The sequence below is a fragment of the Meles meles genome, chromosome 2, assembly GCF_922984935.1.
Source record: "Meles meles chromosome 2, mMelMel3.1 paternal haplotype, whole genome shotgun sequence".
Classification (NCBI taxonomy): Eukaryota; Metazoa; Chordata; class Mammalia; order Carnivora; family Mustelidae; genus Meles; species Meles meles.
This window is the reverse complement of record NC_060067.1, coordinates 202,609,691-202,670,638: the sequence shown is the minus strand read 5'-3', so window position 1 is coordinate 202,670,638 and position 60,948 is coordinate 202,609,691. Positions and strand designations below refer to the sequence as shown.

Here is a 60,948-nt window from a genome sequence, read left to right as displayed (position 1 = left end):
AATATGCATTTTACTGGTGCTTTGGTGCCTGGTAGGAGTTCGATAAATAATTATTAAAAAGGATATCACCAAGTAAGCACCTATTTTATGCGAGACACTGGGTAAGAGATATAAAAATACAAACAAAATACGGGCACAGTTTCTGAACCAGGAATTTAAAGTAGAGGGAGCTGATAAGTCCACTAACTATAGTTTACAGTGGGTTGGCAAATTATGGCCTATGGCCAAAGCTGACCCACTGCCTATTTTTGTTAATAAAGTTTTATTGGAAAACAGCCATGCCCATTCACTTATGTATTATTTATGGCTTTTCTCACACTACAACAGCAGAATCAAATAGTTGCAATAGAGACCATCTGGCTGTTAAGTCTAAAATATTTACTTTCTTTCCTTTACATAAAGTTATAATGCCTAATTATCAGAAATACCAAGCAAAGAGAGAAAAATCTGTACCAGGATTTAAGAAGGAAAATTTCAAATTGAAAGAAATCAAGGTGGCAAAAAATATGAATACTTTCAAAAACTAATATTTACCCCTCACTATACCCCTATGAAGTTGGTAGGTAATATGATTATCACAGTATCACAGATGGGAAACTAAGGCATGGAGATGCTAAACAACCTTCCAAGCATTTTATATGTAGACACTCATTTATTCCTTAAAACAATCCTTTGAAGTAGGTACTATGATTATCCCAAGTTAGCAGGTGATAAAGTAGGGCAGAGAAAAATTTAAAAATGTACCCAACATCACACAGGTAATAAGCATTACAAATGAGTCTTTAACCAAGGTGCTCCAACTCTGAAGGAATGTATGTAACTATTGAGCCATAACTGCCAGGTGGAACAAAATGAAGATTCACAACCAAACACAAATGGAACTTTTATATTTCATGGTAATACAGAAAAAAAAAAAAAACTAGCCATGAAGTAATATCTTCACATTTCAGACTATACACTATTAAGCTAGATTACTAGATTGGTTTTATTTAGCCAGCCAATAATTCAGTCATGAATTTAGGACTTCTGCTTCCAACCATGATGGAGTATTTGGTACGGGAATTGCTGTATCACCATAAACAACTACAAAAAATGGGGGAGGGGGAGAGGAAAAAACCAAAATCCTGTTTTCAGATATTAGAGAATGGACAGGATAGGATTGTGATCCTGAGAAAAGAGGAACAAATGAGGTAAGCCCTACAATTCTGTCGTCTTTCTGCTGAAAAGCACTTACACTGTTGGTGAAACAAAACTCAGCACTCTTTAAAGGAAGACAAAAATATTCCAAGCATCAATGTCGTTTTATTAACAATACCTACCATCCAATCAAAAATTTTTAGACATACAAAGCAGAAGGAAAATATAAACCATAACTAAGAAAAACCAATCAATAGAAACAGGTCTAGAGATGACACAGATACTAGAAGTTGAAGTCAAGGGCTCTTAGGTAGTTACTGTACACATGCTCTGGGATTTAGAGAACATTATGATCCATATAATAAGAGAAATGGAAGATACAATTTTAAAAAATAAGTGGAATTTCTAGAGAAGAATACAATGTCTAACATGAAAAATTAACTGGATGGACTTATTAGATGATTAAACATTGCAGAGGGAAAAGACCAGTGAAACTAATTATGTGAAAAGAGAAAAATTCCAAAATGTAGTACAGACAGAAAAAGTGAAAAAAATTTTAACTGAGCCTCAGTTAGCTGTGTCACAATATAAAAGTGATAATTTGCAGAGATCCAGAAAACGGGGATTGGAAGAAATTGAAGAAATAATGACCAGAAGTTCCCACATGCAAGAAGCTGAATAATACTAAATACAATAAACAACATCAAGTCATATCATAATCAAATCACGAAAACTAGGGAGAAGAGAAGGACTTAGAGAAGCCAGAAAGACAGACATGTTACCTACAAGGAAGCAAAAATAAAAAGGACAACAGACTTTTTTTTTTAAAAGATTTTATTTATTTATTTGACAGACAGAGATCACAAGTAGGCAGAGAGGCGGGCAGGCAGAGAGAGAGGAGGAAGCAGGCTCCCCACAGAGCAGAGAGCCTGATGTGGGGCTCGATCCTAGGACCCTGAGATCATGACCTGAGCCGAAGGCAGAGGCTTTAACCCACTGAGCCACCCAGGAGACCCAGGACAAAAGACTTTTAAGGACAAAAGACTTTTAAGAGCAAAAGTGGAAGCCAAAATCTAATAAAATAGTCATGTTAAGTGCTGAAATAAAAAAAAAAAAAGAGTCAATGTAGATTTTTTTTTTTTAGATTTTATTTATTTATTTGACAGAGACAGAGCAAGAGAGGGAACACAAGCAGGGGGAGTGGGAGAGAGAGAAGCAGGCTTCCTTCTGAGCAGGGAGCCCAGTGTCAGGCTCGATCCCAGGACCCTTGGACCATGACCCGACTGAAGGCAGATGCTTAACGACTGAGCCACCCAGGCGCCCTCAATGGAGAATTCTGTATCTGATGAAAATGTGTTTTAGAAATTGAGGAGGAAGAAAGAAATTATTTTTTTAGACCAAAAAAGCTGAGAGAATGTGTCGTTCATAAATGTATAGCACAAAAAATTGTAAAGGAATTCTCTCAGGAGAAAGAATAATGATAACAAATGGAAACTTGGAAAACCAACACAAAAAGTCAGTATGTGGATAAGTATTTAAATGTCTTTAAAGACAAATGTTTAAATAAAGCAAAGCTTATTGAATTTTATAATGGAGGTAGAACCAAAAGCATGACAACCCTAGCACAAAGGATGAATTAGGGACGTTGGATTTCTATTGTTTCGTAGTTTTTTATTATACATGAAATCATGTGATATTATTTGGGCCCTGTCACTTACAACCTGAAGATGTTTATAAAATCTGAAACAACCATTAAAAAACTTAGAATTGCCAATAATTCATCAGTGAATAAAAAGTATAATATCCCAAAATACTCCCCCAAAAAAGGAGTGGGGGGGGGGAAGCATGACAAACAACACAAATACATAGCAAGATGGTAGACTATGTCCAACCACGCTGAAAAAGAATTAAATGGTCTAAATACTGTGCTTAAAAAGCTGATTTGGAGTTGTCTCAGGCTGCCGTACTTCCCAGAACATCCGGGAATCACATCCACTTTGTTTTCCTTACTCTTCCCTCTCCTTCCTGGGGCCTGCATTTAGGCGCCTTGATCTAGTTCGGATGCCACGGCTGCACCAGGAGGAGGAGTCCCCAGCCTGGCTTGAGAGAATGCTAGAAATTGACCACAGAGTTGTACCTACCGGAAAGCCCAGGGTAAGGGAGGCATGGGGGAGGGCCACCGCTTCTCACCACACCAGCAGCACCACAGGGGCAGGGAGGAACAGCATGGCGAGCGCAAAGAGGATGACGAGGGAGACCTGCGTGCTGTTCCGTAGATGCAGGCTAAGGATGGGACAAATAACTAATGCGTCTCTTTGTGGTGGAGAAGAAATGAGATGCACATGAAAGACCAAAACCCAGACCAGGACCAGAGAATAATCTAGGGCAGGGATAAGCAAACTAGGTTCAATGGGCAAAATCCTGCCTCTAAAATCTAAAACATTTACCATCTGACCCTTTACGGAAAACGTTGCCACTCTCTGTTCTAGGGCGGTCAGGCAGAAGTTGCTTCAAGGACACCTCTGACCAGCTTCCCCTGCAGGACTAGTGGTGGCCCCATGTCTGAGATCTCACACTGAGCCTCTCCTGGGCTCCTGCGGGGTCCTGACCTCCTTGACTCCTCTCAGCAGCCTGCCCATAAGTCCCTCGGGCCTGATCTACCTTTTTGGGTGGTCATTTGCCTCTTGTTGGGAGGTCTGGCCCCTCTCTATTCCTCTTTAATGAAGACATGGTACTAATAGAAATGAAATACAGACGTTGTCAGACTGGGGAAATAAAAACCATGTTTTCTGTTCAAAAAAACCTACTTACATATGAAGAAATAGATGAGTTACACACAAAAAAGGTAAAAACAGATACAGCAGGCAAATACTACTCATGAAGAAGCAAAAGCGGGGAGCGGCTGTATTCGTAGGAGAAAAAGTAGACTTCAGGACAAGCAATATTACTGGATATAAAGAGGGACATTTCATGGTGATCAAGGGGTGCCTCATTAAGAGAGGGTGCCAAACCTCAATGGATATGCGCCTAAAAACAGAGCTTCAAAACACATAAATAAAATAGAAAAAATCATAACTAGAGATTTTAACAATCTTCTTTCAGTAAATCACAGAACAAGTAGACAAGAAAAGTCAGTAAGAATATAGAATGCTTAAAATATCAACCATCTAGGCATAACTGATATTTCTAAGCAACTCATTCAACAACACAGAATGCATTCTTGACAGGTGCACATGGTAAATTCTCCATAAACCAAGTCTCCGTAGTTAAAAAGTTTCATTATTACAGAATATGTTCTCTGAGAACAGTGAAATTAATTAGAAATAAATAATAGAAATATACTAGTAAAATCCCCAAATACTTGCAAATTAAGTGACATGTTTCTAAATAATGAATGGCTTGAAGAAGCAATCACAAGGCAAGTCAGAAAATATTTTGAGGTGAATGAAAGACACAGTGTGACAAAATTTGGGGACTACAGCTAAAATAGTGCTTAAGAGATAATTTAGAAGGTTTTTTTTTTTTGTTTAAGATTCATTTATTTATTTTAGAGAAAGAAGGGGCATGTGAGTGGTGGGTGGGGGCAGAGAGAGGGAGAGGGAGAGAATCCAAGCAGATTCCCCCTGAGCCTGTGGAACACAACATGGGGCTTGATCTCACAATTCTGAGATCATGGGCTGAACCTAAATCAGGAGTCAGATGCTCGGGCACCCTGGGGGCTCAGTCAGTTAAGCATCTGCCTTCGGCTCAGGTCATGATCCCAGGGTCCTGGGATTGAGCGCAGCATCAGGCTCTCTGCTCAGCAGGTTTGGGGAAAGCTGCTGCTTCTCCCTCTTCCTCTGCTGTACCCCTGCTGTGCTCTCTGTCAAATAAAGAAAAAAAATTTTTTTTCAAAGGAATGCTCAACTGACTTAGCCACCTAGGCCCCCCAGAAAATTTAGAGTTTTAAATGTGTTCATTTGAAAAGAAGAAAATTCTAAAATCAGTGATGGAAACTTTCACCTTAAAGAGTGAGAAAGGAGATAACTACAAAGAAAGTAAAAGGAAGGAAATAACAGAAATGAGTGAAATAGAAAACAGATGAGTAATCAAGAAACTTAGAGTCAAAAAGTGGTTCTCTGAAAATATCAATAAAATTGCAGAAACCTTTACTAGACCAATGAAGGAAAAAACAATAAAAAGAATATGAGGGCACAAATTACAAATACCAAGAATGATGCATGTTGAGTAATAAATATTTATCAGCCAGCTCTGAGATTGCCCCGACCATCCCCACCTCCTGGTGCTCCTACTTCAGTAGGAATTTTACATTAATAGAGCTCGCAAGCATGACCAAAAGGTATCATGAAACTCACCAAGTGTGACTCCCAAGGCCAGGCCTCAGAGACATTGTGTCGTCCACCTTGTTTGTCATTGAATCCCCCACTCTGGGAGCAGCCAGCTGTCATGTTGTGACCACAGATAAGAAGCCTAGTGGCAAGGTTCACATGACAAGGAACTCCTGCCAGCAACCAATCCTAATCTGTCCGACTCATGTGTGAGCTGCCCTGATGGCAAATTCTGCGTTCCTGGTCAACCCTTCCAATGGCTACGGCCTCCCCCCAGCATCTGACAGCATGCAGCTTCATGAGAGCCCCTGGGCCAGGCCCACCTAGCTACCATACTGGGGAATTCCTGCCCCAGAATCTAGGAACCTGTGTGAGATCTTTAAATATTTGTTTTAAGCTTCTAAGTGTTTGCCTCTGCCGCAGTAGATAATACCAATTCTAGGGAAGGAGAACAAGAGAATATTATAAACAACTTCATGTCAACAAATCTGACCGCTTCAAAGAAGTGGAAAAATTCTTTGAAAGACAAAAGTTACTGAAATTGTGGCAGGAAGAAATGGGAAATCAGATGAACCATACCTTTTAAATACATTAAATTCATTAATAAAGACATTTCCACAATGAAACTTCACACCACGATAGCTTCACTGGTGAATTCTATCAAACATGTTAAGAGAAAACGGTCTCCATCCTACACAAAGTCTTAGAGAAAACAGAGGAAAAGGGAACATTGACCAATTCATGAAACCAGTATATTTCTGATCTCAAAACCTGATTAAAACATTACAAGAAAAAGACCAGTATTCTTCATGAACATAGATGCAAACAACCTCAACAAAAAAAATAAGTTGTATCTTAGCTTGATATGATTATATCATATGGTGAGATTTTAAAAAGTCTGAGTATGTACATCATCAAAACCTAAGTAAAAGAAAATTTAAGTTTATAGGCTTGGAAACATGATTGCAAATTATAACATTACCTGACACGCAAACTTTCTTTGTAGAGCGTTGTGATATCATCTCATCAGTGGGATTAATTTAACTAGTGAGGTTATATCAGGACAACAGGTCCTGACTGGTTCTTCAGAACTTTCCACCACACTCTGGATCAAATCTGATCTGCTACTGGGAAGGGATATGGCTTTGGAACTCCTCTGAGTTTAAATTATGTGTCCTGTTATGATGATACACCACATCTACACTCAGATTGCGGTAGTTTCAGTGACAGTATATAATATGATATGATCAAAACAACTGCCCTAAAGAAATTTTGAGGATAAAAACTCTAAAAGTAAACTCAATTGAAGTGAAATACAAGTAAGCAAAATTGAATTTGAATAGTAACTAGACTTGGCTTTCTGCAAGATTAAATTTACGTGAGTCAATTATTAAGTTAATCCGAAGGTTATGTTACTGAGCTAGGGTCTGGGGTATCTTACCTCTGGGTTCTCGTCATGGTGGAGGTGAAAAGGCTTTGCTTAGCCTGCGAGTGATAACAAGGGGCTGTCCTCTGTGTCCTGAGAGAAATAGTCACTCTCATACTCATGCCTATTACGGTTTAAAACGCAATGTTCCAATAAGATGCTTTTTAAAAACGTGTGGGAAGGGAGTTGAGATAATCTAATCCTTTTATTTCATGTATTTTCTCCATTTTTCAAAGGGTGATATGTTAGTATTCACTTTAATAGTCACTTAACTGTTGGCTTTGATTTTCAATAAAAGCATGTGGTTTTAATCGCCCGTTCTGTACACAGTCATAGGCTCACGGGTTGACTGTGCGCAGACAAAGGGTAGAATGTGCAACGCACTCTGTCCTGCCACCCTGCCGCCTCCAGTCCTTCTGGTAGACCTGCCTTAATAGCCGAAGGCACTGTTTTCCGAAGGCCAGATGAAAGACAAATGCAGAACTTGAGGGATAGAACATGTTAAGTAATAATCATCTCCAGTTCTCTGAATACAGAATCTGAATGTTCTCAGAGGAGAAAAGAGGAAAAATGACTGTACCTTCCCTATGCTCTCCCAACAACCAGGGGCTGGTGTGTGCAAACCCACGGGCATGGAGGGGATGTCGGCAGAACAGCAAGAGGTGATGATAGAAGTCAGAGTTTCTGCATTCACAAGTTTCCCACCACCTTGAAATTGTGTCCAACACGCTTCTGCCATTCTTTGCTGGAATCATATGAAGTTTACCTTTTCCAGGAAGTTCTCCTTGATTTAATATTTCTGACTCTGTTTTGTTTTCAGCAGTACTTATGGACTTGACTTTTTTGTGATTTGAGTGTATTTCTGGGCGTTGCTTCTATGTAAAACTTGCCTCTCAACTAGATTAAGAACTCCCAGAGCGCATGAATCATTACCTTTTTAATTAAATTCCCAAAGAGCATCCACCATGAATTCTATATTTAAGAATAAAATGCTACATGTAATACCTAGAGCAATCACTAGCAAATTCTTTTTTGCCATTAAACACACTTTTCTCCTTCCCTCATTAAAACACCGTATGTTTTCTTCTGTCTTCCTTCTTTATTCTTTATTTGTATTTATATTCTTTATATCCTTATTCTTCAGAAGGGAATATCTGAGGAATTTTTAAAAAGATTTTATTTATTTATTTGAGAAAGAAAGTGAGCATGAGCAGGGGAGGGGCAGAGAGAGAAGCAGACTCCTCACTAAGTAGGGAGCCTGACACGGGCTCCATCCGAGGACTCTGGGATCATGACTGGAACCAAAAATAGATGCTTGACCTAGTGAGTCACCCCAGGTGCCCCACATTTTTGAGGAATTCTGGCCAGCATCCTGCTTCTCCTTTTTTCCCGGTGTCTGCCCACGTTTGAGGCATGAGGCCATGCATGAGGCATGACACCTTCCTAGCTGTCTTGAATGCAAGACACAGGGAAGAAGAGAAAGCAAGATTATCCTCGGCTTAGTAGAGGCAACAAGAAGGCCCTGAGGTGTACAAAGTCAGAACTGTTCTGTCACCAGGGACAGGCGCTTCTGATGGAGGACATCAGAAAGAAACCGCACTTTTCATTCAGGGCTAGTGGGAAGTCACACAGGGTCCTTCAGCCATGTGCTTGCGTGTCTGTGTGTGTGGATTTCCCCGTGTTACAAATCAGCCTCGTAGGCTGGTAGTAGCAAACTTAATTCCAGGGAGATTTTTCATAAATTCTAGTGATAAAGTTTCTCCCACACATGAGGAGAGAACTGGTTTAGCATCACCCACAAGCCTCCTTATAGGCATAGATGAAAAGACTGGGAGCAGGAAACCTATACGGAGTCTTTTTTTTGCCTCCTCGCTGCCTCGGGCAGGTAAGAATCTAAAATGAAAACAGAGTAGCTGCTCGGACCGGTGGATGGGTCCTTCCATTCCAGTTTTGGGGAAAAGAGAGGGAAATCCAAGTTGAGGCAAAATTAGAAACCTCTCTCCTGGTTTGTGGTACATACGTCCCACTGTCCTCTCTCCGTTTGGCCCTTTAGTGCCCGGGACCCTCACTTTGTCCCATGATTGTCCCCTTGAGCTGCTCTGTACTTCAGTATTTCTCTTCCTTCTAAAAGCTTCTGTCTCTCAGTCGGTAAGGAAAGAAGACACATAGGACCTTCAAAAAATTTCCGTGGGACAGTTGCATGTTGTTTCTTCAGATCTTTGAGAATTGAACTCTAAAATGGTTTGGGGAGGAACTCTTTTGGTGGAAAGGGATCCTTTTACATTAACTCAAAGATTGAAGTACCTTATAATTGCCCATTTTCCTCTCTGTCCTTTTGGAAGCTGAGACACCTGCCACCCTCGAATCGTCAGCAGAGGAGTCAGGTAAGAGACAACTCCTATCACTTAGGAAGGTCAGCGTTATTTCAGACTACTCATTGCCTGCTTCTTCTTAACCCTGGCAATCAAGAGTAAACACTTCAACTTTGGGCTCTTTTGTAGGGACCACTCCTACCGGAAAGAAAGACAAGATCTCATCACTTGTGGCTTCTGCACTACTAATCTGATAATTCTCTTCCTTGCTTCAGATCTGCTTCTCATGTAGGCAATGGCGCCTGTCCTAGAGATCGACCATAGACAATGGAACGTTTTTTCTCTTTTTAAAAAAATCTAACAGATATGTCTAGCACTCTTCCTAAGATTATATATGAACTTGATCTATTTTCTTCAGCAGCACTTCTTTTTTTTTTTAAGAGAAATAATTTCATTTATTCTTTTTTGTTTGCTTGTTTTTGTTTTTGTTTCTGTTTTTGTTTATTTTCAGCGCAACAGTATTCATTGTTTTTGCACCACACCCAGTGCTCCATGCAATACGTGCCCTCCCTATTACGACCACCTGGTTCCCCCAACCTCCCCCCCCCCCACCCCTTCAAAACCCTCAGGTTGTTTTTCAGAGTCCACAGTCTCTCATGGTTCATCTCCCCTTCCAATTTCCCTCAACTCCCTTCTCCTCTCCATCTCCCCATGTCCTCCATGTTCTTTGTTATGCTCCACAAATAAGTGAGACCATATGATACTTGACTCTCTCTGCTTGACTTATTTCACTCAGCATAATCCCTTCCAGTCCCGTCCATGTTTTCAGCGGCACTTCTAAGACAGAAAAAGTCTCACGTAATAACTTATTACATCAATTCTTTGTGGGGCTTCTTGTCTCCATCTATTTTGCATTAAATGCTGGGATGCTTCAAGAATAGTCACGCTTTCTAACATTATTTTAAACTACAATTTTGTGTCAGAATTGGTTAATATTAGAGAATTCTATATAATTCTAGTTATTTGCTTCTGAATTTTTTGCAGCTTTTTTGACCTTCCTAGAATTCCCTCTTTTACTCTGAAGATGATGAAATATTTCAGCCCCATGGACTCAACATGAATTATGTATTTTAATATCACTACAAGAATCATGGTGAACAAGAGGAGTTCCCTTAGTGATCAGACAACAGATTTGATGCAAAAAGTTCTGATTCCTCTATTGTATGAAATCATATTAATGATTAGAAACCTTAGATTTCTAATTCACAGAGACCTGGCAACTAATTATGTTGTCCATTATTCTGATGATATAATTTTATCATCCCATCCCAGACAGAGCACAAAATAAAATTGGTCCTAGTATCTAAATATTGTCAAAATATAAAAATATTAATAATTTTATAACTAATGCCATCTTTCTCAAATATTCTCCAAAGCTGACTTTGTTCATGTCAAGTCAAGCCATTTTTTTAAACAATTTCCTCAGTAATAGGAACAAAGAAAAATGGGTGAACGGAATAAATATTGCCCTCGTGGATCTTTAAGTCCAAAAAAAAGAATAAGAAATAAAAATATAGCATCACCAGGGCATTGCTGTAAATAGAATAAACATCATTTATGCATTGATGCTAAGATACAGAGTAGAAACCCTGAAATTAGGTTTGTGGAAGGGAGTGTGCAGGAGATCCCAGAAACGATGTTACCAAAGGATATTGAATCTGAAGTTTTAAAGCGGTTTCATGTGAATACTCTTGTGACTCAAAGCCACTATCTAACGATTTCCTGGCTCAAAATAATTGTGGCTGTCTTGTGTGCTGAAGAATTTAGGAGATTCTGGAATCCCCCTCCCTACTCCCCCCCCCACATCACTGAGTTCTTTTAGTATTTCCTGGGGAAATTTCTGGCTTTGTCTTTAGACATCCTTATGCCTCTATCGTTATGGAAGGTCATTGTTCTCACTCTGCCTTTCTGAAAGCTGGTCAGCCATCCAGTTTACCATGCGGTCCACCAGTTTCCCATCCTAGATGAGTCTAAGTACAATAGTAGTTTAGATTCACAATCATGAAAGTTTATGGAGCACATACCCTGTCCCAAGAGCAAATGCTTTAAATAGTAGCTCATTTAATTGTCGAAACAATCCCATAAGATGGCAGTACCATTATTTTCTCTATTTTTAACAACTGATTTATTTGAGAATAAGAGAGAGAGAGAGTAGGGAGGGGAGGAGAGAGAGAATCTCCAGCATACGCGGCTCTAAGCATGGAGTCTGATGCGGGGCTCCACCTCACCACCCTGAGATCGTGAACTGAGCTGAAGTCAGATGTTTTACTGACTGCACCACCCAGGCGCCCCAACCTTTATTTCCATTTTACAGATGAGGAAACTGAGGTACCATGATGTTAAGTAACTTTCCAAAGGCCACTCAGATATTGACTGGCATCACCCCTTCATGACTTCAGGCACTGGTATTCCAAGCCCACACTCTGACAGAATGTTTCTGTGCACAGGTGCACAGAAACTGTGGGGCAGATCCATAAGCTGACTAGAATTACCTCTCATTTTATTTTATTTTTTTTCTCATTAATCTTCAGCTTGCATAGTGTGTTGTTATTTAACAAGGGTGTGTTGTCTTGGATGACAAGCACGTGACGTTAAAGGAAGCAGGAAGTGGAGTGGAAGGAGCAGCTCGCAGAGCTATCGACTGCGTTAAAAAGTAAGTTAATAGATGCAGTTCAACATTAAAAATCTCAGTCCCTCCATGCCTGGGTGGCTCAGTTGGTTAAGCCGCTGCCTTCGGCTCAGGTCATGGTCCTGGGGTCCTGGGATCAGGTCCCGCATCAGGCTCCTTGCTCGGCAGGGAGCCTGCTTCCTCCTCTCTCTCTGCCTGCCTCTCTGCCTGCTTGTGTGTACTCTCTCTCTCTGACAAATAAATAAAATCTTAAAAAAAATATCAGTCCCTCCAATACATTGGAGGCCTCAAATTAAATCAAAAGTTTTATTCTTTGCGAACACCCAACATGGAACCATCGTCAGCATTTAGGTTCAAAAGCTATTTTATGTGGTAGTATGTGAAAATGAGATGAGATGATGAAATGCATCTACCGAAAGTCTGTCCTAAAAGTCACCAGGACTTTCCCCAAACACATTCCCTGAGTCTAGTTTTTATTACGTCAGAGAAAGCACAGTTTGCCTTCCCAATTGTTGCCACAAGGTGGGTTATAAAGGATCACAGTGCAGTACAAGTTTTTAACCGTTTGTGTTGTCATAGTTATTATTTGATGCTTATTAGATGTGTGAACTGTTCAGACCCCACATTTTCCTAGGGCTTATTATCCCATAAGGAGATCATGATGAGACTTGGTTGCTTTTCTGTATTTGGTTCATGTTTTGTGTTTTTCTCGTGGGATGGTCTCTCTGAAGCTTGGTGAAAAATCTCCACCTTGAACTATGAAATGGTTCCACTAGATTTGTGTGGATCATCTGATGGCTAAATGGCAAATCACATGGATTATATATGTCGGTTGGTTAGAACTGGCAGAAAATTAGCCAAAAAATGATGTATGCACAAGGCATTGCAGTATTATTTGTAATTTCAAAGTACAAGAAACACCACAAATATCCATCGCTACGGGACTGGTTGAATAAAGGATGACATGTCCACACGGTGATATGTGTGCAGCTGTAAAATGGAAAACAGAATATCTTTCTATATGGCTACGTGTAATCCCAGGATGTATTATTAAATGAAAAAAGCAGGGTTCAGAAGAGTGTTGATGATAGGATCAGTTTGTGTGCATGTATGTGTGTGCACAGCTGTGTGTGTATGCTTGCTTATATTTTCAGAAAGAAACAATGGAAAGTTAATCCAAAAACTAATGAGCATATCCACCTATATGACGAGGAAGGGAGTAGGGAGGAGGAGCAGCAGTGGGAACGAATGTTCTCGGAACATTTTTATGTTACTTTGACTTTGGAACTATGCAATGTCTTACAAGGCAATAAAACCTGAAAGTAAGCAAACCAACCTATCTTCTGCCTCAGGGAAAATCTAAAACTAATTTAAGAAATGTTGGTGGGTTGGAAAAAAAATTTTTTTTGTTTGGTTGGAAAAAAAAATCCTAAGAAGGATGGGGCAAAGTGCTAAACAATGCGGCTGTCAGATAAGACGACTCAGTTTATTGTTATTGAGAAGAACTATGGAGAGAAGAAGGTAGCCTTTTCTTATGTGTCATTAGATTCTAAATTAATTACTGAGGTCTTGGTATTTGCCATGAACAAGATCTAAAGTTACAAAATGCCTTCTTGTTCTCTAGGCAGAGAAAGGAAGTAAACAGCGTGCGAAGATTAGACAAAAATATTTACAGGATGATCAAAGTGGAGAAGGGAGGGATCCCTGTTCTTGCTTGCCTTTGTTCTACTGACTTTTCAAGTTCCTTGCTTGTCAGGATTATAAACCAGGTCGTGTCATCAGAGTTCATGGGCTGGTAACAAGGATGACCCTAGAGGGCTTCCTCTTTGTCCGATGGCCCCGGCTGTCACACTCTAGTAGGTGGAGGTCCTCCTTCACTTCCAGATGGAGTGATAAACACTCTCCAACTTGCTGACCTTCTTGGGATTTGGAAGGTCATTCCTGACTGCCCAGAAGTTTCCTCCAGACGTTGCCTGCCTTGTAGAAATCACATCAGTACGAATATTCTAAAAATGGCTTTGTCATTTTAAATACTACAGATTGCTCAAGTGAATGGCAAAATAAAGAATGAAAAGAACTATAACTATGTGCTCGAAACAGAACAGAGGACAATTCCAACATCGTAAATGGTGTGGATTGCGTGGTTGGTGAACAGCTGGCGAGTTGACAGGATGTGAACGACATCGAAGAAGCTTGCGTCGGAGAAAAACATGGCACCCACGTTGATCAGCCTGTAGGTTATAGCTTGGAGAACCCATCACCTCAGTGTAAAAATCAAGCTCTCTTTTACTGGTTTAGTCAAAGTAGACTGAAGGGCCAGAAAGTTTCTTGGAAGATTTCTGAATGAAATTGACGAGAAACTGGACTGTTCTGTTATGAAAATACAGCTGCTGCCATATTTTAAAATTTTTTTACTTGATTTTTTTCCCAAAATAAACAGTAACTGTTTTTTTGACACATTATCTTTCCTGTAATGAGGAGACTTTGATTCTGGTTATACTTAGAAAATGGCCACAAAAGGTAAAATATCTACACTGTTGCTCTTTTCTCCTAACCATGGAAACTTTTAGAATTTGTTTAAAAAAGTCAAAAGTAAAAGAATTGCCAGGTTTTAATAAGTTCCTTTGGTCTGAAAGTGGGAACAAATCAAAAACATTTGGAACCAACAGGATGCTGATAGTGTTTGTTATTTTAAAATGCTTCAAGGCATCCCTGCAAAAAGGTTTGAAATTTGAAAACCCTGGGGCCTCCCAGAATGTTTACACATTTTGTTATCAGAATGTAGAAGTAGGTTAGTGAATAGCATCCCATGCATTTCAAGTTAAACTGGATTTCTCAAAAACCCAACATCCAACTCTGTTTTTCAGCATAGTGCAAGTAACATAATCAAGGAAAAAATTAATAAATGTTATGAAGTATAATGAGCCTCTGACTCCTGAGGTACATTATCTGTGAAAAAGTCTGCTTTTTATGTGTAATAGTTCAAAAAAATTTGTATCACACCATTACTTCTAGTACCAATTATCTTCTGTTGAATGTGGGGATTTGAAATGCTTATCATTTCCCATAAATTTCTTAATCCAGTTCTAATCCCATAGATTTATCCATAAGAAATAAATAGCAACTTGATAAATGTTCCACGCCTCTTATCATCAAAATGGAATGGCCCGGGATAACGGATAACAGTCGTATGCATCCTAAGAGCACTGAATGCAGTCAGGCCTCTCTGATCCTTTGGTTAATTTTGTAGTATCACAGAACAGGGAGACCTAATATGTAACATGTTTAAAAAGGAAAAAAACAATGAAAACCAACTAAAAGAGAGTAGATGTTGGTGACCTTGGAAAACATACACAGAACATAGATCATAAGGACCAAGGGGGATGTCTGTTCCTATGCATCAAGCTGTACAGGTGCCATAGGTCACAGGGCTGACTTTCAGTCACAGAGATGCTAATCGGTGGCCATGACTCATGGAAACAGCGCTAGAGATCTGGAAAGTATAAGAACCATACAGCGACATTTGACATGTAAAGAATAGGTTGCAGAAGCTTTTGATCTTGAAGTCCCAAAAGCTCATTTTTGCTTTTGTTTCCCTTGCCTTTGGAGACGTATCTTGAAAGAAGTTGCTGTGGCTGATATCGAAGAGGTTGCTGCCTATGTTCTCCTCTAGGATTCTGATGGATTCCTGTCTCACGTTGAGGTCTTTTATCCATTTTGAGTTTATCTTTGTGTACTTCATCAAGATTAAAAGCTTCTGTACAGCAAAGGAAACAGTCAACAAAACAAAGAGGCAACCTATGGAATGGGAGAAGATGTTTGCAAATGACAGTACAGACTGATATCCAGGATCTGTAAAAAACTCAAACTCAATACTACTGGCTCAATACAAACTCAAACTCAATACAAACAGATAATCCTGTCAAAAAATGGGCAGAAGACATGAACAGACACTTCTCCAATGAAGACATACAAATGGCTGTCAGACACATGAAAAAATGTTCATCATCACTAGCCATCAGGGAGATTCAAATTAAAACCACATTGAGATACCACCTTACACCAGTTAGAATGGCGAAAATTGGCAAGACAGGAAACAACGTGTGTTGGAGAGGATGTGGAGAAAGGGGAACCCTCTTACACTGTTGGTGGGAATGCACATTGGTGCAGCCAATTTGGAGAACAGTGTGGAGATTCCTTAAGAAATTAAGAATAGAGCTTCCCTATGACCCTGCAATTGCACGACTGGGTATTTACCCCAAGGATACAGATGTAGTGAAAAGAAGGGCCATCTGTACCCCAATGTTCATAGCAGCAATGGCCTCGGTCGCCAAACTCTGGAAAGAACCAAGAAGCCCTTCAATGGATGAATGGATAAGGAAGATGTGGTCCATATACACAATGGAGTATTATGCCTCCATCAGAAAGGATGAATACCCAACTTTTGTATCAACACGGACAGGACTGGAAGAGATTATGCTGAGTGAAATAAGTCAAGCAGAGAGAGTCAAGTATCATATGGTTTCACTTATTTGTGGAACATAAGAAATAACATGGAGGACATGGGGAGATGGAGAGGAGAAGGGAGTTGAGGGAAATTGTAGGGGGAGATGAACCATGAGAGACTGTGGACTCTGAAAAACAATCAATTTTGAAGGGGCGGAGGGTGGGAGGTTGAGGGAGCCTGGTGGTGGGTATTATGGAGGGCACGTAGTGCATGGAGCACTGGGTGTGGTGCAAAAACAATGAATTCTGTTATACTGAAAAGAAATTAAATTTTTTAAAAAAAGAAAAAATAAAGAATAGGTTGCAAAATCTATGGTTCTACACTTCTGTTAGCAGCATAGGCCAGAGATGATGATCACATGAGGCTTTGAAGACAGCCTGCCCCCAGTGGGCTCTTTCCTGCTCTGTGAACTAGCCCCTCGTCTCCTTGTTTTCCCATCTATAAACTGGGCACAATAAAAGTCCCTCCTTTCCGGGCCGATTGGGAGGATTTAGTGATTTAAATCACGTGTGCATTTTAAAACAGTGTCTGGGACACAGTAAACTTCCAAAAAATATTGTCTAATTTTGTTTTGTGTCACGAAAGGGACTAGAAATGCGGCATATTACTGAGTGTTATGAACAATAATATAGGTTCATGACAAAGGTGGTCTTTATCACTATTTTATAAATATGTTTTCATAATGGGTGAGGAGAGACATGATAATCTGCAAGAAACGTGCACACACAGATGTTATTCTATCAGTGAAGGCTGAAAAATATAACCATGATTTTATAGTCTTATGAAGACATTAAAAAGGATTTAAATCAGATTTTCAGGAGGTGATCTAGTTAAGAGTCTTAATCCAAGATAACTTTACCAATGGTGGTTTATGTATTGTACTAGGAGCTATGGGGGCTCCTATGCACGTTCCCAAGCTTCACCCTCCTTCTGAGGAGTCTCATGGAGATCTCTGCCTGAGGGTTTTTTCTGGCATGCCCACACTTGAGAAGTTGATGTACCTGGAGCAGCCTACAGGCCATGATGGTTAGGAGTTGGGGGATAAATAAGCTGACTTCTTCACCTCTTAGGGAGAAGTACTTCTATGTGTGTCTGCACATCTCCCCAGAGGCACTCAGCAGTAACCTGCTCCTTAACACGCCCTGGGTTAACAGCTTCACCTTTCTGCCTCACTTCTCCAAGCCCTACGACCCCTTCCTAAGATCACATCCCAGGTCTACAATGATCCCTGCACTGGCTTCTGTTTCTAGCAAACTCCCACACCCCAAACTCCCCTCTGCTCCAGAGCCCTAAGGAAATGATATGTGACAATGTTTTCAAAACGACTCATGGGCTGTTGTCTCAGGGCAAGAACACAGACGACATAGCCCTGAAAACCACCTGATGAGATGACATTCTATTTCCAAATATATAGCAATCTGTGTTCGCACACGTTTTAATGGGAATTTCTCTTCCCTATTAGATGGGACTCCAAGGATAAAAGAAAAGGCAGTATGGCTGGCATCCAAACCCGCGCCTTCTCCATCAGCTGCCCTTTGTCATTTAGGTGCACAAAGAAGATAGAAGAGAAACCACAACCCAAGTATGCAGTTGACCGTTGTGTTTGGCTTCAAGGCCTCAGTGTTGAGTACTCAGCCTCTGTGAGCTGGGCTGTGCTGGCTCTGTCTTCTCCATTCTTAGCTCATTCCCGAGGAGGAAAGGCAAGGATTTGAATTGTTCCCATTGCAGGTGCTGGGCGAAGCCAAAGCTCCAAGGGGGAGTGACTCGTCTGTGAAGGAAACATGGCCTTTTCGTTTGTCGTTTGGGCAGGTGGGCTTTGCATTTCGTTGTTGTAGTGAGTTCTGAGAGGCTGGTTCGAGCTTTGGGAGAAAAAGAGCAGGCAGGAGAACCTCCTTGGTTCAGGAATATTTAGACCTAACTAGTATAGGAAAAATAAAATACTTCCACATGATTCAACTTGACTCACTGGGCTTCTACTCAGGCATAAAATCCCAGTTAATAAGAGAGTACCGTGTTTCCTATGTTGCCACAATTGTATATACAGGGCCTTTTGAGAAGGAAGCGTGGCCAAGCCAAGGCAGGAACCAGGGGATTTCAGTGTTCTTGGAGTCCTGTCTTGATGCAACTCCTGCAAAAGATCAGTCTCTCATTTGCTGGAAACATAAGAGCTGGGGTGACTTCATGTGTATAGACTAGACAGATTAAGGGAGTCTAGGCTAAAAATAGGCCTTATTTACTCATTCCTTTTTATCCACCTCCAAACCCTGGCCACTAATAGGCCACTCAGATCACAAGAGGCAAAGGAAAATAACCTTAACAAAAACTACACCGAGGGAAAGAGATTATTTTATGCTCTACAATCCAGAGCATGGCAGGTATGGGCTGGGGTTGTCCATTCGTAGGCATCTCTGAGTGCTACAGGGAAGATTTCTCAAAGAGTCATCTTTCTCATTTATTGCACATATGCTTGTTGAGTATTTACGGAACACTAGAAATTTCATGGTGCAAAAAATGATAAAATTAAGTGCCTGCCTTGATGGAGTTTACGCTAACCTGGCCTCCTTATAGTAACAAAGCAAAGAATACAGAGAGGAAAGAGAGTTGTTTCAAATATAAAAGATGTCTTTTAAGTAGAATCCACAATAATGAATGCACATTGAAGAATTTACCTCATTCGCATGGCAAAAGGACATGAGGAAATTCTGTTGGATCGAGGCTTTGGCTCGAGTTCTTCTCCGTTCATGACACAGAGCCAAGGAAAGCCACTCTCTTCTCCCACATGACCTGCATTGATTGCTACTGGCAAACTTCCTAGGGCCTTGAGGTGAAATAGCCTTAAGATGAATCCAGCACTGTGCAGAGTGGAGAGAAGAAACAAATAATCGGAAGACTGGTTGCCATCCCTGTTTTGTGGGGTTAAACTCCTCTGAAGCCTACACTCCTTATGGATGCCCTCTTTTGCAAGATCCTACAGAAGTTGCACTAGTGTTGTAGGGGGTTTTGCTTTTGCCAGATACAAATATGTGAGTGGACTTAGAAATCAATATTAGAGTCGTAGTCAGGAGTCCCCCAGGAACTGGAAGTTATTTGGCAGGGGCTTATTTGGTTATCCAGTGTTGAAGGCAGTGGCGTCTACACAGTTACAAGAATGTGGCTGTTCATGGCGTGCAGTGGTAAACAGCTTAATCAACTATCATCTGAGGTATCCATCAAAGGTGAGGCTATGAGGGGCCGAGTTGCCACTGCCAAGAAACAGCATTCATGCCATGCTTTTTTATCGACACTGAAAAGATTAAAGATTAAAGAAAGACAATGATGAGCTCAAGTTTTCAAATTCATGACTGAATGTATAAACTAAATCTCAGGGGCTTCCTCCAATGGCTGAATGACTCTCTCATCTCTCCGTGAGCATGGAAAGAGCTGAAAAGCAAATGTGCCACATGTGTTGTGGATTTCCACACCAGTGTGCCTCACGACCACTGAAGAAACCTGATGAGACAGCAGGGCCACAGTTGGTAGGGAGAGAACTACTAACACTAGCGTGGGGTTATCTGGGATGGATTTAGCAGATGAAGGAATTCAGGCATTGAACTTCAACAAACTTTCCATACCAGGTGAAGTCACTCCTTTCTACTTCCCAAGAGCTTGTTACTGCTCTGTTTAAACACTTAGAATCTCATGGGATGGAAGGAATTGTGTTTCAATGGGAAGCCAGTTAACCTCATTATCATGCTGTGTCATATCTAAATCTACAACTACATTAGATCCCATCACACTGGGGGCAGAGGATGGGGAGGAGGGATTATATAGTCAAGACCAGTAGGATGGGATTTACCCACCCCAAGAGCTGGAGCAATTTCCTAGTTCATATCGGGAAGAATCTGGGGAACGGGTCTATGCATGCTTGAACAAGGGGGGAAACATAGTTTCAGCTTGGGATGGATTTATCGATAGGAGTGCCAGAATTCTGATGTCAGTGTGGCTTTCACCACTGGCAGTAATGATTATGATTTGGTTGAGTGACCAAAATAAGGTCTCAGGTGGCTCTTACTAAGTCAAACTGAAAAGGTAGAAAATGTTTGGAATGAAATAAGCAAAGAAATCCAAAGGTATTGGGAGAGAAAATATGTTGGAGTAGAACTTGGTGGCTAACGTCTCCCTACCTTGCTTTGACCAGAGAGGACTCTGAAGACAGAGCATCTATCAACGCCTGATAGCTGATCTGCAGACTGGAGAGCCAGCAGGCTAGCGATTGTTGAAGGAAGACACGGCAATTGAAATGACTCCCTGATTTCAATGGATAAGGTAATTTCCTGGGGTGACGGAGGCCAGGTTGTCACACTTCATCCCCCAAAGTAAGATGAATGTGCTTACCATAATAGGCATCAGGCACTGTGTGGTTGGTCATCAGAGTCTGAAGGTCTGTGGGGGTGGCTGGATAATCTGAGATTCTGAGGATGGAAACAGATGATGAGCCCATTAAGGTCCAACTTGATTTGTATATCTGAGCAAGGACAGGTCAGATGAGCAAAGCTCTGGCTTGGACAGGATCATAACATCACCTCTTTCTTTGATTCCACATTCAGTGTCCTTTCATTGATGGAGAAGCCAAGGAGTGCACAAGAATATCTGTGCAGTAGCAACTCAATAATGTTTTTTGAATCTCCTGATTAGCCTTCCTCAAAGGACTCTATGGTTATTTTAAGAATAACCAGAAGAAGGAAAAGGGAGATACCTCTGTCTTTACCGTCAGCCTAGCGCTGATTCCTTGTGGGCTAGTGTCCTATAAATCTCCCCGGATGTTGCTTTAGCCACATATGTACAGTAATCAAGGCTGGGAGTACTGAGGAAGTGAACTCAGGCTACACGTTCGAGACCCCAGGACCCTGATCATACCAAGGTAGGAACTTGGAGGTCAATTCTCTGCTTTGTTTTACTACTGTAACTACAAGGCTTGAACACAAGCCTTCGATCCTGCCAGAGGAGAGGCTGGTACTTTTCCAGTCATGGAGCTTAAAAGTCTCAAAGTCTGAAAGGGTACCTTTCTTAATATCATTTGTTGGGTCCTGTAAGATCTCTCTGTGCTGTTCCAGAATTCATGGGCCACAGAAGATCATACACCTGCTGTTGCTTTCACCATGAGAGGTTCTCTGGTAAATGGTGTGTCTGAAGACCTAGCATATATAGTCTTAGATCCTTCTCCCTTACTGTACACACACACACACACACACACACACACACTTACGAGCGATGATTCAGTATTCATTAATGCAGTGTTATTATCATTGTTAGGAATAGTTAAGTGGGAGCTTCTAGAATCTTTCCCACTCACAATGGGTATAAATCAAAGGCATTACCAGAGGCCTGGTGAAATTACAAATATTTGCAGTATCATTTAAGACTTGGAAGATGTGGGAGTGGAGATCCTCATCATTTTTGTAGTTGGCTGTCTAGTTTAGCTAGTGCAAAAGAGAGATGGAGCACAGAGAATGATTATAGATTATCAGGAGTTTAATCAAGTGGGGATTCAATATTGCGATTTTGTACAAGATGTGGGCTCTTCATTGAAACAAATCAATATGGCCCTTCCTAAGCACTCATTGATTTGACAGATGCTTTTTTCTTTAACTCCAAAAGCAGTAAACAGCAGAAGTTTGTTTTCGTGTGATAGAGACAGCTGTACATCTTCACTGCCTTATCACAGGGTTATATCACCTTTCTGGTTCTGTGTCCCAAGTCATTCTGCAAGGATAAGTAATTACCCCATCAGTGCTCGGGACATCATCATGGCCAGCACCCTACTGATATATAGAAAACCTGGCAGGGTCCCTATTACCTTGTAAGATGCATGAGTACCCAGCTTGGAAAATAAATGCCACAGAAGGGCAAGGATCTATCACTTCCATAGGGCTCCTATCATCTAAGTATCTTCTCTTTGATTTTGAAAGAAAAATAACTCATAAATCTGTGAGCAGCACCAATCCATATACAGTGGCCCTAAACAATTGCTAGTTTGACCCCTTATATCTGGCCCTTGTGACTCCTTGCGCCCTCTAGATGCTGCATAGACCCTGTGCTGAGGGCAAGAGGGAGTTTTGATGATTTTGGAGACATATCATGCCTTTGCTGTAAATAAATTAGCTCTTGACTTGCCTCCAAGCCCTACTACATTGGGAAGGCCTGACTGTACCATCTCATGTGACCATTAGATGTTGGCTGCCCAATATCAACTGAATGTTCTCTGACTCACATGTCATAAATTTTGGTATTCATAGTGGTTGAGTTTTACACTTAATAAATATGTGAACTTGGGCAAGTTTCCTTTTGTGCTTTGGTTTCCACATTAGCCAGAAGTTGATGATAGTAAGTACTCTGCAGTGTTTTGACGGGATTCGATGGTTTGACACCTGTAGACCACAGTAGTGTCTGGCACATAGTACTGGCTTATTAAATGTTAACTTTTATGGTTATTGTTCTCCTTTGAGGAAGAGGACCTGTAATCCCATAGAGCTCAGATTTGTAAGTGTGAGTCATTGGGAATCATGATGGTTCACTCTTGCACCCAAACCAATGTGCTCTTTATCAAGGGGTCCACAGCCCCATATAAAGGTTATGTAACCTGTCCGGGAAGAGGGGATCCCGTCCTCACAGAGTGTTGCTCTCCAGCCGGTGCTGCCGTGCCTCCGGATGTTAATTCCAGTGTTTGTGGATTCCCTTCCTCATCAATGTCTTGCTCACCCCACATGTAGGCAGAGCAGTATTCCCAGGTATGGAACATGGTGCCTCCAAAATGAGGACACCTACCAAGGGCTGTGATTTGTTCCGAATGGTAGGAATTCAAATTCTCACAGTTTGCCTCCTCTTGTGAAGGGAACATCCTGGCATGTCCTTGACCACTGGAGCCCTCCAGTCTTTACTGGAGAGACAGGTCTCTGAATGTTCCCAGGAGCACTGTCCTGTCTTCTGGAGCACAAGTGTCTCCACAAGCCCCACTCCCACCCCGCTCATCCTGCCAGGTTGCCCCGATATCACTGATCAGATGGATCCATGTGATGTTTTGTGGAATATCCAAAAAGTCTAGATCTCTCTAGACCATATTATGGTGGGGTGGGATTGTCAAAAAGCCTTGGAGAAAACTGTAAATGTGCAACTTTACTTTTTCCAAGGGAAATCTAATGTTTCCTGCTCTTCTCTGTTGATTGGGAAAGAAAGTATGTATTAGTTAAGTCACTAGCTACTTGTCATGTGGCTGAGGCCATAGTCATCTGTTGTAGCGATGCTGTTACCACTATCAGGGCAGCTGGTCAGCCCACTGCTTGAAGTCTACGATCCTTCTCCAGGATCCATCCATTTCTTGCAGGAGGCAGCCTAACAAATGAATGGAGCTGTAGTTGACATTGGGACCTCCCTGGCTTTAGATCTAGAAGGGCGGCACTATTCTGTTACCTTCCTGGTATATAGTTTCCATTTACTATCTTGACTGGGATGGGGGGCAAAGTCAGAGATTTCCCCACTATCATAGCTCTTACTACACAGGCCAAGAACCCATCATGAAGGTTACTTTGATTTCCAAGCAAAGTCAAATGTATTTATGTACTTGGGAAATTTATAAAAGACCTTGAGTGGATTTGTAGACCCAGAGCCTCACTTTAGGTTGCATTAATTCTGGGAGTCCACTAATTACCTGGGCCCCATAGGTTTCCATGACAACAGGGGGGCCAAATGGATAATTTAGTGATCTGGGTATCCATATTAACCCAGACCTGTGTCTAATAGTCCTTGAAATGCCTGAGTATTGTTCTATTCTCAGTGAACAGTTACGAGAGTATATTGTTTCAGGTTCATCTGGGGAACGAGTGGAAGTATGGTTACAGCATGCATTTGCCAAGTTGTTTTAGGGTCTTGCTTCCTGTGGACACAGCTACCTCTTCAATTAATGGCTCTTGACTTTGAAAACTGCCTCTGGATTGTGACTTTTTACAGGGAGAGACAGCCTCCCGCCTCTTGCCGATCCATTCTTGCTTTCTTTTGATTATATGTGAAATAACACCCTCACACATGTATTTTTTTGCTGAAGAATCCACGTTACATTCATCGTCTGCGTACCTCACCATGAAGCAAACCCCACCAGCTGCCACTCTGACCTGGATGGTTGTTATGATCTTTGTGGATCCCTGCCTCTCAGATTCTGGTATTTAAAAGCCACTGGCTTCACTGCTTTAAGCCTTAGTATCTCTGTGGCTTTCAATGAGGCAAGTTCTGTTACAGCTTCTCCTCTCTCAGGCCTGGCCTGCATAAGGCAGTCACTATTGACTCTTAGTGAAGCTGATACCAGTGATGGGCAATCTCCTGAGGGAGCTGACCTGCAGGGCAGCGGGTCTGCACTTTCTTCCTCCACGGAGGTGTGGAGAGGTCTTGACAGGGAGGAGAGGCTCACTGCTGTAGGCTTGGAGGGCTCTGAAGAGTCTGGATGCTGAGGGGGGGAGGCTGTGCATACAAGGGAACATTCTGTAATTTCCACTCAGTTTTACTGTGAACCTAAAAGTGCTCAAAAGATGAAGTTTAAGAATTAAAATAAAGAGTCTTAGGAACCCAAATCTCAAGGGATATCTACCCAGATATCCTCATCTCAGTGTCAGGATTCCAGGTCCGCCTAGCCCGGGCCCCAAGCTTGCTAGGACAGACTTGCTTCAGCTGAGGCTTCAGCTGTTTTGAGGATGAGTGACTATCATGGAAATCCTTGGTTTTGTCATAGGCCTTCTCCATTCTCCCAAGAGAGAAAATTGGCTTCTTTTAGGTTACCAACAAGGATGCCGGCCTTTACACTTGATTCTCAGTTATTTGTTGAGTAGTGTCAGCTTTTCATTGGGAAGGACACTGTACTGACTTAAGGGCCACCAACCATTCCACCATTCTTCTATACACTGTTTCCTGTTCTGTTAGATTCGCCAGTCATGGCGTTTCCTTCTGTAAGAATAGTCTCCACAGTCACGTCAATGGCTCTTTAGCAATTGGGCTGCCTCTTTGTGCCAGGGTCTATTCATGGCTCACACAGCACTGGGATGGTGTCCTCATCATCAGATGGGGGGTTGACCAGCCAGCCTTGGAACCACACCTTTCCTGCCAGCTGTCTTGGGTTACTCTTGGAGTCCGTTGGGTTCTTGGGAAGTAGACACTGGGATGGAGAGAGAAGGCTTTATTGAGGGGAAAAGAGAGGAAACAAGGTTGTCCTGGAGGAGCTCTCAGACCCTGATACGCCTGACAGATCTCAGCGCTGCCAGTGTGGAGGTCCAGAGCCAGGTCTGCCTGCTAGACTGGTTGCCAGTTGGGCGGAAATGGCGAGGGCTTTGTACCTCAGCCTTGTTCTGTTATCAGTCATCTTCTGGGACCATCCTGAAAAGAGTGTCACTTGATGCAAATGCTGTCTGCTAACCACACTCCTCCCGTATTAAAAAGGATCTGAGGGACTCAGCCCCACTTCTTGCACACAGGCTCCAAATGAATTCAGGTAGTGAAACGTGGGGACAAGTTTGGTCTGCAGTTTGTATAATGGAGACAGGACATTGCTTCTCCAGCGTGAGAGCTTCCCAGCATAGTGACTTCAAAATAATAAATCATTTTAGCATCTGTTTCTTCCTAAGGGACAAAGGACAGTGTCCATGTTACTGCAACACGTCAGGGTCATCATTGTTTCATTTTATCTTATTTATTCATCATACAATTGAGATCAAATTATGGATCTAATCTAGAAAGTATTTGCAGTAACCTTGAATATTATGATGCTGCTTTTTGTGTGTGCTTTCAAAGTGCTTAGATACCCATCATCTCCTCTGGTCCACAGAATAACCCTATCAAGTAGACAGAGCAGTGTCAGAAATTCTCATGGTCAATTTTTATGGGTATCCCATAGTTTCTAAAGATATTTTCATGACACCAGAAAAAATTAGAAAAATATTTCCACATGACCATAAGGGCCCTTAGCTGCTCTAGAAGTGATCCAGGGACTACTAAAACTGAGGTACCAGCACATTCTTTTTATCTTTTATTGGAATATAGTTGACATGCAATGTTATACTGGTTTTAGGCAGACCACATAGTGATTTGATAAGTCTGTACATTAAGCTATGCTCACCAGCATATTCTCAGTGACATTACTCTCACTTTTTTCAGTTTTTGTCACGACTCTAAGCTCATGGAATTTGATGAATTTAAAGGTAAATGATATTATTTGTTGGCACTTGAATTTTAACCTTAATATATAAAATACAAAACATAAGGAAATTTGGTAAGCAATAAAATTCACCAATTATAACACAGATTTTAAGTTTCTGTTATCATCCAGTCTTTGTTTAGGTGCATTTTTTACATTACTGCAAATATGTGTGTATATAATTTTCTACATTGCTTTTTTTAAAACTTTACACCATTAAAGCATTTCTAAGACCCATAATTCTATAGTCATCAGTACTATAGTTTTCTTTTTAAGGTTGCATTTATTTATTTTAGAGAGAGAGGGTGAGTTGAGAGAGACGGGGTGGTGGGAAAGGGAGAAAGAATCTGAAGCAGACTCCTGTGGAGTGCAGAGACCCACCCCCCCACCCCCGCCCCCGCCCGGGGCTTGATCTCATGACTCAAGATCATGACCTGAGCTGAAACCAAGAGTTGGACATTTAACTGACCAAGCCACCCAGGCACCCCCATTACTATAATTTTAAAAGACTGTCTACTATTATATCTAGTGTTTTAAAATGTTTTAAACATTGTTTAAATGGCATTTAAAAATGAATCTCATGGCAGATAAACATCCGGGGACATATACAGTGAATAAGACGTATTAAAATAGTATATTCCCATTTTTAAAAAACTGTACCAAAAACATGTGGTTAAAAATCATTTGTAGTGTAGTTGTTCCTGTGAGATTTTAGCATTCTCATTGACCTTTCAGCCTGAATCTAAAAATAGAAGACTTTATCAGAGGTTTAGCCTGTAGACCTATTTTTAGATGTATAGCGTCACGACCTAAACTTAATAAAAATCAAACACAAAGAGTTGAAAGTGGGAAACTTCTTTGTAGAAATTCCTTTGGGGCTATATCCTGCCTAAATTCTACAAGAAGAATTCCCACAGAAATCAGTAGGAGATTAAAATAAATATCAATGGCAGGATACAGTCCAAATTATGAACAAAAACTTTAAACTTGACAGGTTAATTGTTTTTCAGAATGATTGGAATTTGGGGGCAGTATTTTCATGAGGGAAAACCAGCATTTTGGCCATAGATAAGTTTGTACACAGCATTTTGTATAGTAGAGCCTTATCCATGGGAATAATGCCCACCTGTTGTTTTAAGACATTGATTTCTACCATTTAAAAAAACATTTTTAAACGGTTTTTGAAATTATGTTATGTTAGTCACCATATAGTGCACTATTAGTTTTTGATGTTGTGTTCCATGATTCATTGTTTGCGTATGACCTCCAGTTCTCCATGCAATATGTGCCCTCTTTAATTTTTTTTTTTATTTGAGAGAGAGAGAGAGAGAGCTTGAGTGCATGGGGAGGGGAGAGGGTGCAGGGATATCTATGTGGGGCTCCATCCCAGGACCCTGGGATCACCACTTGAGCCGAAGGCAGATACCCAACCAACTGAGCCACCCAAGTGCCCCGGTTTCTACCATTTTGAAGGCAAGTGTCTCGATGAGGCGACATTCTGATTTTTCATTAGTGGGTCAAATTTCCAATATGCTTTTATTTTAAGTAGGACAGACAATATATAAAGTGAAAAAATTCATTTCTAACCCCCCTTGCTTAACCACATTACTTGAAAATTATTAAGAAAAAATTAAACCACAAGTGAAAGATTCAAAGACGAGATTGGGCGGTGCGAGGCTTGAAGCCCTTTCTCTGCAAGGTATTGCAACTAGTACGAATGTATACAGAGTGTTCCGTTGCCTAACTTACCATCTGGAGCACTTGACTAGACGTTGTCTACAAGTCAGGTTTTGCATTCATTATTAAACTTTATCCCAGTATGTCACATAAGAAATGCACAGCCTTAGGCACGTTAACCTCTCTGAGTCACTTTTTCCTTTTTGAGAAAAGAGGGTAACAAAGCCTTGCTGTGAAATGAGGACGAGATTCAAGAAAGAGCAACATAAGCATGGAAGGGTTTCCTTTTCTAACAATTAGAAGTCAGGAGTTAGGCAATCAGGGACAATGACTCAGCATTCTGGGGATGACAGGCTAGCTGTCCTGGGCGTCTGGTGTCCTTTCCTTACTGTGATTAGGTGGTTGCCTAATTGCGTCTCTGTTCCAGATATTGTGTCTTTGCTCAAGGCTGGTTGTTGGGGAGAGGAATGATGTCACTGACGCCCATCCCTTTTATCAAAAAATTAAATGAACAGATGAATGATTTCCCAGAAGCTTCCTTGCATCTGTCAACATGTGTTCTGCCTAGAACTATGCTGTATGACCAGTCCTAGCTGCAAAGGAGACTGGGAATTAGAGTGGAGCATTTTTGGCACAAGCAAAATTGGATTGTGTAACCCCTTATATAAATTATATTAATTATCTTAAAGGTACTTATAAAAATTGCAATAATATTTTGGATAAAGATGGGCACAGAGCAGATGCCCACTGACCTCCATGAGATCAATAACCAGGCTTGTTCAATGTACTCCTGTAAACTCCACTGTGAGAGTTTTCGCTGTACTGGAGCACTGTCATATAAGCGGTGGTGGGCACATAATAGGAGGCCAGGAAATACAAGGGGCTGAATCAGTAATATTCATTTCAACGAAGGTATTCAATTCAAACAACATTAATTAAGTGCCTATTATATTCAAATTATGTTTCAGGGGCTGTAAGAAGTATAGTGAGTCTAATGACATAGCGAAAGGGACTATACTCTGATAGGCAGGTAAACTTGAGTCCAGCCAACCAATACCAAGCCATATGCACAAGGAACATAACCAGAGATTTAAATGAAGACTCTAGAAATACAAAACAATAACGATTATTTTCCACCAGAAATTAAGTGGCGAGTCAGCTGGAAGATTGGTGAGGAACACAGGCAGAGGATGATCTAAGAGGAAAGGACCAACTTCTGCAGTGGCCAGGATGTCAATGATAGCGGTAAGACCTCACAAAGTAATTTGTTTTTATTTGGAAGTGAAAGAACAGACTCATGAATGAGTCTTTGGAAAGTGGTGACAAGAGTAGTTTTGATTATTTAACAATTCAAAAGTAAGAAGAACATAAACAGGACTCCTTTTATGAAGTTAAAAGATTCTAGTATGATGATACCATAGAAGAATATGGAAATTAAATGAGGTTATCTAGTCCAATGGGAAAGAGTAGTCGGTTGAAATGGAAACAATTTGTGGTTTTCTGTGAGACCCAAGATCTTGAACAGTAAAACATAAGAAAAAAAAATTAAGTACCAATGGGAAAATGATACTGCCTCTGATTAACTTTAGAAGCTGGGCACAGATTGAATTTGTTATCAAGGAAGCTGTTAAGAGAGCCCCAAATAAATCAGTTTGGTTCCAAATTTACCTTAGGTTGAAAATTGTCTGATCAAAAATGTTTCCCATGCTGCGTGGAAGGGAAACCTCTATCTAAAGCATGTTGGCATTGCTATATTAGTTTCTTTTAATACCAGTTTCAGCAAATATTTTAAGATGATTGAGGCATGAAAATCTGTTTGAGATTAAAAACCTGCTGTTAGCCCAAGGAATGTAATAGTAAATGAAATGTCAGGAAAAATTCAGTGTACATGTTTGAGCTTGTGGAACAACTGTGTTCAAAGGAAATTAAACTGAAAAAAAATTTGTTTCAATATGGCCAATTCATGACTAGATTAGATAGTTTATAAAAACCTCTTGTTCAGCGTCTACATTATAAACTGTTTCTGTGTAAGTATACATTCCCTTTCTCTGCTGCTAAGAGCTAATGTTTATTGAGCATTTACTATATTCCAGCTACTGTGCTAATTATATTACACTCTTTGTCATTTAATCTTCTCAGAACCTAATGAGGTAGAAACTATTTTTAATTCTCCTTTAGTGATGAGAAAACTGCAAAGTGGTAGTGTGTCTATGGTCCCACAGTTATTAAGCAGAAAGGTAAGACTGCACCCTTTCTGGACTCTTTCTCACTGGTAATCATACTCTCATGTACTATTTCTGTTGTTTGGATTTGCTAGGTAAGTTTCAAAAAAAAGTTGGGGGTAGAGAGGAGAACTTGGGTAACTGACATACCCTTGGTACTAATACCCGTGATTCTATCTTAAGTTATTAAATTAAGTTTAAACTAAAGTATTCTCAGCTGTATAAAGAAAGTCTTCCCTTAAACATTAGACATAATTCCACACCCATTTTCCACCTTTGAGTACGTTTACCTCTGGAAAGGACTAGTTTTCAGTAGGTGAGAAGATTTTGTGTATTCAGCTGGGGAAATAAAAAATATGTTCTGTGTTATGATAACTAGAAGAGTTTAAGAGATACATTACGGTTCTAGGACTCAGGTATGTTCCCTTTTAAATATTCTCTTTAATGTTTAATGAGGAAATATTTTGTTTGATTTCCCTTCTTTGAAACGGAACATTCATTTCTAAAAGTTATAAATCTGACTATTGTTGTATTCCATGTAACAAAAGATTTTGAAATGAAAAAAATACAAACACAAATAAGAGAACTCCACAAAAATGGTGTCTAGGTTTGAATACTGTTATTTATCATTTTTTATGGCATTATGGTACAATTACATTGATAGAAATATGACCTTCTTTCATTAAATGACTGCCTTTATGGTTTCCACTAGCCATTCTTCCTTCTCACGGAGCATGCTCCTGGGGAGCTCTGTAAAGGGACCCGTCATGAGCATGGTTCGTATTGCTGGAGGATTTGGGGCACAGAACGAAGAGAAGTGGAGACCTGCGGGGAGAAGGAGAATAAGCTGGAAGCTGGGAAATGTCTGAAAATTTAAGTCTATAAAATCAGACAGTGCAAACACAGGAGTCCAAGTAAAGTATGTTATAGAGCATCTATGAGCCAATTTGGAAAGTTGAGCCCAGAAGATTTCCCTTGGGCACAAGATAGGAGATAAGAATTCTCTTCCAGGCTGGCAGCAGTAGATCTAGATGCTGGGAAAGAGATCAATTTTAGACACTTAAAGTTATTAAAGTCTCATTTTCACAATGGAGTCTCTCAACGGTGGACAGTTCAGCTAACAGGATAATTTAACCACAAAAGGAATTTATCCAAAATATTCCTGGAGGACTGATATAAGAAATTTTTACTGAGGCAAAAACCCAGAATTTATTAAATTGTACCATGGACATTCTACAAGCAAATCTAATATTAAAAGTATTAAAAGTTCCCCCCCGCCCCACAGGGACTTTTATTCCTTGACCTCACTTTGCCCCTGGATCAAAAATTCATACAAATTAAGTGGTGAAAGCTGACAAAATGTTTGAATTACCTTAAAATGACACATTATGAATTTAAAGCAGAAGGAGGGGAGATGAACTAACATTTGCCTAAAGTAACAGATTCACTAATTGCAAGCTTAACAGAGACAGTGTTCATGAGAATAAAAATACCATAAGGAAATCACAATTCAGGAAATTTCTTTATGATGTAAAAATATTCTAGGTAAAAAAGCATATATATATATATATAATATAAAATATTAATATATCTGTGAGATTTTGCCCTAATGAATTATTATACAGTCAAAGAGAAAAGACTTTAGGACCCACAAATCACTGCTCCCGTGTACTAGGCACCCGCTGCACGCCAGATACTGCCTTCGTGCTTGACCTGTGGAGGGCTGTCTCCTCTGGGCTTCACATCAGACCCCCAGACTAGCTGCGACTCCTCCCTGCACAGATAAAGATGCAGGTGTGGATAAGAAACAGGCTCCCGGAAGGTTCCATGGTTCGCCAGAATTGGAATTAGAAGTCTTTCATGCCTGTCCCTAAAACTTGACTTTAGAGGATAGATATGCCTATGAATTCTTTCCCCCATATTATTCATTGTTACATAAACAAGGGAGATGTATGTTCCAAGGGGGCATCTTAGGAACCCTTGAATCATATATTATTAGATGTGCTAAAAGCATACAATTCAAAGGAAATTTTGTATCATCACCTTTGAACATTTCAGGGTAAATCTTTCCAATGACTTGAATTTTTTTTATAATTTATTTTTAATTTTTTTTTATAAACATATAATGTATTGTTAGCCCCAGGGGTACAGGTCTGTGAATCGCCAGGTTTACACACTTCACAGCACTCACCATAGCACACACCCTCCCCAATGTCCATACCCCCACCGCTCCTAACCTGCAAACCTCAGTTTGTTTTGTGAGATTGAGAGTCTCTTATAGTTTGTCTCCCTCCCGACCCCATCTTGTTTCATTTATTCTTCTCCTACCCCCCCAAATCTCCCATGTTGCATCTCCACTTCCTCATATCAGGGAGATCATATGATAGTTGAATGACTTGAATTTTGATGAAAGTGTTGGTTTCCCTTCTATAACTGCCTTTTTTCTTGTCCAGGCTTTAAACAAATTGACAGATAAGATGAAGAGTGGTATAAGGAAAATGAAAATATTGCTAGCCACGCCCTCCAACCAGCAACAAAACAAAACCTCCCAATAACTAGCAAGGGTTAAGTTTTCAAGGGCTAAATAAGCCTGGTAAATGAACCCAGAATTAGACTTACCCACCCAGTCAAGGCATTAGGGACCAACGGTTTTAGGAGAAAGCTGGCCCTCCAGACCAATAGAGAAACTGTACCGTTGGGAGCCAGTAGCTCTCAAGAGGGAAAATGGGCTAGCTTTGCACGCCCAGTTCTTTCTTTTGAAATTTATCTATCTGATCAAGCACTCCATCTCCATACGGCAGAGTAAAGGTACAGACAAGAAATAGGTTTTATAGTAATGGAATCACCTTCAGAGGAGGAAAACACAGCGTTCCTTGAACAGATTTGTTTGGTTTCTTCTTCCTCACTGGCTAAGCTCCTCAGCCCTTGTGTGTGTGATTGATGGTGGGGGGGGGGGGTCCTCTCTCTAGGAGATGAGTGTTCTAGCATATTCTAGCTGCTGCCACACACACAAGGCCATTCCTCACCTCTCTCGAAGACCAATCACTGCTCCCTTAGTCTCCTCTTGCCAAGCTCCTAGGAAAGATACATTTTGCCCTAAAAAGGCTCTGATTGAGTTTGCTACTTCATTAATTAATCCACTCCAGGGCTACTCTAGGTAAGCGTTGACAATTTACTTGCTACTTCTATTTTCCATCCCAAGTTATTTCCAACCGTGCTTGCCAACATGTCACTGGTTCCACAAGGAGGTTTAATGACATTATTAAGAATTAAATATATAAATGTTACAATAATAAGATGCCAGAAAAGCTCAGTGGAAGCCCTCTTCTGCTGTCAAATTCACAGAGAAGAAGCCACACTTACTGAGCTTTAAAGAAAGTAATGTTTAAAATTTAATTTTCTTGATAATATGAGTTAAAAGTTAGAATTTAAAATAATGCCCAATTTTTAATTCTGCTAGAGGTTTTTCTTAATTGGATACATGAGAATGGGGTGTATTTCTTCAGGACCTCATATATTTTATTAATTTAACACAAAGTGTCTAACATGTCTCTCTCTCAAGAGTCCGAAGAATTAATAGAGCATGAAGGCATGTAACTACACTGTGCCTGTAGACACCAACTTTACAAAAAATGGGCAACCCTTGGGTCCTAGAATGTTTTCCCAGGTAAAAAGTCCTTGAACTCATGTAATATTAACTGAAATTATAGTAAAAGCTCAGTTATTTCTAAATGAAAGAAGGCATATTAATTTATCTATTGCTCTGTGATAAATCACCCCAAAGCTTAGTAGCTGATAACAACAAACGTATCATCCCATGGTTCCTGTGGTCCAGGATCCAAGAGTACTCTTTCTGGTTGGGTCTTACTCAGAGGGTGTGTCCCGCTGCCCTCCAGGGCTGTGGTCAGCATTTCCAAACCCACTCACATGGGGCCTTCTCACCAGACATTGGCCAAACACCTCAATTTTGCACCATGGGATCCCCTCCAAAGGCTGCCAGAGTTCCTCAGAACATGGCAGTTGGGTTCCCCCAGAGCCAGTGGTCTGGCAGAGAGAAAGAGGAAGAGTGATATGGCGCTGTCATTTAGTCCGAAGTCCTGAGTCATGCACCGTGTCTTCTGTCTTACTCTGTTCCTTAGAAATGAGTCACTCGGGGCTCCTGGGTGGTTCTGTTGGTTGAATGTCTGACTCTTGGTTTCAGTTCAGGTCATGATCTCAGGGGTCATGGGATGGAGCCCTTCCTTGGCTCTATACTCAGTGGGGAGTCTGCTTGAGATTATCTCTTCCTCTGCCCCTCTCCCTCTTTCTCTCTCTCTCTCAGATAAATAAATCTTAAAAAAAAATGAGCCACTCAGTATAAGAATAACTTCAACAGAGAATATTACAGAAAGGTTTTAATACTAGGAGATAGGGAACATTGGAGGCCATCTTGGGGACTGGCTCCCTAAAACAGGTGATAGAAATAAAAAAAATCTTAATTTTTATTCTCACCAAGATGCCACTGGTGAGTTGATACAAGATAAGTAGAATCTATGACTTGTTCATTTAAATTTAATAGGGGTAAATCTCCAGTAAAAAGGTTTAGTACAATGCACCTACCATTTCTAGCAAAGAAATCTGCACACGGTTCTTAATTTCCATTTCCTCTTTGAGTGCGGTGTTCTTGGCACTTCAGTACTATGTAGACAATGAACTCTGACTGGTCATATAGCTACTATGTATCTTGTAAAAATAATTTGTAATCCTCTGCCACAGTGGCTAATGTTCCTGCCTCTTGTGACAGAGCTGCTTCAGCCCAAGAAATTTGCTTTTAGTGATGGCTTTCTTCTTGTCCCCATATTTGTTTCAACCAGAAAAATACTAGCAACATTTTCTTGTGATGAAACTCCTGTGGATGCTTCCAAAGCCTGAGCCACTCGTGCTCTGCCATACGCTCCTCAAGACACTGTTGTTCCTCTGCTTGTGGATTCTGGAAGTTTCTCAGTCAGGTCCCCACATAATATAATGACACCATTGAAAGCCCCCTACAGTGACTATATCCCCTTGACACCTATCCTCCATTTTTCTGAGTAGTCTCCATTTGAGCCTGTGGAGATCCTCATAAATCCACGGTCCTTTCCATGGTCCTGACGAGAGACACTAATTCCAAGCAATTGATCATCGATCTATTGCTGCTCACCAAGCCTGCCACCAACAAGGTAAAGATAGATCCCCAGAACACTCCATGGCACATGTGAAACTCAGCTGCCTGGTAGTTTAAAAGCAACTGTATCAGGGGTCCCTGGGTGGCCCCGTTGGTTAAGTGTCCACCTCTTGATTTCAGCTCAAGACATGATCTCAGGGTCTTGGAATCAATCAAGCCCTGCATCGGGCTCCACACTGGGCATGGAGCCTCCCCCTGAAGTTCGCTCTTTCCCTCTGCCCTCTCTCCTGTGCTCTCTCTCTCTCTCGGGGAAGTATATAAATCTTTAAAAAATAAAGCAACAAAAATATATCAGGGTCTACAAATGTATGGAAAAACTCCAGTTGTCTCTAGAACTTCCTGGAGTTCGAAGGTCTCTGCAGCAGCTGGCATCTGTTGTGGTTTTGCATGTGTATGTTGTATGCGAGTGTATTTCAAGGTCAAGAAGCAGTAAATTTGGTTCTAAACTGCTGATGCCTTTTGCTACCTTGTACATCTTTGTCGAGGTCACTCTAGACTTACCTCCATAGAAAGGTGCTTCAGTGAGGTGTGTGAGTCAGTAACGGGGGCAGAAACAAGCTAGCAGGGGGTTCACAAATGGAATACCCTCCAGAGGAAGAAAGCATAGAACTTTTCTCTTTTAACAAAAACAATTCAGGCTCTCTCTCGGGCTGAAAGGAGAAAAACACCTCTCTTAGACTATGCATGTGTTGAATGTTCTTGCAAAACTGTAGCTATTGCTTTGTAACACTATTATTTCCACTGTGGGATTTGAGGAAGAGATGAGCACAGACACCAGAAAAGAATCCGTTTTTCAAGAGAAAGCTCTCCCTCTTGCCCCCTGCCCTGCTGGCTGCACCTCACCCTGTGCCCCGTGCCTGATGCCTGCCTCCCCCCCCCCCCCTGCCACCTTCTCAGATGTCAGCGGGGATCTCCCGAAAGCCAAATGCAACAAACACCCCATACTCCCCCTCCAACGGGCTCGCTCTTTGATATTCGAGACTCGGCTTTTTGAAATGGTGTGTTTTATTTTTCAGGATCACTTTTTCAAAATTCTCATCTGTCTAGACTTCCTTAACCATGCATTCTCCAAAGTGTTGGCTGCATCTCCAAAAGCTCTTTTCCTCTCTCTCCAGACTCATCACCTGTTCTGAGTCCTTAAGAAGGGAGCCCAGGCGTCTGTCCCCAGGGCTGGTGTCTTCTAATCACATGCTCTACAGTGAGATTGCGCTCTGCCCTGGCTTCGAAGGCAGTCTCCAGGAGGGGCACTCAGGGCGCTGTAGCCTTAGCCCTAACCTGAACTTCTGGCTTCCGACTGAATAGAGCAGTATTTTCATTTTTCAGGGTAATCATGTAAATGTGTGCAAAAACTAAGATCTATCTGTCTATAGATCTATAGATAGGTATCTTTTTTATCTATCTATACATCTATAGATAGATATAGATATATCTGTATATCAACACTAAGATTGATTGATTTTTCTACCAGAAACCAGTTCTCTTCATATATTCCTTACCCCAGCCAGTCCGGTCCCCATTCTTGAAGTCACTGATGCCAGGAACAACACGATCATTGTCTGTCGCCACTTCCTCATTTCCCGCTGTCACCCAGGCAAGTTGGAGGGTGTGTATTGCAGGGATTTGTCGTGCTCTGGACTCAGACCAGGGTTCAGTCACTGCTCTACCATTTCTTCGCTACGTGATCTTGAACAAACTCCTTAATCTCCCTGAACCTCAATTCTCCCGGCTGGAAAACAGGGATACTAAGCAGAAAGCAGCTCCCAGGGCTGTTTGGAAGACTGAATAGACAAGAGTGCCGGTGTCCTTACTCCAGTAAGGGGCGCAGAGAAGTCAGCCTGTGTCTGTTTTAAGCCATCGCCCTGTTGGTTCTAACCCTGGACTGTCTTTGGATTATGCGCCCCGCCTTTATTTCAACGGCCACAACCTTAGTTGATTTCCTTCGGTTTTCCCATGTGGATTATTGCATTTGACTGGCCTCTTTGTTTATATTTTCTTGCCCTTTAAATCCATCATTCGTTCTGTCACATGCTTTCCCTTAACAAAAGCCCGGAAATGTTCAGGCCACACTCTGCTACTTTCACGCTCCCGTGGCTTCCCATTTGCTATAAGATCATGTCTGGTCCCTAGCACGGGATCCAGGTCCTCGATAATCTGCATACAACTTGCTGTCCTTATCACATGCTTAGGCTGCAGTCACACTGGGCTTTTCGGTGCTCCTGAGGGCACTTTTCCTAAACCCATGACTTTTCTGAAGAAAGAAAGAAAAAATCCCTCAGCCTGAAGTTCTCTATGCCGTTGCAGATATCAGCTAAAATTCCTTTCCTTTCTGCCTAATTAGCAGATTTTCCTCTTACTGTCCTCTCCATTTTTTAACCTCATTGTTATGATTTATAGGTTCATTTCTGCAACAACTTTGTAAGCTCCTTGAGAGCAGAAACCTTGTCTGAGTCTTTGGACACAGTCCTAACAGCGAACAGATGATGAGGAGGCATTTATGTACATGAATCTGTAACTCTCAACCATTCTAGGTTGGGAGCTTTAAATTGTGGATTCTACTCTGTTGCCAAATTAATATGTTTATGTTTTTATAATTATGTGCCTCTTTTCTACTTGGAGGACACTGTGCAAGGAAACGCATGGCCTGTTCCTGGCAGCGTGCCATGGGAGCCCACCTGTGAAGAACAGAGGGAAAGTGGGAGGCAGGAAGTTCACAGTAGCACAGTGAAGATGTTAAAAATTAAATCTGAAATACAATTGCTGGTTACAATAAGTAAACAAATCAACGTAAAACTCTGTAATTAAAAGAACAAGAATAGTATCAGCAAGAATCCAGATGGAAGGTGTTTTCTGAAATTAACATCAGTCTCTCAGAGTCTGAGAGTCTCCTAAGAGTCATTGGTTCTAACTTTACTTAGAAACAGGTACTGTTAAAAGAAATTCGACTTTATTTAGTGCCACATAATCGACAGATACACTTTCTAGTGTTCATGCAGTTTTATTTCGGAGTCTCGTTTATTTCTTGGTTTTATTGAAGTTCTATGCCAAATGTGAGCCCTGTGGAGTTAATGAGCAGAAGCATCCTTTTCTACCCCTATTAAAACTTGACTGTTGGCTATATAACACTGAACACACCTCAGCTTCTTAAACAAGGTGCCAATACAGGCTGCACTACTTAAAAAGAAAATTAAGAAAGGCACCTTGGTGTCATGTATTGGAACCGTTCCAAATCCCTGAATGCCTGCTAATGTAGTCTTCATTTTCAAAATAAATGAAATCTCCAGTCTCTTGGCTGAAACACAATTTGTCTGTTTAAACCTCTGTTTTCAAACATTTATCACACCTCATAATTCCTCCTGTGATACCAGTATCCTAATTTCAAGACACATCTTCAAATATAAAGCTAGTAAACATAGGAACTTCTTTTTTGTCTCTACTTAATTTAGGATTTTGATTATTTTCTAAATATAAAATCTATATGTGTTATAGAAAAATAGAGAAAAGCAAAAAATTTTATTTTATATCCAGATGTATCTACTCTTTCTATTGTAACATTTCTAGATATTTTCCTATGTGTTTTACAACCTCTTATAAACTTATGATCTGCTTCAGAGTCTTCTAAAGTTGTGTCCTTATTTTGTCATTTAACATTATAACACGTTTTCCCACATTAATAAAACTCCTTGCATGCAAATTTTAATGGTCTTATGCATACAGTTGACCCTTTACCAACTGCATGGGTCCATTTATATATGGAATTTTTAAATAAATATAGTACCCTACTGTAAATATATTTTCCTTATGGTTTTCTTTTTTTTAAAAAAGATTTTATTTATTTATTTGTCAGACAGAGAGTGAGAGGGATAGAGAGAGAGCCCACAAGCAGGGGGAACAGCAGACAGAGGAAGAAACAGACTCCCCACTGAGCAAGGAGCATGATTCAGAACTCGATCCCAGGACCCTGGGATCATGATCCAGGTGGAAGGCAGACACTTAAATAACTGAAGCACCCAGGTGTCCCTTCTTTATGGTTTTCTTAATAACATTTTCTTTTCTGTAGCTTGCTTTATTATAACACTACACATAACATACAAAATACGTGTTGATCAACTGTTTATGTTATTGGTAAGGCCTTTCATTCAACAATAGGCTATTAGTGGTTAAGTTTAGGAGGGAGTCAAAAGTTCTATACAGAGTTTTGAGTGCACAGAGGTCGGTGCCCCTAATCTCTCTACATTGTTCAAAGGTCAGTTATATATCACTATTTATTAACCATTCCTTTATTACTAGGTGTTTCAGTGTATTTTAAGATTTTAGACATTACAGTGATGCCCTAAGCAATTCTGTGTCATAAAACTTGTCTTCAAGAGTGGGATAGATGGAAAATCTGGTGGGTTTTTTTTGTTTGTTTGTTTGTTTTTCCAGCTTATAGGTCTTCCCCTCTCATAGAAACAGAAGCCCATTTTGTATGGGGAATCCATTTCATTACATCTTTGAAATTGCTGTTAGCCTTGCGATGAGCACATATTAGCATGAATTTCAGAGCACTAGTGACCCCATTTTCCTGGAAACTGTGGCTGGTTCAGGGAAAGACACATGATACAGGTCATAGCAATTAGAGAATTTTCCAGGTGGAGCTTTTCATTCAGGCTGCTAAAGTGATAGGCAACTTTGCTCATTGTTAGGAGTGATACTGCCTAAATGGTGGAGAAAAAGACAGAGCTTTGAACTATACTATTTAAGCCTTGCCTTACTTTAAAAGCTCTATGCCACTAATTTTGGTTATTTGCAGTTGTTATTATTTTGACTTCAAGGCTACTGTAGGCCTGAAATAATCCTGATTAATTAAAATTAGATCTTTGCAGGAAGTTGGAAAGATGGCTGATAAAATGCCTCAGACTGTCTTCTACAGAGACACCAGTTCAACAACAATACCACCATTCTCTTTGTGAGAAGTCTGGAAATTCAGACCTAAAACTACTAAGAAACAACAATAGTAAGTCCTTCTTTATCAGTAATTCCTCTAAATATAAATGGATTAAACTCCTCAGTCAAAAGATACAGAGTGGCTGAAAGAATTAAAAAAAAAATCCAGCTATATACACTGTCTTCATGTGACTCACTTTAGATTTAAGTACCACATGTAGGCTGAAGGTTAAAAAAAAATGGGATAAGATGTTCTATGCAAATGGTGACCAAAAGAGAGCAGGGGTGTCCTGAGTTGTAGTAAGCAAAATAGACTTTAGGTAAAGACTGTCAGAAGAGACAAAACAATGATATTATATATTGATAAAAGGGCTCATTTACTAGGAAGATATGAAAAGTATGAATATATATGCAACCAATAACACACCACCTAAATATATGAAAGAAGGGCTGACAGAACTGAAGGGAGAAGTAGATAACATTACAATAAGAGTGGGCAATTTCAGTACACTGTCAATATGGATAAAACATTCAGACAGAAGATCAAAGAAAAAGAAGATTTAAAAACTATACACAAATGGGCCTCACAGACATATATGGAATGTCCCATCCAATAGCAGCAGAACACACATTCTTCTCAAGTGCATGCAGGACATTCTCCAGGAAAGAGCATGTTATATTACCCAACAGTCTTGACAAATTTAAGAATATTACGATTATATTGAGTATCCTTTTTGGCCACCATGGAATGAATCTGGAAATCAACAGGAAAGGAAAACTGGAAAAGTCACAAATATGTAGGAATTATATAATACTCTTGAATAACCAGTGGCTCAAAGAAGAAATGAAAAGGGAAATTTGAATATATCTTGAGACAAACAAATGAAAACATGTCCAAACTTATGGAAACAAAATATGTAACAGAAGCAGTACTGAAAGGATGGTGTACAGTCCAAAGCATCTAGATTAAAAAAGAATAACTATCTCAAATAAATAATGTAACTCTCCATATCAAGGACCTCTGGAAGAAGAGAAGGCCACAGTGGTCCCATGAGTTCCCCAGTTCTTTGAGAGCAAATTTCCTATGTTGCAAAGAGCTTGAGACTGAGGAGAGAATGATGTTCTCCAATGAAATGAAGAGGCAGAGATCAGGGTGTAAGGCATCTAAAGCAGATTAAATCTATGGAGTGGGACATTGGGAGATATGCAGAGAGGCAAATCCTAAAGATTGTGTGGAGCAATGTCACAGGCCTATGAATGGAGGATGGACTGTATGTGGAGATCAAAGGTACTAAGGATTAAGAGTAGAAGAGAGATCTAGAAGAGATGCTGTTCATGCTGGGGAAGAGAAGTACTTTAGAGTGACCTCAATATCTACCTTCTTGATACTCTGCACTTAGCTAAGACAACAGCAACAATTTCATAACACCTATCAGATCCCATAAAACCTCCCCATTTAAGGACTAATCCCTCAAATAATATGGTAGAGCCACCTTAACAAAGCCTAAAATCAACCCTTGGAAAGATCTGCAGAGAAAACCGTTTGGAGATTGACTCCCATTAAATTACAGGAATTGAGGGAATCTTGAACTTTATGCAAATCTACATGAACAAAGCAAAAACTCAAGTCCACACAAGCTTATCATAAGAGTTTGTAATTGAGCTTCCTATTGAAATAAGAATGAATACATTTCAGAAGGAGATTTTTAAAATTCCAGTTTCTATGGTACATGAATCAATAAACCTACTATATTAAACCTACTATGTTAAAAAAATCACAAGACATTTGAAGAAACAGAATTTGAACCATAGTCAAGGAAAAAAGTAATAAGAAAACAAATCTGAGATGGCTCAGTTGTTGAATTTAAGCGGAGAAAGACCTTAAAACAATTACTATAAGTTTCTCTTAAAAAAGTAAATATAGTCTTGTTGAGCAAAAGGGTAGGGAATCTCAGTGGAAAAATGAAAACTATAATCCACTCGAAATACTGGAATGGAAAAGTGCAATAGTAGAAATAAAAATTTTACTAATGGGCTTAAGAGCAGGTTCAAGATGGGGAAAAAAGTCAGTAAACTTGTTGAAAGGTAAAAAGAAATTATTTTATTTCAGCAACAGAGAGATAAAATATTAAAGAAAAATAGACAAATCCTCAGGGATGGAATGGAATCTTATGGAAAAAAATATGTGATAGTCTAATTTATTTTTACTTGATGTCTCAGAAGAATAGACTGGGATTGTGAAAGAAAACTGTACTTGAAGAAATAATGTCCAAGAACTTTTCAAATTTGAGAACACCAACTTGCTTACAAATACAGAAAGCTTCCAAGCAGGATAAATATCAGAGAACCAGGCTGAGACACTTCACAGTCACACTACTGAAACAAAGAGAACAAGGAAATCTTGAGAACAGCCACAGTAAAAAAGGAAATTGTGTATAAGGGAATGAGGATAATAAAGTTTGCTGATTTCTCCTCAGAAACAATGCAGGCTGGAAAACAATGGGATGACATATTTATTTATTTTTTTAAAGAGTTTATTTATTTGAGAAAGAGAGAGAGACAGGATGGAGTGGGAGAGGGAGAAAGAATCTGAAGCAGACTCTGCACTCAGTGCAGAGCCCGGTGCTGGGCTCAATCCCACCATTGTGAGATCATGTCTGAGGCTTAACTGACTGAGCCACGCAGGTGCCCTGGAATGGCACATTTAAAGTGCTAAAAGAAAAAAATAAGACTGTCAGTCAAAGTTTCATATCCAGTGAAAAAATTCTTCAAAAATGAGGATGAAATAAAATCATTTTCAGGTATGCAAAAAAGGAAGGAAGGAGAAAAGGAAGGCAAGAAGGGAGGAAGGGAGGAAGAGAAAAAGAAAGAAGAGGTAAAAATTCACCACCAATAGACTTGGATTACAAAAAATATTAGAAGATGTCCCTTAGGACAAAAGAAAATTTTATAGCTGGACATTAAAATCTATAAAGAATAATTAAGGGAACTAAAAATGACAGATTAGTAGGTAAATAGAGATGACTGTGTTTTCTTTCTTCACAAAACTTTAACGTAAAAAGAATAACACTTTAGACTCAGATTTATAACACATGTAGAAGTAGATAAAGGCAGCTGAGAAAGGGCAGGGGTGGGCAAATACGTTGTAAGGTAAGTGCCTTTGCCAAGTGGGAAGCAGGAAGTGGGAAGCCAGAGCAGGAAGTAGGCAGTGGTAAGTCTGTGTTGAATGCGAGGAGGGCAATGGTGAAGGAGTTGTGAAGTTCAAAGTGTGAAGTATAAGGAGGGATAATACTGTCTGTCCCTAAATAAGATTGGTAAGATGAGTATTGTTAGTTATAGGTCAGGGATTAAAGTGATGAATGCTGTTAGCCCTAGAGCAACAACTAAAAAATAATGAAAAAGGTAGCTAAGAAGAGAGCAGAAGAAATAAAACAGACACTAAAAACATTTGACCAATTATAAAGAAGGGTAGAAAGGAACCCAAAACTTAAGGGACAGATGGAAAATAAGTAGTAACGTTATAACCTTAAACTCAACCACAGCAATTACGAAAAAGACGTGTATAGAACCATTCATGACAGTTTTATTCATAATAGTCCCAAACTGGAAACAACTTAATTATATACCAACTGATGAATAGATTAAAAAAGTGTGGTATATACATATAATGGACTACTACTCCACAGTAAAAAGGAAAAATGCAACAATATGGTTATTTGTAAAAAGGTTATGTTGAGCAAAAAAGCCAGAGTAAAAAGTATGCATACTTTATGATTCCATTTATAGGATATTCTAGAACAGACAGAATGAATCTGTACAGACTAATCAGAAAGTGGCTGCCTAGGGCAGGAAATGGAGTAGATTGATTGCAAAGGGGCACAGGGAAACTTGTGGCCATGATGCAAATGTCCTGTATCTTGAAAAGGAAAATGATTATAGGGTTATTGGTCAAAAATAATCAACAGTTAGTTACATATAATGTGTCCATTGTATTGTGTATAATTTATGCCTCATTCATGTTTATTTTAAAAATTAAAAAACTATTAAAATGATACGTGTTGTGGTTTGTGTTGAATTTAGAAAATTGGAAATATTTGGAGGTTTTGAATGACATCAAAGGAAGGTGTGGAATTTTTGTGTTTGTTGAACGAGTGCTAGATCAAAAGAAAGACAGTGCTTTTACATGAAGGAAATTTGAGAGAGGCCTGTTTTCTTCATTTTGGTACACTCCTAACCCTAGCAGGGTGGCCAACTGAATGTTATTGTTTAATCAATTTTGGTTAACTTTAATTCATGTTAATTTTCAGAAAATCAATTACCTCAAAATGTCAAGTGACTGCCTTTCATATTTTAATATATTCTTGTGCATCTTGAAATTAAAGACATAGTTTTCTAAGTGAAAGATCTTTATTTTTAGTAACTAATGAATCCTTGTTCTTGTCCAGTGCTGTGTGGGACATGTCATACATGGGTTGGTGTTTCCAGCACCTCAAGGATATTGGCTTTTGATCCACCCTTTCTTTTAAGCCAAGTTCTTTTATGAAATTTGTTCAAAATTGTACCATGTGAGAGATGGGTGAGAGTAATTCTTTGTCAGAGAGGTATGTTAAACATTATGATTGTTTTTTGTGGAAGGCTGTACCTTGCCATGTGTGGATTTCTACCCTCGCCCCTGCCAGCTTGATTGAGATATAATTAACATACAACACTGTGATTGTTTGATACACAGACATATTGCTAATTGTTTACCACAATAAGATTAGTTGAAACATCCTTCAACTCCGATAATTATAATTTATTTTTTTGGTAAGGACATTTAAGATTTACAGCTCTTGGCAACTTTCAAGTATGCGATATAGTGAATATCTTTTTAAAAGTGGATTTATTAATTCTTGTTAAAGATAATTCTCTGTAAAAATGAGATCAGGGCAAATAACAGAAATTTAAGTTTACTTGGGAAGTTTTGAGTTTGGGTGAGGTTGTGAAGTACCATTATAATCCAGTACACTGAAAACAGTCAAGCTTGTGAACCGCCAAACACCCTTTGAGAGGAGGGGCCACAGACAGACTTTGAATTTGAGCCATTTACTGTCATATAAATATAAAGACCTAGTTCTTTAAAGGATATACCTTCTTTTAAACTCTGGAGTGTCAGAAGATTGTTAATGATTTTAAGTGTTAATCTTGTACTCAATGTCTGTTTTAAAGTTTAGCTCTTCTGTTCCCTTTTTCTTTCCTTCTTCCCCGCCCCCCCTGGAATGCATTCTTGGAGCTCATTATGTCCCTGCATATAATTTGTCCTGGATAAAAAATAATGGAATCTCATTTGGTTTTTATTATAAAGCTGTTTGAGGCTATTTTGCTTCAATATAATTCGATTAATTATTTGCTTTTCATACTTACTAATGGATATTGATATTTGTATTTGAAAAAATAAATGAATATAGAACTAATTTGGGGAAGATATTTAGTGATAGTCGGCTATTTCGCAGTAAAATTATTTAATGAGCTTGGAAGCATACTTCCAAGTATTCTATTGATTATTGTAAAATTATCCTATACAAATAACTCTCCATACGGGTCAAGTTACTTACCAGGTAGTCTTTCGTGAAACCTGTGCTATACTGATGACAGATCAGGAACTGACATCTAACTGTGGATATAAAGTGACAGGATGAAGCAATAAATCGTGGTCTGATGAGGTCCTTCACTCATGAAATGAAGACGTGGGAGCTCAGTTACGTGACGTCACTGATTTTCCTGTTCCGAGTTACTGTCTCTCCCTCTCTTGATGTCCCTCCCCCTTCATGATCAAAGTAAGAGCCTACAGCAAGCAGCTTTTGTCTGCAGGTCAGTTTCAAGGCGGTGCTCTTGGGAACTCCATATCAAATCTTGTGGAAACTTCCAAACAAGGGAGATATATATATTTTCTTTTATTTTATTTCCAAGCCAGGGGCTATGTTTTTAAGGTAGTTTGGAGTGACTAAAAGAATACACCCACAAGAATTCAATTGCCTGTCAAGGTCCAACACACGGAGTGGGAATGCGGCATTCACTGAGTCCCACACTTGTGTAGACAAAAGTACAGCATGTTTTGGTCCAGTCCTAACCCAGACACTTAGCTTGGTAGAGGATAACATTGACACAGTAGACATCAGAAAGTTCCAGGCCACTGGGATCACCTAAGTAAATAAATATTGTATAACCCTGCCTGCAAACAGGGTTGGAGAAGACAGTTGGGGGAATCCTGAGGACCCTGTGTTTCAGGGTGCCCAAAGGGAGACACAAGATCTTCTGCATATGAGGGAAGACATATACGTTTTATAGATATCTCTATAAAATATATACACATATACACACAGATAATAGAAATATATGTAAAAGGATATCTATAAAACTTTTAATCGTTGGTCTTACTACTCTATAGTTGCTTTCCAGCTATTGAATTATGATTCTCAGTTTCTAAAATAAATATCATTGATATGCCTTGTGTTCAAGAAAATAACCTTTTGAAAATTCTTTCTTTCATAACTAGAGGATATTCCCAATGTGCCTTGCAATCAAGAAACATTAGAAATAGATTAAAAATCTCTACTCCAAGTACTTTTATAAGATACAAATCCTAAATGTTAATATTTTCCCCCACGAGTTTTCCTTAATGATATCAGAAGGATAATAACATGAATGTGAAAATGCTAAACTTATTCATCATAAAATCACTAACTTTATCTTTTCTTGCTTCAGGTTGTTTGGTATTGATAAATTAAAGCTCCGCAGTGCTTGTTTGCAGAGATGCTTGTGGATTCCACTGGTGATTATAGCATATTTTTCTGTACTGCTAAAAAAATGGCACGGGAAACATGTCTTCATTTCAGATGTGTGTGCATTTTTATTTGCAGTTACAGGATGTAGGTGATAAATAAATAATAGAGCTCGCATGTTCTGGCCATAGTAGGTCCAGGTCCAAGATTAAGAAGTGGTGATAGCTTTGTCCTTGACAAGATATAAGGTGCAAACAGCTGTACTTTTCTTCCTGCTGATGTGAATTTCCAGTGTTAAAAGATGAAATGCGGTATACGTGTGCTTTTTAAGACTCTTTCGATCAATATTATTATTACTCCTAAACCAAATGTCTTGTGTAGTGTCTTCCAAATGTAGATAGATAGGGCATCTTTGCTGACCATCATCTGGTTAGTCTTTATTAGTGGATAATTTACTGCCAAGAGTCATGGTACTTTGCAATATAAAATTCCATACAATATTTACCTTATACTAACCTATAACAAATATGTTTTCACTTTTTTATGTCTTTACTTTCATGAGGGTTTAGGCAAATATCTTGAGAGTGGATGACACCGAATGTGTTCTGCTGAACTTGTCACTTTGGGGTCTGTTCATGCTCTGGAGACATCTCTCCTCTCATTTCTGATACATTCCTTGTTTTAAGAAACAATGAAGAATTCTAGAAGTTCCTGTAACTGGCTGGGAAATGATGAATAGTATGATAGATTTTCTTATCCCCCAAGTAGCAACAGCTCTGTGCTGGTTTGTTATTTAGACGTGAAAGAAAACAAAATAAAGCATCTCAAAGAATCTCTGATGAGTATTATCAGGAAGAAGTTTAGGTGTGCGGCCCTTACATTTTCTACCACTTTACACACATTTTTTTTTAATTTTTAAAGATTTTATTTATTTATTTGACACACAGAGAAAGATCACAAGTAGGCAGAGAGGCAGGCAGAGAGAGAGAGGGAAGCAGGCTCCCTGCTGAGCAGAGAGAGAGCCCGAGGCGGGGGTCGATCTCAGGACCCTGAGATCATGACCTGAGCCGAAGGCAGAGGCTTAACCCACTGACCCAGGTGCTCCTTTACACCATTTTTATTTGCCCCGAATATGTATCCTTTTAAATTAGGAATCAATGAGGAAACAAGGAACTGTTTTTAAAGAAATGATATTGAGGCCAAAGGAGTGAGGACTTTGGTATTTTCACTATTTCTGTGACACTTCAAAGTATGACTTTAGAACAAAATTCACTTTGGTACAGTTTTCAAGATGCCCGGGTGCTTAGAATTGCTTATACATTCAATCTAGAAATTCTTATTTATGGTTTACGAACACTTACTATCTACGCTGTGCTGGATACTGGACTATAAAATGACTAAGAAACCATCCTCTCTTGAAGGGCTTTCTGCTCAACTGGTAGAGAGAGACACAATGGATAGATGGAGCTCAATGTTATATGTGTAGGGAGCACAGAGGAGGGAATGGGGTTGGAAGTAGTCAATCCTCTGTCATGAAGCTCATGAAGGAACTCACAAGAAAGATGACATTTGATCTGTGTCTTTAAAGTTTGTTGAAGTTTGCTATGCAGATGGGTGTGGGGAGAAAAGAACATTCTATTAGACTTGGAAATAGGAACAGAGAGGCAGAGGAAGGAAATGACTCTTGAGGATGGTTGAATGCTGGTTCTTGGTGACCGGAGAGTAGTGAGGCAAAGAAAAGAAATCAGCATATCTTGTAGAAGTCTATAGTGGACCCTAAATAAAATATTTTATATATTTGTTAAAATCTTATTTAGTTTTTAGTAAAAGAAATGCTTTTAGTTTTAAATGGGAGAGTTCAGATTTTGCACTTTGAACCCTTGATTAGAGTAAATGTATCAGAAATTACAAGAATCATAGTTGCTAACAATTATGCAGTGTTAATCTATCGATATATGTGACCTTTTGTTCAAAGAGCAAACGATAATGGTTGCATGAAGTAAAGAGAGAAAAATCTTTTGTTGGTAAAGAAAACAAAAACCAGGGGATTCACATTGCTTTCATAAAAGCATATTTTCACCTGAAAATCCCCTGGTGTGCTTGTTGAAAATACCAAATGGCTAACAGACACATGGAAAAATGCTCAACATCACTCAGCATCAGGGAAATACAAATCAAAACCACAATGAGATACCACCTCACACCAGTACCAGTCAGAATGGCAAAAATTAACAAGTCAGGAAACAACAAATGTCAGCGAGGATATGGAGAAAGAGGAACCCTCTTACACTGTTGTTGGGAATGCAAGCCGATACAGCCACTCTGGAAGACAGTATGGAGGTTCCTGAAGAAATAAAAATAGAGCTACCCTACGACCCAGCAACTGCACTATAGGGTATTTGCCCGAAAGATACAGAGGTAGTGAAAAGAAGGGGCTCGTGCACCCCAATGTTCGTAGCAGCAATGTCCACAATAGCCAAACTGTGGAAGGAACCGAGATGCCCTTCAACAGATGAATGGATAAAGAATACGTGGTCATGTGTACAATGGAATATTACTCAGCCCTCAGAAAGGATGAATACCCACCATTTGCATCGACATGGATGGAACTGGAGGGGATTATGCTAAGTGAAATAAGTCAAGCAGAAAAGACAGTTATCATATGGCTGAACTCATATGTTCCATTTTTCCATTATCATACTATCATATGGTTGCACTGATAGCCTGGAGGACCTTAGGAGAAGGAAGGGAAAACGGAAGGGGAAGAGATCAGGAGGTACACAAATCATGAGAGACTGTGGACCCCAGGAAACAAAGTGAGGGTAACATGGTGATGGGTGCTAAGGAGGACACGTGTTGTGATGAGCATTGGGTGTTCTATGCAAGTGACGAGTCATTGAACACTGCATCAAAAACTAACTGAACATTATAAAAAAAAGAAGAAAAAAAAAAACTTTGTGGGCTTGCAGTTCTGATGTCCAGATTTAGACTTCTGAAGGATGGGAAATGGAGAGGTAAGAAATGTGACTTTCATTCTTTCGTCCCTGTGAATTCCCACTATTCTTTCCATTTTGCCTTCTTTGTTTCCTCCTCAGTCTTATCCTTGGTTACACCACTTCTCATTGTTCTCCTGGTCTCGGTGAGCACAGGGAGCAGCAGGACAAATGAAACCGAGATTCTCCATAGTGACGGTTTTCCTGCTTCATGACCTGATTATTTTCCAGAATTACCTTATGATATATGGCTCAAAGTTCATTTTCATATTCTGATTACTAAAATAAATAGTCCTTGGACATTTTATTTTCCATTTTTTAATTAAATGGTGATCATGGATATTTAATGTACGTGATATGTGTTGTTTAATTTATATGTTTAAAATTGCACCTAGAAATAAAAGTGTCATTTGTTCTCCACTGAAAATTAATTAATACTGTTGTTTGTATTTTAGTTGCCAGATTGGGCAAACCACAACATGATGAGAAATTACTTTTTCTACTTTCCTCATCTCAGGTATTGATGACATATGGTAACTTTCTTTTAGGGGGATTCTTTAGAACAACCATAAATCCCCACAAATTCCAATTTATCAAACTGCAAGTTTTAAAGCCCCAAATGGATGGGAGGGTGTTTCACAGTTGTTGTTTTGGTCCTTCTGAAAAGATTCTGTGTAGTATTAGGACAGATCAGAAGTCCTTGAACTTCACGTAAGACTAGAACACACTAGATGGTGCTGTTACCCCAGTTGCGATCACCCTGCAAACCACGCAAGAGTCAGGTCAGAATAGAGCGAGAGGAAAGGAAAGAATGCTCAGGGTGCATGCTGGATTTGTCTTCCAGCAGAAGACACGCTCCTGTCAGACCATATCGTTCACTTCCACCGCATTGCTTTTGCATTTTCTTCAGAAGTGCCTTGCTGAGGTTTTGCACTAACACACTCTAGATTTTCATACACGTGTGTGGGTGCGTACACATGTGCACGTGTGTGAGATTCGACTGGGCAGGTCGTCTGTTTCGTCTGACTTCATTTCTGTTCTTAGTGCTCATGACTTCATCAAAGGAGCACTCAGTTCCCATCCACTTCGCTGGACAGGGCTCACCTCCCACCACCTCCTGGTTTCCCACTGTTTTCCTCCGTGTGCGCTGTCTCTCCATCAGCTCTTTCCCTGGATATTTTGCCTGTTTCGCAGGACCAATTTCAAAGGCTGTGCCTTCCGTTAAGCCCTTCCTCAGTGCTTCAGTCGTGGTTCCTTTACACTGAATTCCTGTAACCCCTCCATACTGAGTTTATGCCTGTCATTCCCTGCCTGCCAATCTTCATGTACTTTTCTAATTATCTTTAAAACTCCTTGAGAACAGGGGTAATCACTTACGCAGTTCCTCCTCCTTCTTCGGATATCAGCCTTTACGTGAACTACTGCATCTTGAACGTATTTGGTGCTTACAAATGTGCTTGCCGTGGAGGAATGAAAGAATCAACAAGTGAATTACTATTAGAAAGGCATTTGTTTGGATAACCTGTTTGCTCTCCACCCTTCACCACCCTGCCCTGGACTGGAGATATTGATCACTATTGACTACATCAATCACTATCCTCTGGCTTCCAGTTGGCGTGGCCAATAGGAAGTACAACAAGAAATGGGAAGGGAAGAGAAAAGTAGAGGCATTTATTCTCCAATCTCCCTTTGGGCCAAGTCATGTGTTGGCCATGGCTCCGTTTCTCCCCATAGGGCCACAGCTCTTGATAGATATCTGGTAATCCCTGCCTTCCTTTTCTCCTTCAAGCCAAGGGGTGGTACCTTTGATGCTTCCCTGTTCCTCATTTGCCTTAACTTTGTCTCTTTAAAAATTTTTTTCCAGGGGCTCTTGGGTGGCTCAGTTGGTTAAACAACTGCCTTCTGCTCAGGTCATGATCCTGGAGTCTGGTATCGAGTCCCACATCGGCTCTTTGATTGCCAGAGAGTCTGTTTCTCCCACTGACCTCTCTCCTCTCTCTCTCTCTCTCTCAAATAAATAAAATCTTTAAAAATTTTTTTTTCCAGTTTTACTGAGAAACAGTTGACATACATCATTTCATAATTAACTGTCTCTATTAATCTCTTCACAATCAACTGACTGAAATGTGACATCTATGACCCGTATACAAACTATGACCTATAGAAGGTCCTTAGAAAATGAGCTATCTCATATAAGACTTTATTCTTTCTGATAATGTGACCAAGGCATCACATCTTAAAGCGTTGTTTATATAACTGAGATTTGCTTTTGCCTTACTCTCAGGTCAGAAGACAGCTTACTCTGACACACACAAATGCTTACTCTCATTTGCTAAGGTATTCAAAATAAGCATATTAATTATTGGAGGATATTTATTATTGCATAGAAAAGAGATTATCTGCAGTAATATTAATGGTAGCTTTCCTTATATGTGGGCTAATTGCTATTTATATATTTTTTATTTTATTTTTTTTGAAGATTTTCTTTATTTATTTGACACAGAGACGGAGAGATCACAAGCAGGCAGAGAGGCAGGCAGAGAGAGAGGAGGAAGCAGGCTCCCTGCCGAGCAGAGAGCCCAAAGTGGGGCTCGATCCCAGGACCCGGGGATCATGACCTGAGCCAAAGGCAGAGGCTTTAACCCACTGAGCCACCCAGGCACCCCTATTTTCTTTTTTTAAAACATTCCATTTATTATTTTTCTGCTAATATACAGAAACACTGACTCAAAGAACTAAAACAATTGTTTTCAAACCATTATCTGAGAGACCTAGGGTTTCCCAAATTAAATTCTTGCTTCAACATAAAAAACAAAATGCATGTGGTTTTTAAGCTTTTGGCAAAGACATAATCAAGGTGGCCATCAAGGTATTAGATGGTATAAGAAGGTATTTTGAAATGACACTATTAATATCTCATGTGATAGGATTCAGATGAAAATCTTTTCTGCCTACCAAAGTAATGACTTCAACAGGTTGAGAAATCTGTCATTGATTCCCTTGCAACACAGATAATAGCCACGTGAAACTTTTTACTCAGCTGTGATGCAGCAGTAATTTATGTAACTTGCAGAGGTTTCAAGATGATTAAATGGCATCACAATATATAGAGCATCCTACTCAGGGTTAGTAAAATGTTCTCCATGTATACTATTTTCTTGTTTTTCTTGGAGTCGTACAGTCACTCGCCAGACGATCACATCGAAACTCATGCCTCCTGATTTCAAATTCAAGGTTAGTTATGCCTTTCTGACGCTGCCCCAATTTGCCTTTATGTACATTAATTTCCTTTTTCAGTTATAATTTTCTCATTGCACATATGGAGAACATGGCAGCAGATCAGGGAAATCTAGGTTACAATATGGATTTTAGTCAGCATGAGAAGTCACCAGTATTTTGTTGTCTGTCAGTGTATGTAATCATTATCTTAGACAACTGTTCGTTTCCCTGCTGATACTTACAAGCTTGGATATAAGAACACCATGGCCTTTGTGATTAGAGCACTTGGTTTTTCATTCATAATTTGCTATCATTTTTGAGATTGTGAATTAAATGACCCCTTAGACCATGTGTTTCTGGCTTATGCCCTGCAGACACTGTCTACCCAATTCCTACCATTGGACACCTGAGCTCTGGAAGAAAGGCATGAGGCCCATGTGCCTCCGTCTTCTGCCAACAGGATTCCACTCTCTTCTAATGTGACCCATTCTTTGGCTGACGAGGTCATAGGCCTGACAATGGGAGATATGGCATTTCTGGGGGAGATTTTGAATAGAGGAATTCGAGTCAAAGCCTATCTCTGGTGAAAGGAAATGTGTAGTTTTTGAGTTAGAAACTTGTTGTTCTGGGATAGTTCTTCAATCTGCTTTAGTTGAAGCCTGTTTGATATTTTCACTCTTTGGATATCCAGGAAAGGAGAGCTACATGGAATCAATGGGTAAAGGTGAAAACACCACGTAAAATCTTCAGAGAACCTCTACCCCTACCACTAACATATTACGTGTTAATAAAAATAATGAATAGAAAACAATCTTCAGAGATAGAAAACATCTGAATTATAGTCCCTGGATAATAGAACATAGCCCTTAATTTTCTTTAAAAATGTTCAGTTCCTCCTGAATTTTGCCTTTCTCTATCAATCAGGCATCAAGTACATATAGACTGATGCCTGTATGTGTTTGCAATTGTGAGAACATATTTTACATGTGGGAATATGTGTATGTAGAGATAGAAACATTTTAAGATCATTCTTATATTTTCTAGACCCGATGTCTGGATTTTCATGGAGAATCAAGATTTGTCTTGCTGCTGAGGCTGCCTTGGTTGACACTCGCGTATGCAGTGTGTGAAGGACAATGACTTTCCAACACAGAAGCCCACAAAAGCATATTCCATCGGTATGTAAATTACTTCCCAGAAGAGCTGTTACTTACAGAGTGAGTCATAAGGCACAAGCCCTCTGCCCCTGGTGCATCAAGTACAGCTGTGGGGTGTGCGTACGTGCACACAGAAGGGCTGGGAGTGACATCCTGCAGTCCTCTATGTCCTCAGAGCCCTGCTCAGGGCCCAAGTTACTTCAAATGAGAGAGAGCTAAGAAAGAGGGTGTTCTCATCATCTTTCACTTTCATCCTACCAAAGTCCCTGGAGGAAAACCAGGAAAACCCCCCTCAACACAGAGAAAAGGAATCCCATAAGATGGAACACCAGGAAAAAGGGGCGGGAATTGGAATTAAAGAGGATGCTATTGCCACATACAGTACCAATATGATTTTTTACTTATATATGGAGGATTGTTATACATACTAAGAAAAATTTGAGATGAGGTGGTTGGGTTTTTTTTTCCCCCCCGAAAGGACCGTGTTTTATTCTTCAGTGATAAATCAACATATTTGGCAGACATTTGTCTCAGAACATGCAAATTGTCTTGAAAATAGTAATTGCTAACATTTTTGAGAATTTACCATGTGCTAAGTGTTTTTTATTTTTGCTTAACACTCACCACCATCCCATGACATATTTTCTTTCCTCTGTTCTACTAAGAGGGCCTAAGGAGATTAGGACAATACCCAGGTCAAACATGTTCTTAGTGGTGCCCAGAATATGCATGGCTGTCCAGTAACTGTGCATATTCCTAACAAGAAAGAATGAGGGAATGATCAGTAACAAGGATGCTTTTCATTTATAACTCAAAATACTCATGAGATAGAAGAGTGATTCTCAAGAAACCAGAAATCCTGATCAAAGTGATCTCTCCATGCCTGTTGGCCAAAGGTGGATATGGAAGGCCCCACCTGAGCGTATGAAATAGCAATGGCTAATTTGGATTTCTGTTAATTAGCACATTTTGTTCTTATTGAAACAAAAATGACCTCAACCCTGGTCTCTAGAGGACAACATGAACATGACGATGGCGTTCCCTAAATGACGCTTCTTACCTGGTTTGGCACACTTGGGAGCCAAGACCCTGACGGTGGTAATCACTGTTAGTTGAGTGATCCTTGCAGCAGCAAGTGAGGAGCAAACGTTAAAGACAATCGAATGCATCTAAGTATTGACATAGGACAGATAGGAGGAGTACGAAAAGAATTCAGAATAAAGAAATAGATTCATTAAATCCGATCTAGTTACGCAGCGACTCCTGTGAGAAGATTGCAGATTCAAAACAGACTTGAAAACTGGGTCCTGTTTTGCTAGAAGCCAAAGACAGTCTTCAAGAGTAGCCATGTAGGAGGCGCGAACTCTGAGTCCCTGTCGGCCCTGGGCTGACTGAAGAGGCTCGACTCGTTATTGGAGGTCATACAAAAATTGGATGTATGCACTTCTAAACTCTTCCACTCCTAAACTCTCACATGAGAAAGAAAGAAAACTGTATCTTGTTCAAGCATAGGTATTTTAAATAGCTTTATTGAAATATAATTCGATATACTGTAAAGTTTACCTATTTTAATTGTATAATATTTATAGAATTGTGCAACCAAGACCATAACTTAATTTTAGAACATTTTCACCACCCCCAAGCGCTCAGCTGTACCCTTCTGTCCTAGACGACCAGTGACCTACTTTCTGTCTCTATAGATTTGCCTGTTCTGGACATTTACATAAGTGATATTTTATAGCATGTGAACTTCTGTGACTAACTTTCATTCAGCGTCATGTTCTTGGGGTGCATTCATTTTGCAACCTGTATCAGTACTTCATTCTGTGTCATAGCCAAGAATTATTCCCTTGTATGGATACACCATAGTTTGTTTTTTCATTTATCAGTTGGTGGACATTTGGGTAGTTTCCCCTTTTTGGCTAGCATGAACCATGGACATTAGTTGACAAGTTTTCGGACATGTTTTTTATTATTCTTGGGTATATATTTATGTTATATGTAGAGAGAGGAATAGCATTACTATTGTGTAGTAACTCTATGGTTAACATTTTGAGGAACTGCCAGACTATTTCCAAAGTGACTGTATCATTTTTTATGTTCCCAGCAGTAATATAAATATATTTTATATATATATACACACACAGAATAAATTATTACATAAATTATATGCTGGAATAAAGAAATCGGGGACAGATGACTTATGAGAATATTCAGAACATGAATCTAAGAGACAGAGAGACAATGTTAGCTTGTTGAAATATATTCTTAAGAACAGTTTGCAGTCCAAGGAATGTTTTACTTTACATATAATGGGAATTATAATATTTATTTATAATTATATTTAATATATATAATTTGTATATAATTATAATTATATATATATTATAATGTGTCTTGAAGTATCTTTTGTATACAATTGAACTTCTACCCTTGAGTGCTGATCGAAATGTTTAAAAACTAATGCAGCATAGGGAACATTCAGTGTTGTGCTGAAGTCTACTCAAACTGGATCTTGAGAACCAATTGTTAAATATTTAGGAATTTTATCAGCCAGTCATTAAGTCTTTGGTACTTGAAATAACCCGTTGGTGAGTATTTACACCACAGAAAGTGGCAAATGCTACAAATCAGGAGCTTTCTGTTCTGGAAACCTGGTTTACCACACCCCTGGAACCAACCAGTCAGAATGGATGCTAATACTGTAGGACTAGAGGCCAGTTGTAAATAACGGCTTCTGCTTCAGTGAATTCTAGTTGAATATCTACTCTGTTTACTCCCTAATTAATACATTGGACATCTGGTTTAACTCCAGCCAGCTATAAGTATAGAAGTAGTAAAATAAATTCAACATGTATCAACATTAAAATAAATTCACAATTTTGTTTTAAGTTTAGACATTGTCTTAGTTTATGTGATATTTAAGTATTTGTAACAGATTTTGGCATTTTAGAGAATGTGGGAGATTTGACTTGAGTTTTAATTTATAATATGAGAATTGACTTAGACTTGTGACTTTAAGTTAGAAAGCATGAGAAAATTATTGTTCATAAACAATGTTAAAAATTTAGAATGACTTGGGGCTCACTGTATTTGTAAGTCAAATTTATTAGATTTATAAGGATGCTTAAGTACTTAAAAGGTTTTGTTTTATAAGAGGCATTTTTAATATTTCAAAAGAAAAATACAATAAACTGATAGATCCAATTAAACATGGTTACTGAAATGCTTCTCTTGATGTTTGTTAAAATTTGCAGATTACTGACTAGAATAAAATGATTTACTAGTCGTAACTTCACGGATTTAGGAAAATATAAGTTTTTAAATTTGATTTTAATAAATCATATATTACTTTTAAAAAATCAAATTCAAATCTGTCATAGTTACTAAAGGAGCTCTCAAGGACATAAAGGACACTCAGTGACATGCAGAATCTATCTGGGCAGGCATTTCTAGGTTCCTGACCCAAAGGACTACAAGAAAATATGTAAAAAGGTTTACTGAGAAAGACTACCCCTTTGCCCTAGAAAGAGAACCAGACATATACACCATATGATTCTGATAACAGTCTGCATTTCCTCATCACTGGGAACTTGTGGTAATAGTTTGTCATCATGATTGAGAGATGACCCTACCCTGGGCCCAGTGGCCTCTCCCATTCTGATTCTTATCTGTGCTCCACAACCAATATTTGAATCTCCTCACATCCAGGATGCTTACAGCTGTTTTCAGATTCTCCATCTCTGGTGATGCAGTTTCAGTTTGCCTCAGATATTAAACATTTATTAATAACTTTTCATACAAATTTAAAGTGCTCTGGAGATTGCTGGTTGCCAAATGGTGAACGTTATCATGGGAATGGCTGTATTCCAAGGTCTCTGCCTCTGCGAGCTTTGTTCTCTGCTCTCCGTGTCTGCCTGCCTCCCTGCAGCAAAGAGAATGCTGTACTCTACATTTCTCATGAGAAGAGTTCCCCCTTGGCTTGAAGTGCAATTTGTAAAGTCTAAATCCAACCATATCAAGATTCTTTTTCTTTTGCACAATTTAACATCCCTCCTGGTAGCAACGGTTGAGAGAAATCCCATTTATATTTTTACTTTTTTTTCCTGAATGGTTTGCTCATTATAGTGAGGGTTACCATTCTACCCTAAGCCAACCCTAGGTCTCACACAAGCTATAAGAAGAGTCTTTGGCCGTGGGACCTGACTCATTCAGCACATTCTGCTAATTCTTCCAAGTGTTAAATGTACAGGGTTGTTGTTGTCATAAGCAATTTCCCACCTCATGTCCGCAGGAGGACATCTGCAAGAAAGCCCACTCTGGTTTTTATCCTATCCATACTTCAGTGTATAAATGTTTACATTCCTCTGGAGAAAAATCCCTAAGATTCAATATACTCTATTATCAAAATTCCTTGAAAGATTATCAAAATCTGCTATAGACCAATATTCTGTGCTCAAGAAGAGAATACAATTTTAAGAGCTTATTTATTCACTAGCGAAGCCAATCCTAAGGTTGGTTTTTGTCACAAGAAAAACCAGACCCAAATTCATCATGAAAGTGCATCAAAATCCTGTTTAAATAAGTGAAAATGTCAAAAGACACATCATGGTTTCCAAATACCTTGTTCGCTGGGTGCTTGAGAAACTGGGATCGATTATTTCCCAGATAACCGAAGGCCTACCAATACTGAACACGTTGCGTCCATTAAATGACGGCATAGTTTTGACTGACCAAATCCCAGCTAAAGCGTTTCTGGGAGTGGTCCTGTTGGGTTGGCAAATACAATTATAAAGTAGTATTGCATGGCAAGACAAGACCATTCAAGCGTCACCGAAGGACGTCCTCGTCATGGGCTCTGTGGCCCGACAGGACACCTGCAGAAGAGGAAGGGAAACAGGTGTTTCTAATGCTCTGCTGTGTGATGAGAAGTGGAATGATCACAAGCAGGGTATGGAGAAGAAATGTTACCCAGGCCCCCTAAAATACAACCTCAGCAACACTGAGTGGGGCAGAAACTAAAAGGGAACAGTAGCGTGTAACAGTCAACTTGCAATGAAGCCCTCAGGGACAGATGACCTACGGGCATATTTAGCCCATGATTCTGAGAGAGGCAAGAGAGGCAAACACTGTTCGCCGGTTGAAAAGTATTCTGAGAGCCCGTTGCAGACCGAGGAGTGTGTCCCTTCGCGTGTAGCGGAGAACACCATCCTCTTTTCTTCTGGAAACGCACGCATACACAGTGACATACTCGACTAGGAGGATTGCTCTGCATGAAGGATCTTCATCATTGTCTTGGATACTTTACTCCACAGAGGAAAAGCAGATTTTCGTGAAACTGTGTAATCAAGTTTTTGAAGTAAATTCATTCCCCTCGGATCTGTTACTTCCGCTTGACATCCTCGACGCGAAGCTCTTGGCTTTTTGCTTTGTTTTAAACGAAGGGCTTCGGTTTCTTCTGGAGACCCACTGCCCTACCTTCCTTCTTCCTCACTACCCCGCCAGCCTGTTCTATAAGCTGTCGTCCTCATTCTCCTAGCCTTCTGTTCTGTACAAACTGATGATAATGCGAAAAAAAAAAAATAAAAAACCTTGTAGTTAGATTAGCATGTGAATAAAATTCTAGGTGATTCAATATTCTGTATATCACAGAGGTCTGTGAATCCACCATGCTGGAATGCGAGAAATGGCACCTTTCATTTGCAAGTCGAGACACTTTGCTCTCCTGAAGTTAAGAGAACCTGGAGAAAGAGAAGTGCTTGCTGCTAAGATGTTGACAAATGAATACATTCAGAGATTGGCCTTTCTAAGGGTGTGTGTGTTAGCCTCCTGGGGGCCCTGTGCCACCCGCATAGACGACAGGGGGGGAAATACGGTAGGTTAAGGATGTTGACTCATCTTGTATCTCTCTCTCGTACTCGTACTTGCTTTCTCTCTCCCCAGTGCCCTCCCCCGCACACTCTCACTATCTTTTGCTTAAGTCTGAGCCTTAACATTATTGCAATAATGCAGTTTGCTTCTACCAATAACTTTCTTGTCAGGAGACATCTGTTCTGTTATGAAAAGTCTCTCCTAGTAAAGCATCAATCATGTCTCCCTTGTAAAGCAAAACACATTTTTTTTGGGTCCCCAGATAGCAAAATACTGCTGAGAAAACAAACTGTGCAGAAATAGTAACGTGGCA

General features: G+C 39.8%; 2 long non-coding RNA genes across 3 annotated transcripts; both read left to right on the top strand.

Annotated features, from left to right (window-relative positions):
* The first annotated feature begins 3,218 nt into the window (after positions 1-3,218).
* Positions 3,219-9,269, top strand: LOC123937316. Its single transcript, XR_006817453.1, has 3 exons — positions 3,219-3,291; positions 7,498-7,553; positions 9,234-9,269. It is a non-coding gene; the product is annotated as an uncharacterized LOC123937316 (long non-coding RNA).
* A 2,531-nt stretch (positions 9,270-11,800) lies between these two features.
* Positions 11,801-41,093, top strand: LOC123937314. Of its 2 annotated transcripts, none has more exons than XR_006817451.1 (4): positions 11,801-11,916; positions 13,932-14,125; positions 20,577-20,704; positions 40,574-41,093. It is a non-coding gene; the product is annotated as an uncharacterized LOC123937314 (long non-coding RNA). The 2 variants fall into 2 exon arrangements; XR_006817450.1 differs by lacking the exon at positions 40,574-41,093 and adding an exon at positions 29,427-29,531.
* The last annotated feature ends 19,855 nt before the right edge of the window (positions 41,094-60,948 follow it).